Source organism: Schistocerca piceifrons, chromosome 2, assembly GCF_021461385.2.
Source record: "Schistocerca piceifrons isolate TAMUIC-IGC-003096 chromosome 2, iqSchPice1.1, whole genome shotgun sequence".
NCBI lineage: Eukaryota > Metazoa > Arthropoda > Insecta > Orthoptera > Acrididae > Schistocerca > Schistocerca piceifrons.
The window spans coordinates 528,782,338-528,846,626 of NC_060139.1; the positions used below are offsets into that span (position 1 = coordinate 528,782,338).

General features: G+C 40.0%; 2 protein-coding genes across 2 annotated transcripts in view; both read left to right on the forward strand.

The window, feature by feature from the left end:
* LOC124777332 overlaps window positions 1-3,209 on the forward strand; it is a 7,917-nt gene extending 4,708 nt beyond the window's left edge. Inside the window, exons 2-3 of the mRNA XM_047252693.1 lie at window positions 96-320; window positions 2,784-3,209. Coding sequence (XP_047108649.1) covers window positions 96-320; window positions 2,784-2,845 — 287 coding nt within the window. The 3' untranslated portion in view covers window positions 2,846-3,209. The remainder of the gene's footprint in view (window positions 1-95; window positions 321-2,783) is intronic.
* A 22,196-nt stretch (window positions 3,210-25,405) lies between these two features.
* Window positions 25,406-37,791, forward strand: LOC124777002. The gene is made up of 3 exons (XM_047252250.1): window positions 25,406-25,442; window positions 34,162-34,389; window positions 37,409-37,791. The coding sequence occupies exons 1-3, from the start codon at window positions 25,415-25,417 to the stop codon at window positions 37,468-37,470; spliced, it is 318 nt and encodes a 105-aa protein (XP_047108206.1). The 5' UTR covers window positions 25,406-25,414; the 3' UTR covers window positions 37,471-37,791.
* Window positions 37,792-64,289: the final 26,498 nt, after the last annotated feature.

A 64,289-nucleotide genomic window follows, 5' to 3' on the forward strand; every position in this document is an offset into this window, starting at 1 on the left:
AGCATACAGTAGTGTTGCATTGCTAAGTGGGAGAGTTCCACTAGCAGCCATTAGACGAAATGGCGATCTGTAATTACGTTCACTGACTTTTACAGCACTGGTAGCAGTGGCGGAGGTCCACGGACAACCAGAAGAGTCGACCACCGCCAACATCGGGAATGAGAATCTAAGCTCCGGAAATATCACGGCTGAGAATAGATTTCTGGGAAGGTCGTCCTACACGGAAGATGATGATACCATTTGTGTCGCAGCAGACAACAGGTTCTACTTGTATGCTAATTCGTTGAAGCTGTATTCTTGCTACAACCAACTACCGAAAGGTAAGTTACTTTGAACAAAACTGTTTTCTGTTCAAAATTGACAAGATAAAACCAGTTTGTTCAGCATAAAAATTCGCGTAGGGTTCCACAGCGAAAGTGAAAATATGAGTGAAATCAAATCATCAATGAACAGTGGCTACCCTTGCCTCGCCGAAATGACGAAATTCCAACTTTTCATGTTTCTTCACCAAAACCATTCAGAGCAATTTGCTGCGCATATTTAGTCCACCTTTTAAAATAATTTTCTTTCCCCTTAAAACATCTTGTTGGCATTAAATTGGGGCACAGACTCATTCACTGAATTAGTGACACATCAACAATGTAATGTCGGAGCGAAATATAATCTACTTATAGACTATCACACACCGTACTACAATCAACCGTATAACCATCGAAAAAAATGTCCCAAATTTCAGGAATTTATAAATAGCAGCATGCCTCACATTTTAATCAGGAGTCACTGAAGGTTGAATAAAGAACCTGATAAAAGCACGTTACTTAGGCGTAGTACCAGTTAAGATATCCATTGAGTTAGAAGTTCTGCCTGCACGCGTGTTGGTTAGCACGAGAGTACATGAAAGTTAAATAATGAATCTTTAGATGGACATGTCTACAAAACAAGAGGTAAAATCTACATGTATAGTAAGTTTGTTACTACACAAACACGACATTCTCTAGCTAGTCTTTTCGTGGCCACTGTTGTAAGCAGGCTGATACATTGCAGTCACAAAGAACAGTAGCTAAGGAAAACGCACCTTCTATCGGAGCTTTCAGAAGAGCTGAGCTTATACTGTGAAATTGCTCATCGTGTTCTAGCAAAATATCACGATTAAAACTCACCATGAGCCGACCGAAATGCTCCAGCCTTAGGCGCCATAATATTGGGGACGATTATTAAACAGAAGGTTGCCTCGCATCTCGCACAAAGCTGAAGTCCATAACTTCACAGAGATCGTGCAGAGTATCATGGGCGCAGTTTCAAGAGAATAATTCTTCAAACTCTAACAAAATGTGAATCTTCTAGAGTTGGGGAAAATGAAAGGTCTCACTACTACAAACTTTTGGTCTGTCTCAAAACAATTAACATTTTGGTGATCTTGCGCTCTCCAAACTTGGCATTCTGAGTGATGGAGAAAGATACCTGAGTCATTCAGTGTTTCTACAGGGTGATTGGGTCGTTTAGCATCCGCAGTTCTGATTTTGACGACGGTTCTGACAGCGCGGCGCAATTGTAAATTCTTTGTGATTGCGTTTATCTGTTGTCTATTCAAGTCTAATAATTGAATTTATGTCAGCGATGGGTCTCTACCTGTGTCCTTTGATGTTCGTGACTATTAAGTATCGTGAAGGCTAAGTCCCATCACAAAATTAGCAATCAACTATCCCGTTATCTGTCTAAACGGTAAAGATGATTTTACTTCACTCCGACTTCTGACTAATACTTCCAACCGTAAAACTTTTAAACTTCACATCGTCTTTAAAACAACCTAGGAGCGCTTAGCATCCGTACTACTATTGCAAGAGTACAAGAGAGAAATGACGTTACATTATAGTCACCGCAAACTTACAGCTCGATAGGGCTACACCCCTCTTCTAGGAAAAATGTTATGTTTGGTCAGTTTATGATCTGGGCTTTAACCTCAGTAAATAATAATTTCTTGAATCCTTTCTGTTCCGTATCATATGGTATTCTCTCAATGAGTCCTTTCTTTATGATAAGCATTAGTGTTTACATAACATTCTTGTTAATTAAACTGTCAAGAGTGTAAATTTTGTTGTCAGTAGCTGTAATCACTGTCAAGATGACTGATTTTTCCATTTCCTTTTGCAACAAAAGGGGGTTCGTTATAGGTTGGGCGAACGTTCAGACGGCGGAATACCGTTCCTGACCTGTACACGAAGGACAGAGTAAACGCATTTCATCCAGTCACGTTGGATCGTTCTACTGTTAAGATGGTCTCACGTACGACAAAGTTTTACGGTTACTGGGGACCAGCGATGCTGGCCATTTCCAAATCACACACTCAGGGATTGCCAGATCAGTTCTCAGCAAATGAAACCGAGGTCCCTCAGGTTATCGTCATTTGCCTCGTCGCAGGATACACGTGTTGCTCACTGAATGCTTCGCACGCCAGGAGCATTACCCTCCTAGAGGAACTTGGTTCTAGTGACACCCTTAAACTTTCGAAATACGCTATAAGTCAGGTTTATTCGCGTCGTCAATCTTCCAACTGTCTGCTATAGTACCAGTAAGGATAGGAACCCTGTAACGTAGCACACTGTGTGACCCCAAATTATCTCTGATACACGACCATAACATAATCTTGTCACAATGCTGACAGTGAAATTCGCGCTATGTAAAAAAGGTGAAGGCTTAGCGTTGTCTTATCACTAGTAAAATTAAACTGCTATGTTATTTTTGTACTTCCTATCTTTAGCAAAGCGCATTTCTCTTCGTTGCAGTTTACGTGGTGAAACCAAAGAGTCAGTGTAAACCATACCTGTCAGATTGTCCCAGGAACTAGGAGTATTGCCAGTTCGTTGCCTCAGCTTGAATCGTCTGCGAGGGAGTGGAGACTAAATGGCTGACCTGCTGACTGAAGACATCTGCTGTTTCCAGACGAGCCAAGAAACTGCAAGAGTGTCAGAAGTTGACACATTTATTTAAACATAAACAATGGAATCTACACATCCTATTCTGTGTCAGTTTCTGATTACTTCACGACATGCAGTAAATATCATTACTGTAAAGATTAGTATTAAAAACATTGCGTTTGTATTCTTTTTATGTTTCTGTTGTTTCCCAAACAGTTGTATGCCGACGCAAGAAAAGTGTAGTTTCATGACGTCAACTGTTACATTAAACGATAGAAGATATTTCTCTACCTACAGGTTCACGTAATTACTGACAAACTACGGCTTGTTATTAATAACATCAAATGCATTTCATCCGTTATCCACGCTGACCTCCTAAATTCCCAGTATCCAAATCCAACCTTAACACACTGACTGCCACGAGGACACCGGCGGCCACAGCAAAGACATACGATTGACGCCTCGGCTGGACCTTACGTGGCATGGGAAAATCGTGAAACATTTCTAATCCAGAGGAAATGGTGTCATATCTCACGGTTCTATATAAATTTATTGCAAGCTATTTGAAATATCACGACAAGATGCGTGTTCGCATTATCGAAGTAGTAAAACTGACCGTCTACCGTCTCAATTACTAGATCTTGTCGACTGAAGAGTAAGTAAAGGTGCGTACCGAAAAGTAATGCCTCCGAATTTTTATATGTGAAAACTTATAAAGCTTTTTAAATAAAATAAACTTTATTAACACTTTACATTCTTATTCTTCCTGTCACTATGTTTATCCAAACAAGAGAACAGTTTCTTGATACCTTCACTGTTGAATGTTTGACTTTGTTCAAGGGGCCACAACATTAATTCTACTTGCACAGCTTCATCACTATCAAAGTGAAACCCTCTAAAAGTTTTCATCGAGTTTTGGAAAAAGATGACGGGTGGATGGGGCATAGTCGGGGTGTATGGAAGATGATCTGTGACCTCGTATACAATGTGTCGGTTTGTTATACCTGTCGCAGCGCTTGTACATGCTCTGTCGTTGCCACGGTAAAGGAAAGGTAGCTCCATCTGTGCAAGAACTCTTCGAATTCGTCTTTTCAGTCTCTTGAAGGAATACAACAAGCAGTATCTCGAGCTCTGTCACAGTTACGCAACACACCGCCATGTCACATGCTACAGTACGTAGCCCTCGATCGGCAGAGGGTTGCAATTGCGTTATGGAATCGTGAAAGTCGACCGAGTAATATGCACGACGCGTAATAGGGTAACATGCATTGTTAACATGATGAAAAACTCGGAGGCATACTTCCCGTCTTATCAATACTTTCTTTCATTTTTCCTTCGGTAACATCAGATATCCAAGGAAAAAAGCATGGTGCAAAGCGAATGCTACAAAATAGTGTTATATCAAGCAACAGAAAGATAAATAGAGACAGGTAAGCAAATCGTTATCAGTTAGATTAAGGAAACCATACATTAATCATAATTTATTCTTTTCAGTACTAAAACTAAATGTAAATCCCAAATGGCCACAAAACACATAATTTGCTTGGTAGGAGTAGCCAACAGCGCACACGTTTAAGAAAAATTGCCGCACGTCACGGTAGGCATTTGATTGCTCATCCCAGTTCAAGATAAAAGCGTATCTACGTAACCTTAGTCCGACTCACTGGTTAACAGAAATGCGATTCAGAAAATGAGGCTCTGGTAATGCTGTTACTGCATGCAGCGGGGCTAAGAACAAGTAGCACTAATTCTGGGCTGAGGTGGAGCTCTCCCATTAGCTCGGTTAGATGAGAAAATGCCGTGGAAATCGAAGACTCAGACTCAATGATGTCCAAGTTGAGTTTGCTCCAAACGTTCTTTTTCAGTTAAAGCATCAAAGAGTATCCAGTTGAAATCTCCAATTGTAGTATGTTATCTTTTTCTATCTCTCTTTATTTAAACATTAAGACATAACATAAACTTCTTACATATAAAACGTCTGTTTTACTCTGTCCATGAGTTAATTAAAAACAGTTGAAAATAATAGTGCACACAATAACAGCGTCGGTATCTAATGAGGTAAAAAAGACGCAACACGTAGGGGACACTAAATTGCACATTACGTTACACATTATAATTCCAATCTAGACACCCATCGCCCAGGCGTATATTCACAGTTCTGGTACGTAGACACACGAACAAACTTCACTTTAGGAAAGGCGTTCAACTACCTTCCATTTGGAATGACAACGCAACTAGCTGTATCATACGTTGCTGGACCCCACACAACCCGCCTGCATAAACTTTTGTTAATTTTGCCTCCCCCCTCCCCTCAACCACACACACACACACATAGATAATTAGACTCTAGTGGATTGCCGTCTTGGGATTCTGGACTCCAGAACATCGAAAATCCATGACTGATTCAATTCCCTGGATGTGCTTCTATTCCAAAGTGTGGCAATGTACCTTCGTTCCGAAACCTAATGTGTAACTGAACACAAAGAGAAACTTTTAAAATGCATTGTGGAATGTATTGCAAAGGAACTAATTACGCAAGGTACATGCAAATTGTCCAGCGATAGGTAAGGGATCAAAAGTACTTCTTTGACCATTCTAGCCTGTTGATTTATGTTGCTGCGTCAGGAACACAAGCCATGTGCAGGCGTGGTTTTGGGGTAACTTTTCTAAATTTCATGCAGCAATTGCTGGAAGGTAGTAGATAAGGAACAGAATGTCATATCGGATGGCTTTCGCGGGTGACGTTGATATTTAGCAAGCTGCTCTAGGACGCATGTATACGACGTTGCACTTGGGAGGGAATGCAAGGCAAGACGAACACTGTATACAAGTGTGACGAAATCAGGGCAGCACAGGGAACTGCCCTGCGGGGGATAACCGATACATTGTAGATCGAAGCGCACCTAATGAACAGTGTGTAGGGACCAAAGAGGGCTGAGGGAACCAGAAGTTGTAAAAATCAAAGAGCAGTCCACTTGTCTCTTCCAGAGGAAATACGTCACGGGTCTAACCTGCAGGCTCAAATGGGTGGTAGTTGTACCGCCACTATGTCCATGTTTAGAATCCGAGTCAATAACGATTGTTTAAATTGCACGCGAACCTCGAGGACATTGTGGTGATGACTCTCGGCGGCCAACGGGCCCGCTGAAACTACTGCCAACCTCTGCTGCATAGACGCGCAGTATCTGTGGCGGGGAGGGGCCGCACCTTGGAGGTGCACCGGCACGAGGAACGAGATCGCCGCTACCCTCCGCTCTGTGGGTGACATCGTCCGGCGGACTGCAAGCTGCCATTCGCTGGGGCGGGTCGGGGGCACCAACTAGCGACCTCCCGGGTGAAGAGCAATCTGCGGTCTCTCACGAATATGCCCTGGCTGCTAAGGCTTACTACAACGATGACGGCCAGTTATTTTGGCGCTGTACGTGGGGTTCAAAATTTGTGCTTGAGGGCGCAGCCAGACACGTCCCAGGCTACCTACGCAGATACACGCAGGTTAATGTATCGCGGCGACCCCTTAGCCGTCACGAGAGTAGGAGCGCTACTTATGCAACGCTGGGTGGCTGGACGCCGATGCAGCAAAACGCCATCACTGCGATCAGTGGGAGGCCTGCTGTTTAAATTCTATGCATTAAAGTCAATGAAACACTTTCCGGTTTTTCTCTGCATTCTTATGCGTAAGTCACCCCTCTCTACCAAGCCGTACCTCTGTGTCGTTCCGACAACCCCTGAGCGCTACAGGACGGTTGTGAAATGTCATGTTCACATGCAGGTTGTGTTCCAATCAATAATGATTGTTGTGAGTTGAAAATAACTTCACAAGTGAAGCTAGATTCGTCAGTCCATCCCGCGTTACTTTTAAAACGGCCTATATCTTTCAAATGGTGCAGAATCCATTCAAATAACTATACTCTTCCATTTCGGTCTTCTGGCCACTGGTGCTGAATTAGCTTGTTATGATACAGAAACAGGTCATTGTGCATGACTTCAAAAACCAGTTTTTCACATATCTGGAACTACTTTTGGTGATGTAGTAGAATGGTTTCAAGAATTGCGTTATCTGTAGGAGTAGTTTTCGTCCTTGGAAGGCCACTGTGCATTACTTGTATATGAAGGTTACCCGTTTCCCAGAAGACTGTGCTTCAGGTGACGAAAACCATTCTCTTCAAGATGAAGTCTTCTGTGGTACTGTGTAGCATATCCACGAGCAACAGCAGCCTATTGATCGGAAACTCTCAGCAACAAAAACATATTACGATATTTATCTTTTGTGGCTTTCATCGGGAAGCTGCCCTACGTAAACTCCACAGGAGCAGTCATGGTTGCCCACTAAGCAGTCAGTAGACACATAAATGCAGGTTAATTTATCCCTCTCTAATGCCATAGGCCACTATCATTTTGTAGGTCATTGTCTTGTGTTCATATAATGCCCAACTTACAAACTACGAGAGCTGGGAAAGGGAATCCAAAAAACGTAAATGAAACCTTAACAAGATTTGAACAACGGCTCTATGGGGGTGTAGGTTTGATGTTTCACCAGACCACTCAGTCACCTGCAAGGCCTGGCACGGTTATGTGGGATGACACACAGTCCTCTTTACATTCCGATGCCCCACACGACGTGACAGTGTTGATAGCTCCTCGTTTTCACCAACTAAGTGCTTTCTAAACGGACACGATCTTGACAGATAAATTTTTGATTGGATTCTGATTAAAGATTCGCCTGCTGGTATTTATTCGTCACCCTGTATGCTGATTAAGAAAGTTAGCCAACAAGAGTATGTAATAACAATTACTGAAACTACAATCGGCTACAAAACAAGAGTGTTGCTCAGTGGGAGTTTTTGTTGTTTACGTCACAGTATGAAGGAGCTCTCCAAGCCTCTTTAGGTCTCAGAGTGAGTCGTTTTAACTGATCCCTTTATCCACTCAAGCTCAGACCACTATTTTCTGTTCTCCGACGTTCTGTTCAGTGCCTTCTTAACAGTTATGTGGTGTAGGAATCTAATCTTCGGCATTATTCTGTTGCACCTCATTTTAAAGATTAGTGTTACTTGCTTGTCTAAACAGTTTATTGTCCATGTTTCACTCCCATACACGGCTACACTCCGAACAAATACTTTCACGTAAGATATCCCACACTTTATTTTAGAATCGATGTTAACATATTTCTCTCCTTCGAAGGCAATTGTTTTGCCATTGCCAGTCTACATTTTATATCCTCTCTAACTCGGCCACCGTCTTTTTATAGACATCTGCATTTTTGTATCTTCTCCATTCGTCAAATGAATGCAGTATTGGACCTTAGTGTACCCCAGCGCATACAATCTTCAAAAAACTTACAGAAATACAGGCGGGAGACATCTTTGACAACCCCTAATAATTCTACAGAAGCACTCCTGCAGCTTTCAAGAGAAAACTGCAAAAAGTAAGCGCTATGGAAACGAATTTAATAGTTTGGTTTTCGCTGAAAGTCCGTAAAGATAACACACACACTGCCAGCACTGCCGCCAACACAAGTATGGCCGTCGTCATGTGACCGAACCCAACGGTTCCACGTGTGACCGATTCGTAGTATTAAATAATTCTCGTACGAATTCACGCGTATTCCTATTGTCTTAATGAAATGTACACCACTGGCCATTAAAATTAGTACACCACGAAGATGACGTGCTACAGGCGCGTAATTTAACCGACATGAAGAGGATGCTGTGATATGCAAATGACTGTCTTTTCAGAGCGTTCACACAAGGTTAGCGCCGGTGGCGACACCTACAACGTGCTGACATGACGAAAGTTTCCAACCGATTTCTCATACACAATCAGCAGTTGACCGGCGTTTCCTGGTGAAACGTTGTTGTTATACCTCGTGTAAGGAGGAGATATGCGTACCATCCCGTTTCCGTCTTTGATAAAGGTCAGATTGTAGCTTATTGCGATTGCGATTTATCATATCGCGACACGGCTATGAATTACTTACTCCCTTCTTTGTACATCTCCTTCAAGTTCCTCATCCTCATCGCTTTCTCTATAGAGAGATGTTTAACCTAACTTTTGTGATGTTTCGATAACTTCTTCTTCAATTAACGCGAACTTACTTTCATTGGCTGTACACAGGTGAATACTGCCTACAGCTTCGATTACCCCTGGAGGAAAGATAAATTCATCATAACTACTGCTTTCAGCTTCATCAGTCTCTGCCAGGAGCCCGTTTTTGCTATCTTTCTCTTTACATGGTGCTAAAAATTCAGCTGTCACCCTATATATCTCTTGGATTTCTTCGTCCTCCTCTAACAATTACCGCCAGAACCGTACATGTTGCTTTCCTCCTCCTGTGTATCACTACTTGTTAGTTGAACACCATCGACTTCAGCGACACTACAGTCAGTTGCTTGCGTGTTTTGGTCGCCAGTTGGACACTCAACCAGATTATCATCACTTTCGGAATCACTAGCATCATAGGGAACATCCTTTTCTACTGACAACTGATCACAATAGGAATGGGTTTCGTACTTCAGTTCGTGGATCAGGGGCAGTTCCATCTCCGAAAGTTGCCTCCTTTGGGACAGAATGCAGTAATTGTTGTTTGCATTCGTAGAATGGGATTATCTCGTCAAAATCTATTTGTGTATGCATCTTTGTGCAATACATTTTCCCTATTGAGCGTAGCTCCCCTTCCCAGTCACTACGTCTCGTATTCTGCTCAACCCTCCCATTTTTCAACTCATCATACACATAACAAAGTTCCCCAAAATACGCAACATCATCTGACTCGTCCTCTATTAGGCCATGATTGCTACGCGAAGCAGCAACATGTCCCTCCTTCAGTAATGGCAAAATACCTTGTCTTTGATCCAAGCTCTTCTCCTACGACTTTTTACATTACCCGTTCCGTTTGGCTATGTTCACCCTTAATTACTTGTTTGTCAGTAGCCTGGTTTGCCACACTATGCTTCTGTACACCGACAGTCACCATTACATTGCCACTGCTGGAAAATGTATTTACAACACGGTAACACTCGACTTGCCTACTTCGGTCTCCTTAATACTTCTGTGGTCGGTGTCGTCTTTTGTTGGGCCAGTTCCGTTCCTCCGAGCCGGGCAGACCAGAGATAAGAGCGGCCTTTGGTTTTCCTCATCGTCACTTCCATTATTGTTGAAGTTACCTCGACCACATCCTCTACCATGACCTCTACCACGTCCTTTGATCACATTTATCTGATGACCACCTCGGCCTCCTTTTTCCGATGAGTTCTAATATCTTGAAGATCGATTGTCGCGTGTTTCGCGCCATCGATCTTCTTCCTCTATTTTTTCCAAGAAATCATCAAATTTCGTGTGGTTGCTTCCTACATAACGTTTGGTTGCGTCAAGTAGTTTCTTCCGTAACTCTCATACGATTTCAAACTCCGATAGTCTGTGCTGAGATACACTAATCGTTTAAACCAATTTTAGCAATATTCCTTCATGGAATACCCGCCATTCTTGCGACGACAAATTCTCGCCACAACTTATGCTTCTTCTGTAAGGACCAAAAGTCATCCACAAACTTTTCTTTAAACTGGGAAAACGTCATGTTTGATGCACCCAAGTTTAAACCCCAGTCTTTGTACTACCTACCATAGCATAAATCGAAAAACTGATCTTTTCTCTGTATGCCATGGCTGTTGGTAACATCCATTCGCTATTCTTTATGAAATCGGCCGAATATCACGCCCCTTGTTCGCTTGAGGTTTAATTTTGTCCTCCTAGCTCAGCAGTTCAGATTTCTGCACAAACAAAGGTGTACTACTCGCTTTGCTTTGCAATCCCACTCGTAACTAGTCTGCTTTACGTTGCAAATCAATACGTAATGCTTCGACTTCGTTACGTATTTGGGTTGTCACGTCACCTACATTACTTTGAACTTTCGTAAAACTGTCTTGTACCCTCGTTACTGTATCCTTAAGCGTCACGAAATGAGCTTTTGATTCTTCAGCGATCTCGGTTTTCATTACAGGTAGTATTTCCTGCAACTTGACCTCTCCCATAGGTTTCGCAGTCTCTGCCACGGGTGTTAATTCAGTATCAAGCCTTTCGTTGATACACACTACCTCGCCTTTAACTGACGTTGTAGTACTGAGTTCATTAATTCTTTGGCTCTGCAAATTTAGTACTTTTAAATTCGCTTCAGTTTTCCACGTAACATTAATGTCTAACGTAGAAATGTTCATATCTAATTCTTTGGTCTGATCGGAAATTTTCGTCTCAAGTTTACTAGTGAGCCTAGTTTCTAAACTCCGGCTCTCAGTCGTTATGTCCAACCGGATCTCTCCCATATTGGAACTCATGTTAGAATTCATAGCCATCATGGTCTTGGACATATTGTTCCACATTGTCATTAAATCGGATATAGATGGTTGTACATCTACACCCTTTGTTCGTTTCGAATCAACATCATGCTGATCTGAAACAGTAGACTCTTTTCCTACTTTTCGCACATTTAGCTGTGTTGTTTCGCTCAATGGTTGCGTCATTTCAATTGCACTGTCACTAGCCGCCAGTAATGACACCGGTCGGCCAGATGCGTCACTGCACCCGAGCGCGCCCGCTACGTCAGCTATCAGCACCCCATTGCCAGAGTTGTCCGTTTCTGTCTTAATTTTCTCCGTTTCGGGATTGCCGTTAGACCCTGACATTTTTATCAAATAATTGTCTTGCCTCACAAGTACTCTTACGCAATGAAACAGAGACTGTCTCATTCTCAGAATCGGATTTTGTTGTGCTACCTTGCAGCTCGTTGTCCTGCACTTTTGTTACCAAGTTCTGGAAATTATGCACGTTTGCATGCAGAACTTTTCCCAGAAAAGGTTTTATAAGTCCTGTCAAGGCCGCCACATGTGACCATACCTGCCGATTCCACCTTTGTCCGATTCGTAGTACTCGTATTAAATAATTCTCGTACGAAATCGTGAGGAATCGTACTGTCTTTACGAAACGTAGTTGAAAAAGAAAACAGTTAACAACTTGCATCTTTCCCTACGCCTTTCTTTCTACTACTTTTGTTTAAATAATTACATTTTCGATGCACATAATAACGTTTGTTGATTGCTGATAAGTGAAAATCCAGCGCAAGCCGTCCCGACGAAAGCGAACACCCTCAGGAAGCGGGCAGCGACCACACATCCTCTGACACCTATAGACACTGGCACAAATAAACCGAACCGTGTCTCTGTGGCCGCGTTCCGCAGCTTTTCTCAAGCCACAATACAGCCATTAGCTCACCCCCGCTAGCTTAAACTTTACACTGTAAAATGTTACTACACTTATTGTTAATAAACTTTCTATGTTCAACAAAACCTATGACCGGTGTAACCTAATGGAAGTTACACAGCAAGGCTGTCATTGAACGTGGGCTCTACCCAAAGCACAATGTGGATGAAGGGGCTCGCTGTGCAAATTCGTTGCGGAACACAGGATTGTACAATGTCTGCCCTACCTGCTAGAAGATCCATCCACACTGCAGTAGTATACCACAGCAGACTCGAAACCTTACCTTAGTTAGGCCCACTGTAAGAAAAACTATTCCTAAAATTTTATTTTCGGTCGCCAACTCTTATGGAGCAATTTTGAAATCTTTTAACGTTTTTCCTTTATTTACTTTTTGTGCTGACACTGCCTTTGAGTGGCTGCAATTTTTTTTATTTGAATTTACTTCGCAACAACATGGAAGCAAACTCGGACTGAGCAAGTGGCTGCTATCTTTACTTTTGAAAAACTTGTTACTCTAATTCTGAATTAGCAGGCAAAGCAAATTTAAATCTGTAGCAAAATTAATGTTATTCAATGGAATGTAGTTTATTTTGTTGAACAAAGCGACCACATTTAAAGATGGCGTTATCCACCAAAGCAATTTCTTCGCTTGAAATTCCCCCTCTTTCTACTATGAAGCAGTTCATAATAATAATGAATTTGCTTATCGTACCGTTTACTCAAATATTATACAACTTCTATTTTTTCGCTTCAAAGTTAGTTCACTGTAACCCCACACACGTTCTGCGATCAAACAAACAGAACTATAGAGTTACTGCTTGCCTTGAGTTGCGTGCTGAAGGGCTCATAGTACTGTTGGTACAACAATTTCGGTCGGCTCTTCACGTCCCCAGTGATAGACTTCCTTATTGATACCCACATCACAAGCAGCAGCCATCTTTACTCGTCGGAGGGTCGGCCGAATTCCATCATAAAATTATTCGAATAATCTTGCTTTCCAATTTGATACATACTCTAGACGACTTTGGGGCATAAAAGCCGCTGCAATCCGAATATTTGGTTTCAGTTTTTCACAATGTTAGCACCAAATAAGCCTCACCTTAACGGACCTTCCGCAGCCCGATACACACGCCACTGCCTTTCTTTCCATGGACTTCTCACTTGGCGCTTCTTTCGCCAAAGTCACCTCCGCAATTGGTCACGTAAAACCCTTTGTACTTCCCCTCATCTTATTCTATACATTTATTTATTATATTAACCATGAAAATATGCCCTAAGCTGGTTACAGTCATTCGAATTAATTCATTAAATGGCAATAACATTTTCCTTATCGTTATTTATCAATTCATTTACATCAAAGAGCTTTGCATACAAACATACCACTTTTACACATTCATTTGTTGACTCCCTTTACATCTCTCTGTAAAATCTAATATCGATATTTCAGCATACCAGTACCCTAAACCAAAGTTAAAAAATATTTAAAAAAATTATGTAATTTTTAACGGCGACATCACACTCAGAAGTTATCGATAGTGGAATAATAATCACCAGGTGTTAAGCAAGAACTCTGTCCAGGCCTCCACAGACCTGATTGTCTCACCAATATGCCACAAATGCAAGGAGAGCAAGCGTCATGCTCCCCACCCAGATGATCCTTTACGGAAACCGAAAGTACACTGACCTTAGATGACTGTCGAAAAACTCGTGTCACTTTATATCTCCGCAAACTACGACCAATACTCTTATAAATGGTCCCAATGTAGGTCAAAAAGGCCATATAATTTGGTGCTACCTCGGTATTATCACCAATCACCGGGAGCGCACATGGCCAAGAGCGCTATGCAGGTCTGATCTGTCTTTCACTGTAACCAACCTCACGAAGAGTGATTTCGAGATTGATTAGCTCAGCTGAAAACTCTCATGTCTGAGATGGCATGGGCCTTTGAAACAAGGTGTGAAGTATCCCTTCTGGTTGAGGCGGATGGTGACAGCTGTCAGCCTACAGATACAAGACAAAGCTAGTACGCTTCCTATCATCAGCATGACCCAACGTACCGTCCACCTTCCTCTGACTAACACATCAAGAAAGGAAAGACAGCCATCCTCCTCCATAAACATCAAAGGACGAATAATCGGGTTGAGTGAATTGAAGTGCTCTAAAAAGTTGCTGAAATTTTCACTTCCATGAATTCAATCCACCCGAATATTCCGCTCTTGATGGAGATGGGAAAGGGTGGCTTTGTACCCTTCCTTGATGTGTTGGTCACAAGGAAAGTGGGTGGTGCGATGGGTCATGCTGAAGGTAGGCAGCCGACTAGCGTTGACTTGTATCTGTAGATGTAGGCGACACTTCTTACCTTGGTTCATAGGGCTCTTGTATCCCAGACGCTGAGAGTATGTCAGCTGAGTTAGCGCATCTCGAGGTCACCTTTTGTCAGAATGGTTGTAGTGTAAGACATATCAGACGTGCATTGCGTTTACGGCCAACTATGCATCAGGTGAGTTATGACACCGAGTTAGTACCCACGTCTACGGCATTTTTGCCTTACGTGGGAAACATTTCTAACAGTATTGGTCGTATTTTGCGGAGATCTGGTGTGAAGTTCGTCATTGGATCGCCAACTTAAACCAGTGTCCTTTTAGGATCTGTATAGGATGATCATGGTTTGTGTAAGGCGGTTGTCTTCCGTATTCCTTGTAGTTGAAGTCATCTTATACTGGTAAGTCGATGAGGACAATTGAGGGCCGGCTTACTGAGCATAAGTGGCACACGCTTACAACAGGAGAGCAAACCCGCCATTGGAGAACTTTGTCTTGGGAACTGTTATCCTATGAAGCATAACAGTACGAAGATTCTGGAATTCAGTTCCAGCTGTTGTATGTTCTTAAGGAAGCTGTTGAAATTGAAGTAGCAAGACACATCATTAATAGGCATGCCGATTTTTGTTTAAATTTTTCATGGGATCCGGCTCTGTCTCTTTTCATAAAACAACGTGACAGAGCTTACGCTTCTCGCCGTTGGTTTTTAATAATCACTATAGATAACTTCTGACGCCGCTAACTTTCCGTTTGTAACAGCCCTAGTGTTTACAGTGTCTCTACGCTTTTGTGTGTATGTGTGTGTGTGTTATCATTACGACGTTTCTGTGAAAATCAAGACATTACGTTAAGTTGCTTAGCGCTTACTTGCTTCACTACAACTTTATATTTCGCACTATTTGTTTCATTCGGCGAAATCTCATCTGGTGCAATATCATATTTTTATTCAGTCTTCTGTCGCTTCATTTGAAATGTGCAGGTCAGATCCGCTGTCTACGGCGTTTCCATTTTAATAGACTGCGCCATTCTCATCAGGAGCGACATATTCTACATTTTTATTCTTTTTATTTACCATTAAATCATCTTTTTTACTCTCACCATTCATAGTTGTCTCAACATGATCATACATTCATTGGTGGCTACTTCCGAACTTCCCTGAAATCTCTGGTAAGGGAATTAAGTATTTCAGATTCCTCTTTAGTTTCTCTTACCCTCAGAAATAATATCTGTATATCCTCCGGGAAATGTTTTGGCCCTTGTAAATGTATATCAATCATTGTCCTTGTATTGATATTATCGTATATGTTAAAGGTTTTTACCGTTCAGATTCTCGATAGTAATTTCAAGCCTCATATTATAGAAAGAAAGGAATATAGGGGAGTAACCACACTCAAGTTTGATCCCCTTAACTTCTTCGGTGATACTAAAGATGATATGCTAACTATCCCATTCACTCAGAGAGCGAATTACGCGTGAGGTACCTAACTGCTTTCTCTAGAGCTCTAATGATTTAACCTACATACAGACTTCTAATACTGTCGCAGGTCGCTGATTAACTGTCCTGAGGCTGTTATCAACCATAATCGAGGAACTGGTGTCACGTAATTAAGTAGTTCGTTCACTTCTTTTACAGGAATGCTACTCGTATTTGCTTTTGCGGGATGGGATAATCTACAAGGCACAAACATTATTCTCTTCGTTTTACCAATTCACAAGTTATTGTCTTATTTTCGAAATTTATCTTGCGACCTAATTAACCGATTACACGTTATGTATTCTGAAACTGTTTTAGACTCTTTATTAGTGCACAGAAATAAGATTTAAATGACCGCACGAGGCAACATGTCCGTGTCCCATGACTAACCCCTAAATTTCCCTAACATTTTTCTGAATTGTGCGTGAAAATGAAATATAATTGTCCGCATCCAACAGCACGTCATTTTATCATGACTGCACATTTGATCTGTTTAGACGGGGCCATTACTTCCCTTGAGTGCCCGAAGAGCGTTGTTTGTCTTTCCGTTTAGCTTTTGTTTTCAGTTACGCCTGTAATTATGAACTCCGAATGAAGTTGGCGTTAGCTTCTATTTAAAGCAACTTATTCCAGAATGTTAGGTGAGTTTAATGCACCTTTCCAAAAGTGTTGGTGGAAGAAAAGTGGTGGTTTAGGGCACAGCCTTCGAATGCATCAGCCAATCACATTGAGAGACCGAATTTTTTCGCCATATTTACCGCAAAAGGTCACTTTCTACTATTGGTACATCACACCACTAATTATGTCTTATGCATAAAGCTGCAGCCTCCATTGCTCCCAGGAAAGACTCTTGGAGGCAAGTATGTTGTCAGTATGATATCACAAGGTGTGGGATGTTTCTAGTCTTGGATTTCCCATTTGACCTCGGGCAGTCGGTCCGAATGCTCTTCTTGCACGGTAACGCAAGCCCCCACACTGCCAATCGGACTAAGCCTGATCTTCAACAATTCGGTTGAGAAACACTACAACATGCTCCGTTCAGCCAGAACCTTTCTCTGCGTGGTTCTCACTTCTTTGATAACCTGAAAAAAGACATGTGTGGACGTCTGTTGCTGCCGGTCAAGGAAGTACAGTTGACAATGCGCTTGTGAATCCGTCAGCGGCGGACCACATTTTACGAAACTGGAACTGTTCATCTGCTGTCACAATGGTATAAACATCGAAATATGTGTGGTGACTCCTTTTGACTGGAACCATTCCAAGGTCACGTTGTTTAAACAACATGTAAACAAGACACAGTTCATTAAGTGACGTAAAAGTACAACTGCACTAAGTATTTGCAACTCATTACAGATTATGCCAGAATATGGCAACTGGTTAATAATGCATATGTACACACACTAGTCTACTTATACATACACTTGTACAAAGTACACATGTTCTTCGTACTAAATGTAAAATGTCGAGCTGCATGGACTTTCATCTACAAAACGTGGAAACTAAAAGTCATACGTACATCATTATGGGGACAGAAACATTCAAAAACATTTTAGAAGTTGCTCATTAAGTAGTTGAGTGTTTATAGCCTTTAATTTTGGTTATCCAGGATATACTAGCAAGGAAGCACCAACATTTTCAGCATTACCTTTTTCAAATGGACCAGTATATAATGTTTAGCAGTTGCTGTCCCTTCTATTCACGAGAGAGGATTTTGTGTGATTATTGATAAGGTCTCTGCCTTCTACATTTCATCTTTGGATCTCGATACTTCTTTGTATTCTCCAGTGACAGCGAGTCTGTCAATTTACTATGTAACTTGTAACGTGTTTGGTGAGTGGAGGGCAGGATATTGCCGTCATGTAGTAAGCTGAGCAGAATGTATCTTTCATTTAAAAATTTTAACAGAAATTAACTTAACCTGTCAATATACGTGATTCCAGGCTTCTGGAGCCAGCGACAGTACAATTATGGAATAGTTCTCGGTGGTGTGCAATCAGACATAAAAAAAGACTGCTCTCAAATAGAACTCTGTATGAATAAAGTGGCCTTCTCCAATTGACACAATCCTTATAGCAACAATGCATATTTGGCAGGTAGAAATACCTCTAACACCATACAACAAGAAAGTTTTCTGTACTGCAACTATTTAAACAATTTATTATAATTTTCCAATGTACTTTAAAAGAAAAACACAATCCTTGAAACTCCCATAACCGTCAGCCGACAATAACGTAATTAAAATATTTGATGAACGACGCACTTCAAGCTGTAAATCTAGTCTGCAGTGACTCAAAAATTCACCAGCTGTCACACATCGCCACACTCGCAACAACACACAATACAAGACAAAATCAATTGATAACTAACACAAATATCCACTGATCGAAAATATGACTAACAAACATTGTTTGATTACACGTAGTAAATCTATCATGTCGCCAGAAACAAAAATTGATGGTGACGTAACATCACAGTGTAGCTTTTATCTACAGAGAACATTTAAATCTTAACCTCAGATTTGTTGGATTAGGATCGCCGTTGTCTAACTATTTGCGTATCAAGCCTGACAAGTGAAAATCTTGTCTTATTAGTCTCGGCAATTCTGCTGTTATTGTGAAACATACATCGCTCTAGTAGGAGGGGGTCCCATTAACGTTTTCAAGGTGCGTTCCGATACTTCAATTAAGTGTTCCGTCTCATACGTGAGCGATAAATGTTTCACAATAACAGCGGAAATGCAAAAATTAATAAGACAATATTTCCACTTGTCTGGTTCATTATGCAGCTAGTTAGAGAACGCCGACTGTAAGTGTGCATGGTTCCTAGGTTTGCTTGATTCATCAATTCTGGAGGTGCTACAGGAGCCCATCGACCCAAATATATTGAAAGACAGGGAAAGATATGAATAGAAGACTCGGAAACCGATACAAGCCATCCTACGAGCATGCGAAAGATTTAGGAATGCATTCCATTTGCCAGAGATTTAGGGTGAGAGAAGAAAATGTAGATCTGGATCTAGCATGCAAGGTTGCTCCAGTCATAAGATCGTAACATAGCGCATCTGTTATGTCTTCCTGTATTTCATTTGAAAAAGTTATTGCTCAAAAACTTTCCACCCAGTATAAGACAGGTTAGATGTGGAAGTAACAGTCCTAAGTTCCGTAATCGTCATATATACGTATCATATATATTATTACACAAGAATATGCAATGAGCATTGTGTTGCAAAATTTAGCTTCTGAAATGACTCTTTTTGGACATTTTTACATAATGTGCATGTCAGTTTTATAAAATGCCTTGAAAGAACAAAAAGGTGATGTACAGAAACTCTGACTTCTGTTAATTGATGTTTTCCATCCCAAATTTCCTTAAAATTCCAGTAAACAGCAGTAAATAGGGATGTTTTGTATTTGAATATTGTTGGGTCATAAGGACCTGATGTATGATATTTGATACATGGGCTACAGCTGCTTTTACTTGATAGGGACCTGCTGCAACACACGCAATACATGACGCATAGATCAGTAGGTCACGTATTTAATGACACTTTTTTTCAAATTATTGGCTCTTAGCGGTGCTAAGAAGTGAAATATTAGGAATTTTCCAATTCTTTTATTTAAAAGTTTGGTTTCAGGTCTCTGGAGGTTAACTGACTGTGGATAACAATGCAGGATATGTTTGGCAATCGTGTGACCAACAAGTTACTTCATGAATGACACAGAATTTGCCTACACATATGACTTGATATTTTTGTATGTAATGCATCAAATAATACGAGTGATTTTCACATAATGTGTGAAATAATGTTATCTACTTACGGTTTTGAGCCCATGGAAATCATGTGACTTGGAAACTGCGATTAATCTCGTCTTTCACGTTCTGAGGCTATTCTTCGAAGCCCGGAGTGGAGGAGTAAGAGAGAGCACAATGCAGTAAAAATTTCGCCAGCTATGAGTGGTTGCCAGGGAAGGGTGCCTGCTTTGGTTCCTGATTACAGTCTCGGTGGAGGATACACTTTTATCCATTTTGTGTCACAGCTAAAATAAGTTAAATTGAAAATCAGTATGGCACTTTTATTTATTTTATTTGTAGCATTCCACATTAGCGTACTACTTCATTGTGACATGGGAAAGCAAGTAAACACAGTTTGTATCTGTGCCCAGACTAAATAATACCATAATAATTGAATCTAATGCAGCCACGCTGTTTTTATAGATACTTTATGTTTTACTAAAATCGACTTTCGTGTTATGACTATCTTGGTGATATGAATTTCATTTCAATTAGTACAGTATATATTTTCATAGCATTTTCCGTTATTTTATTGCACACACCATTGAACATCACAGAGAAGTTAAATCTACAACAATCTGGGAGAACTTAGTAATTTAACGATTCCACACCTGTATACATCTAGAGGATGTGAGTTAAAGATGTTAAACACAAAATATAAAGACAGGGATACTGATTTTTAAGGACAGGAAGAATCTGAACCTGATGTGGCTATTCGAACAGTAGACGACGTTCATCTCCAGAGCAACAGCAACACTGTAGTCAAAGTGAGTACGATCTACTTACAATCAATCCGTAGAAATCCAGTGTCATAGAAGATATTGATGACAGCCTATTAGAAAACACAAAAGAAGGCTGTGGGAATCGTGTCTTTAATTCCTGTAGCACACTAGTGAGACACTATAAGCGCATTACAAGTAAATCAAATTACCGATAAATTGTAAATTGTGCAGCTAGTGAAAGGCAGCTAAAGATCGTTTTAAAGAAAACAGACTGTCCCAATTAGAAGCTCTGAAAGAGCACGTGGTATCACAATGTGATAGAGAGAGGTCGTGTGGATCTACAGTTCACTGTTGGCATCTGCAGATGTGGGCACTAGAAGCGTATAAAATGTATGACTTGGATAATTTCAAAGCTTCGAATGCTTTTATCGACAGTCTTAAAGCTGAGTATCGCATTTCATCTAGGCATTTTACAAAATTTGTCACACAGAAAGACAAAGACATTAATAGTATACGTCAGATGGCACAACAGTTTGTGGATGAAGTGAACGTGTTTATGGGAGAGCAGAGTGTGGAGAGAGAAAATGTTTGGAACAATGACCAGAGCCAATTCCAGTACGTAACGTCTTCACCATCAACACTGTCATGCTCTACCCACAGATACACAATTGATATGGTATTATCAATGAGAGACTGATTAGTAAACAAGTTTTACATCTGGTTTCAAGAGACAAAATACACTATTGTCCCATATATTCAAAGGAACTTGAAACAACCTGCCCACGAAACATTCATGCGGAAGCAAGCAAAAGTAGAACAAGGACCAAGGATCAACATGAAACGATATCTAACTTTAGACCTTGGCGAACTCCCAGCAAGTGGAAAGAACGTGTTGCTGCATAATTGATGGGGAGGGTAGACGCATCGTACTCGTCGAGGTGCAAGTTTTCCAAGCAAAGATCTTATGCTGAAGATATTCCACTGTAATCCACAAAACACCACCATCTCTTGGTGGTTACATCTTTCCCCAATATAAGCTCTACATCAGAAGGATTGCTGATTATGTAAGACTACAATGTTTCAAAACACAAGCGAAGATTCACATACGTTTGTCAATATACCTTCGCTCTATTATGTACAAACAACTTGCACTATAATTGGTGAAAGGCCTGTTTGACTCTGACATACCCACATCATCATTTAAAAATGTAATTAAGTAATTAATTTCACTTTTGTTGTTGGACTGATTGAATACGTATGTGATATTGAATATAGTAACGTGGATTTAGTCAGGTGTTGACTTTGTTCTAGTCTGCATTGTTTTAACCACTCCAGCATCTGCAGAATGAGGATTAGTATAAGCACTATCAGGTGTGTAGGATATGTGTGTTTTGAGATATATGATTACTTTAGGCAGACTATTTTTGCACTGTTGACTCAAAATTCATGTACACTGTCGTCATTGAATTACGTGTTAACATTCTTCCAGTTGCCTATTTACCTTTCACTTAAATCTTGCTACTTTATTTCTCTCTACTAAAATACTACTCTTTGTAGAATGCAGCGTTTTGCATGGAAATTACACAGACCACTGGTTTTTCCGTGATCGGGTGTGGCCGTGCGATTCTAGGCGCTTCAGTCTGGAACCGCGAGACCGCTACGGTCGCGGGTTCGAATCCTGCCTCGGGCGTGGATGTGTGTGATGTCCTTAGGTTAGTTAGGTTTAAGTAGTTCTAGGTTCTAGGGGACTGATGACCAGAGATGTTAAGTCCCATAAGGCTCAGAGGCATTTGAACCATTTGTTATTTTTACATGATTTTGTGCGGTTCCGAAAATTCGTTGTTAAAGCTGTCCCTTGTTAGTAAAAAGTAGAAAAGTAGCACGTCACTTTGTTCACTAATCAGGCGAAGATGAAGCAGTTAAAGCTCATCAACAAAATGGATACTATACTGGTAACAGGGATGCAGTCAAAGAAAGTCTACATTCGTGACTTCCTGTTCATGTTCTGCAGGGGCTGCAGGAGTAGTACTGCGTGTGCTCTGTGGGAAAGGGAGAGACTGACATTTGCTGTACCAACAGTAAATAACAAGACCTCTGCAGAAGTTTTCACAGAGTTCATCTTTGTTGACACATCTGTCCACTTATTTGTTACAGAGTACGAGGTACTTCCAGAAGAGAAGTGCCAGTGTGGTGCGACAGACTGTTCAGAGAACTCGAGATCATACCGGAATTTTCAGCTTGAGGAAGAGCCCGAAGTGGCTGACTCGGCGGCGACGGAACAGATTTCAAGCGGCTGTCTTCACAGATTATCATTTACACACATCAGAATTATAACACAAGCTCGAATAAGGACGTGGTGGGAAATGAAAGGCGTCTTTTTTTTTTTTAAGGGAACCATGCTGATTTGCGCCTAAAGCCATAAACTAAATCTTCACGATGTTTAAAGAGGAGTAATAGAATGAGATTTGGTATCTCTCCATTCGAAGTGAGAAAGGCTTTACCGTTCTTTATGACGATTTGTTTTCAGTACCACTTAACAGAATGTCGTCTCTCATGATTAGTTCCAGTTAACAGTCAAAATATCATCAAACTGTTTTGTTTACTTTATTGTCAATGTTGTTAATTTCATCTTCTTCGTGAAGTCACTCAAAAAAATAGCCTTACTAATGGAGAAAATCTCTCCAAAAGTCTTTCTGAGACCACTGATGAAAAGATAATAAGTATATAAGTATTCGAAAGAAGCAGTAGGAACTTAAATGGTAGCAGGATACGTGAACCCATAAACTGATATCGTAGTTTGCTGTTTGCAGCATCTCTGCACTGTGAAGCTATGTGAATTCTTCTTTATACTTCTTCGCTAGTTATAGGAAGAGCGAAGGGATAATTGTCTTGTTACAACACCTTTGGGGAAATGCAGTGCAACTGAAATTGATCATTATCTTAGCTCTGTATGGCTCACAACATCTCTGTGCACGAGGTTCAAATCTGTGTTACTTATAATCCGTCTTGTTGCAAAAATGTTAATTCACGTGGCCGGCTTCGGTGCCTCTAGAACCATCTTCAGATGTGCAAATTTCGGTTACAGGACGCACCATGTGAAGGTGCTGTGTATAGACGAGTTTCTCCTCTAACCGAAATTTGCAGATCTGAAGATGACCGAAATCAGTCATGTGAATAAATATTTTTGCAATCAAGACTAATTATAAGTAACTTTGTATAACCAGTGATTGCGGTATCCCACCAGACATTATGTCTTTTATTGCAAAATGAGAGGTTAAATGCATTAAAAAAGTTGTTTCACTTCATTGTTCTAAGGACAATGTGACATAATTTTTTCACATGATAGAATGTACTACTTCTATAACTAATATGCCATTTACACTAAAACCCAAAACAATTAAACATTTCTCATGTTAAATACGTCTGTGTACCTATGTGGAGGTGTTAGTGAGAAGTGAAGAATCGTCTTTTTCTCTGTAAGTCGTTCCTTGTATGACTTTCCCTCTACCAGAAGAGCCAAGGACAAGGTTGTAATTCGAAACAATTTACACACTTTCGCTTCTAGCTATCTGAGTATTTGGTCTTTAAAATATTTTCTTATTACTTATCCACATTTTTGTGCTCCAGTCTCTTCCTGCATTACAAAATTTTCTCCGCCACATTCAAGGATTTCCCATTTTCCAAGTCACAACATTGTCCTCTGTTAAATTATTTCTTATTAAGGCGAACGACCGACGCAGCATTCCGTAACCGTCAATACTTTATATAGGATGTCTTTCCTAAGAGTCTTTATGTGCCCATTCTCTAGAGTTATAGCAAATATTTGCCATTTTCGTTTTAATTGTGCAGCTAGACTCAATCCTAACAAATAATGCTCGTCTGGTGTTTCATATGACGGCTAGTGTCTACAGAAGGCGTCGGCTTGTTACCCGTTACATACAACATGATTTTTTAAGGAGGAGAATTTTACATGCCCATGTGATATAGTGCTCCCAAAATTAATCTAGTGCAATATGTAAGTATAACTTGGCATAATAGACTGTAACTAAAGAATTAACCATATATTTCAAATAGATTTAATGTATTATATGGGACTTGAACGTGTAGATCTCGAAAAAATTACAAATACTGCAAAAACACAGCCTTACGTCCAAGAACAATAAAAAAATTAGAAGATTGTGGAAACTACTTCGGTAGTCTCTAGAGTACACTCCCTCGTGTAATTCTAAGATTGGTAACTAGACTGTAGTATCTAGGTACTTAGGTTCCTAAGTATACAAACCTCTAGGCACAAGTGTTTCCTCTTCAAAATGGAAAGCTAATTAGACTGCACGATGAACGGTATAAACGATCACTAACATTTGTTCACCTCCTTTCATCAGGATTCGAGCCGTACTGCATTAAAAGATAAGCTTTATTGAGAGAAAAAAATTTCGTTTCGAATCTGTACCTAAACTGAGTTGTACTAATGTTAAAATGTATTATAAGCAATTTCTAGAAACTCGCTTTAATAGAAATTGGTCTTCTCACAGCGGATTGGACAAGTATTGCCAATAAGACGAGTGTGAAAATATCAACTCAATAGTGTTGCTGAGCCGTGGCAGTGGACACCGGTCGTTTCGTTTCCTCGCCTCTACTACAGTGACACGCAACGCAAAAAGAAGGAAAGGAAAAAAGAAGCAAAGTAAACGACTCAGTATGATAACCAGTTTTATTGAATGCTATAGTTGTAATGTTGATAGTAAGTACGACACAGCGAACGATAACAGATCCTTTCAAGTACAAGGAAAGTCAACCTGCTGCTAGTTGCTGCAACCACAGTTCACGGAACGGAAAATCAGAAGGAAACTTAAGGATAACATTCAATGATGCCATCGTGTGTCTAAATATATATAAACGAAAATATATCGCAGGGAGCAGTTATAGTCCTGTCGAGTACAATGAAAGCTGCTCTGTTGCTTGTTGCTGGTAAGTATTGACAGAATTTATAAACTTTCATTCACGATAAACATCTTTATCTTACCTCCATTTTAGGTGATTTCTCATGTATTAATCCGTGTGAAAAGCTATTTCTAGAGTCGAGGAAGTACATTTTATTGCAGCAATTGGCGACGTAAAGTTCGGAATGGAAAACACCTTAAAGGGTAGGGAGTGCTCTAAGAAGATTTTTTGATATCCTTTGCTCCCGAGCAATGGTACTTCATAGATAGTTGACGAAAGGTGTTTCTGTTGTCTATATGAAAAGTTTGAATGATTTGAGAGTAAGACCCAAGCAATTACAAATGTACAGTTTTGCTGACTAGTTCTTATACACCCATGAGAAGCAAACTAGGAATCGTAGCGAGCATCGAGATAACAGATGCAAAGATAACCATACAAATATTTTACAAAATTACAGATAACAAAATTACAGATAAAAGCTGATAACCAATATCACGTAAATAAGTACAATATGTATATATTGTAGGTACAGCCGTAGTAATCTTGTTACAGTTTGAAATATCAGTTTGACGATGAGGAGGTTGAGCTCGTTCAGCATATTCGTAAAGCCCCCGCACTTACTAAACAAAAGAATCATTCTTCGTCTTCTCTATCTTCTCAGTCTGTCCTATCGATTCAAGTCGGACGAGAAGTACACAGGAACCTACAGACATTGTGCTTTGAGAACCATCTCTTTCGTGGATGAATTTCATTTCATTAAGAAGTTTCCAATAACTCTCACACTCGCAACTGCTTTTACTGCAGCCAGTTTTATTTGGTCGTTCCACTTGAGGTCTCTTCGGGCAATTACTCCTAGGTATTTCCTGGTTTCAGTGAATTTTCGCCAATAGTGTAAATGAAGTGTTGTGGGTTTTTTCACGCGTTTATGCGCAGTGCTTTATTCTTAATTACGTTCAATTTCAACTACCAGCGCCTCAAACAATAATCGATCTTCTGCAGGTTTCCACTTCCCTACAGTGTTTTAACGCAGAACCTTGCTACAGACATCAGTGCCGTCCGTGAGATATGTTGTAGAGGTTTCATCGGTACCAAAGGATCATTTACGTAGAGGGTGCAAAAATATTTTTCAATGTTTTGAAAGATGGTTGTATTACCGAAACAAAAAAAAAAATCCAATAGACTTTATAATGCATTTCTTATTTAGAATGAGCACTTCGTAATCTTCACTATTATGAAGCTTATCTCGTCTACTGTAAGCTGTTTGCTGAATCGAATCATCATCAGAGTGCAGTAAGCAACTGAGTAATCCAGTGCGACCACATTACATTCTTGTTGTATCACAACATATTACTCACGTATACTCTCCTGTGTATAAAACTGTTGCAGAATAAAGATGAACAAAGCGTCTAAATCGAAGATCGATGCTTACCGACGGAATTTTGACAGCGACAACCCTATCGCTACTGCATGAGTGTTTGCTGTGGACAACAACGATAGAAAAGCAAAAAATAAATAAAAAAAGGAAGGCAACGTGCGGCAGCCTTACCGTGGGAGGTTGTCTGAACGAATTTAGAAATCAGAATAAAAGGTTTCCCATCTCCAAAACGATTGAAAGCTACATTTGGTAAATAGCTAATGACACTGAATTCACGCAAATACTGGACATCAAAGGTAATGCGGTAAATTAACAGAAACCCCTGCGCGAGGTTAGATGTAAAAAACACGCGTAAAATAAACACAAAAGATGTTAATCTGTGATCAAATAATTTTAATAAATATTTTAATTGCGACCAGCAACACTGCATAGAAACTGTAATGCGTCACACAAACCACGATGATGCTGTCTCTTTGAAAATATTTAGTTGTGACCGGAAGCAATTAATTCTTTTTCAGATACTATTCGAATAGTGCCGTAGAATCTTTCCTTCATGGCAACAACCTCTTGCCACTACTAATGTTGTTTAGAAATATGTCATTTACAGAACACAACATAAAATCAGAAAAAATTGCTTAGGCTACAAAATAGCCAGTTTACTTTTGTCACTCAAACGTGTATTGCGCTTATATCACTTTTCGTTTCAACTGATTGTCTGCGTTACCATAGCAGTGCTGCACCATATAGAACCGTGGTTAGTACAGCTTTCTATTACAATGACCACTTGATTCAAAATGAGTTGTCAATTTAACGGATCCTTTTTTCTTTTAACCATATTCTTCACTTGTGACTTTCTCGGAAGTTATGATGAGAGGATACGACTACGTTGATGGTTAACGCGTTGGGTCAGTATAGACTGGTGTGACAAGACAACACTAGTTTTCCAAGAAAGCTACTATTCTACTGACATGCGTATACGACAATTACAAAACTACTATATGGATCTTACTTTGCGATGAGTTGCTTTCAGTACGATGTAATGCTTAATATGATAATCAGTATAGACAGTAGCCTCTTTTTGATTAGCGATAAGCTTGAATAAACTTGGCCCATACTGCTTTTTTCGTTAATGCCAAATACATTCTTGGACCATGTACTACTCACATACACGTGGTCCTTCACTTATATCTTACCTTCCCACTTATTACAACACCATTTCTCGCACAATTTGTCATTTCTGCCCAAAGACACACGTCTGTACAACAACGCACATTGTACGCAACGCAGCACTCCGCGCGTTCTTACGCTTGCGATATTATCGTGACATCAAATGTATGACATGTTTCATACAAATATAACATCCCTGATATTGCCAGAGTATTTACTACAACTTTATTTATTTGTTATTTATTCTTCCAGCATATATTACAATCTCATTTACGATGGAATTCTCAAGTACATACAGTTTCAAAAATGGTTTTAAACTTGTGAAATTAAGTAGCTGGAAAATACGTGTGGTACTGTGTCGTAGTTTTACAAGCTATTACATACGACCTGCATTTGTGATCAAAATGGAGTCTGGTGTTTTCCTTGTGAAACAGCAGGCTTCAATTTTCTGGCAATTACAGGGAAAAGACGACAATGTTTTTCGTAAGTTGCTCAAAATACGCACCGGTTCTGTTAGAATTAAGGTATCTGCTGCACTTGCAATGAACTGTGAATACGGTTTACAGTATCACCAAGTACACATAGCTCTAAAAGTATGGATCTTAGAGCTCATGTCTTCTGGATATTTTGCTTGTGTTTTCTTCCAAACTACCACCTCCCAGACTATGGAATACTTCTACACTGTGTATATTGTGAACAGTTATAGACATATCACAGCTTCTTTCGGACTATCACTTTTGATCGATTAAGAGAGTTCTGTTGAATTATTTCTGAAGTGAATTACCGAATAAAATCATAAATCAGGTCTGATATCGGGTATTCAAAATGGTTCAAATGCCTCTGAGCACTATGGTACTTAACATCTGAGGTCATCAGTCCCCTAGAACTAAGAACTACTTAAATCTAACTAACCTAAGGAGATCACACACATCGACGCCCGAGGCAGGATTCGAACCTGCGATTGTAGCAGTCGCGCGGTTCCGGACTGAAGCGCATAGAACCGCTCGGCCACGGCGGCAGGCTATCCGGTATCTTCGTACATTGTCCACTAAATGACATTTCGGAAGTGTATAGTATGTTGTTCGGAATAATTCAAGGATCGAGGCTTCGATGTGGGCGCCATTGCCCATACTGTCATTCCGCGTTAATGAGTACCATAAGACTTGAGTTTGCTGAATCAATTTGGTTTCTTACGGAGGACACTTCATTCCTCCAAAGCGGTCGTCATCCGAAGGTATAAAAGGGGTTCTGCAACGACAACGAGTTAGGCATTCAATCATGTGTGCTTTTTTCGAGTTGCTTGGAATGCTTTGTCGCACTTTCGACCTACGATTAACTTCTGCTGGAAGGGGAGAAAGTTGTATATAGGACTTTGAAGACATTTTCTCACATCCAGATAGCTTTCCACTACTGAGTCGCTTTAGTTTATATTGCTTGATCAATTACGTCAATGTCGACTAGGTAGGTCTTTTGAGTCTACTCAGCGAATCCACCTTCCGCGGTGAAACAGTTTCGGAAAAGCGAAATCAGTACTTCGACCTACTCTCCTTGATTTGTCGAGAGTGACTTAAGAAGTGAAATAGATGTGTATACTGTACCAATACATGTTAAGATTTTTTGTCAGATCAGCTAGTGACTGTTTAATTTAAATCTCATGGCTGCTTTCAGGTATTGCTTTTAACAAGGCTCCGAAGTCTTTTAAACGTATATTGAAGCTCTTATTGTGTTGACAGAAACTTAGTAACGTATCACTCTAACTGTGACGGGTCTTTCCATTTCTCTGGAACCTTTTAAGGCACATACAGGTCTAAGATACCGTTTGCAAATACTCGTAGAATTACCCATTTTGTGCTTCACACCCTCGTCATTAAAGGAGCTGAACATCCGATCTTGACAGCTCATCTACGCTGCAGTTAAATTGCTGAGGTCGAATGCTTTGCTATCTCCATTAACATTCTTTTCACCAGAAGCCGTTGAATTTGTATCAGCCCAAAGATCACTGAACTTCTCATTTATAATAAATGATTCGCGAACTTTGGGTCTGTTACCAGGTCATGTAAGAGATTTCCCTATTAGTCGCTTCTGTAACTAAAATGCTGGAGGTACTTGCGAGAAATGGAATGAAATGAGCTTATGGAATTTGTCAGAAATATTGTCCAGAACGGTCTCATACAAATCCAGCCTGTGGCACCAGTTTTAATCATTTAATAACTATATGAATTTTGAGAGCTTGTGACTGGTGTTGCTAACCTTTTACACTTGAGAAGTAAAAAAGCATGTCGCTAAAATGTGATACATACTAGAATGCACATTCAAAACTTCTTGAAGGAATGGTGAAAAGAGGACTCCAGCCTTATTTATGCAACAAAAAAGGTACCGCACCATATACGTTTTGCTGACTTAGGACAGTAGTCAATTTAGAGTGTTGCAGGAAGCAACATAAGTTTTAGATCATTTCTCTGTGTGTGTGATTTTGAACGATTCTTCTCACGCAGTCGTCTGTTCAAGTCCTCATTGTAATTAAAAAACCAGAAAATGTAAATCTTGAAATGTAGGTTCTGCTATTTAGGATAATATTTTTGGAATATCTACTTAGGCATATCATGCTGCCTTCACAATACAGAGATTGACTCGTGCGTAACACTGCATTCTCAGTGTTTGGTTGTGTACACTGAATTGTAACACAAGACGTCACGTTCTTCGTTGCCTCTATGAAATGTTTTGGTGTGCTGACTGAAAAATTTTCTCATGTGTTTCATTTCAGAAGTTTCTTTAAAAACTATATGAGGGACTTACAAACGTAAGAGGTACTGCCGTAATGAACAGCAATGAAAAATGCGCTACAAGTCACTAACTAAACACACTACTATCAATGGGATTAAAGGAAGGTAAAAGATAAGTACGAGCAGGCGCATAAAAAACAATGTTAAACAATAAGTAGCATGAACAAAAAAACAGAGGGAGAATCATGAAACAATTAGAAAGTCAAATAGGGGCCACATTATTGACGCTATGGATGAAAGCGAGTACAATGAAAAAACTCTTACATTATTTTTAGGAAACAACGTAGTGAAACTGACAACAAGTGTACAAAAAACCTGCTACATAATAAAAACAAACTTCAATTACTGGAAACACATAACTAGATCACAGAGTATAAAGAGAAGTACAAGAGCCCTATAGTTACCATATTGAGATCTCATTCCAAAGAACAGAAGGAAACATGTCCAGTCATATTAAGAGCAAACTACAAATCCAGCAGTGAAAGGATGCATTGTCTTCTTGGCAGATGCTATCGTAAGGAAGAACATTAAACAGTATGGAGGGGTAGACAGGGTCACAAAGCACAGACGCATATTAGTTTGGATCAATTATGGCATCTATTATGAAGAATCACCGACACGAATACATTCCCAGACCATAGCACTCCCTCACTCATTGCAGGTTGTTTGCATTGAGTCGTTTCACACCGTACACGCCACCCGCCTTATACCCGATCGAGCATAAAACATTTTTCGCCTAAAAATAGCCGCTCAAAACAGGTCCAGTTAAGATACTGGACAGCAATATCAAGCCTTCGTCGCCAATGAACAGCAGTCGACGTGAGCGTACGAATCTGGCACCTGCAGTGGACGCCGGAAAATACCGACTTTCGCTTGATGATTGTTGAGCAGACACTGTTGGTAACACTTTGCTTTCGCTTGATAATTGTTGAGCAGACACTGTTGGTAACCCTTTGGTTCATCAGGGTCATCTTTTCCCCAACTGTTGTATGCCGTTTCATTCGTACACATCTCCGCAGCTGCCTGTCACTCCTGCCATCTATGGTACATGCTGCCCCACTGGTCATGCTGTCGGTTTTGGATAGTGCAGTTTTGCCATACGCAGTACACTTTAAGCAGGGGGTCACTTGAACAGTTTACAAACTCAGGCGTGCATCCACCCTTGGCCCGAAAGGCAATTATCATACCCTTTTGGATGTCAGATAAATAGTTTTGTTTCCGCATTATGACAAAGACTGCACTGACCGCCGCGGCGGCCTACCGCGCTTTTTACAGCCTCCACTGTTAATGTTGCACCCTACCGTCAGTCAGTGATTATCTCGTGCTGATGCCGAACAAAGGCGGTGGTCACATTACTGTGAGGGAACCGTGTAAGTACTAGTAAATTGGTCTTAACGTAAATAGTAAAAGAGCTGTGATGCCTCAATCGTACAATATGTGGAACATCACAAGAAGTTAAGTGAGACTTTCCATGCAAGGCTGTAACTTCTTTGCCCCTAAATTTAATTTGAGTGCAACATAAAAACAAACAAATTCTAATGGTACCTATTAATCTTGTCAAGCAAGTGATTTTGAGGAGACGTAACAGGAACAATGTTTTAACGGGTTACGTTCTTTATCTTGATGAGGAGTGAAAGACTGTTAGAGAGTCATCCACTTGGAGATATTTGTGCTTTTCAGTGAAACATCAGCTACATGATCGTAAAGAGAATTGCTTCCAGCACCTTCAATACTGTTCATTCCTTACTACAAACGGTAGAGCGGGCTGTTTGATGTCAGAACCAATGAAATGCCCAACTTTTTCAGCCAAATGTCTGGCTAACTTTTAGTGGGGCAGAACCTTACTAGAAAGGGAAACATTCGCAAACATAATTGAGTAAAGTACTACTATTGTCAATTTAGTTGTGAGATAATAACAATCCAACAAGAACTTGGAAGACCATTGCATTTGTATAATGTAGCACGAAATTAATTGCGAGAACTTGTCCGACATGAGCGTAGTGTCTATGTCACTGTTGATTCTTTCTTTTTTATTTTCTGGGACGAGCGGACTGTTCAAGAAATGACCCATTTTTCTGTCATATACATCATAGCCAATTACCGTTGGATTCCAATACCAACCTTATGGGGAATAATTTCCAATTACAGCATTTAGCTTATAGCCAGGAGAGCACTTAGTATAATTCAATGAAAGTATGTAATTTTAGTAGGGTACACTCAGAACAAGGGATAAATTACTCGGGGCAATCGTACTACTGCACTTATGCCATTGTCGCTACCAGCTGGAGTGGCAAGAGTATTCTACTTTCGTCGAACGGATTTCAACTGCCAGATTCTCCTAGGCCATGTGTCTCCTGTGCCAAACACAATTATCGTTTGATAGTTCAAGTTACTAACGATTAGAGTGACGTACATGCTGCGATGTACTGGTACTACTCTTATGGAGTTCAAATAATGCATGAGATGATATTAGGCGCTTACGACATTTGAGCGCTCTTTGTAATATTGGGTTGATATTGTAGGGTCGAGCCTACATGACTGCTTTCTTTCCCCGTCAAAAAATTATGTTTGCCCAAAAATTACCGAAGCATCACTGAGGAATGCGAATGTAAGCAAATACAAGACGCATTAAAATAAGTATTTAAAAGTGGTAAAAAATGTTAGTCTCCTGAAGAATTGATGTAGCTAACATCAAGATGCTAATACAACAATGAACGGATAATTTTTTAGGACAGTGAGATAACTCACATGGTCATCCTACGAATATTGCTTAAGAATGAAACGAAGTAACAAAAATTATTAAAGGCAATAAAGTTTGCGTGATTGTGTATTTTAGTGTTAGTAATTTCCAACTTGTTTATTAAGGTCGGACAGTCAGTAAAAACGTCCCCTGTCATCGATTAAACACAAAATATTCCCCAGTTCGTAAATAATTACAGTTCACTATAGAGTTCAACATATCAGAATTCTCTTAATCATGAGTAGATATGATAAGTTAATGATATTTAGGAATAATTACAAATTAGTGGTGATATTTCCGTCCTATCTGTTTTACTTGCAAACAAGTGTGCATGCTTTCGAGATGCAGTACATCTTCATATATTCTACATAAATCCGGTATTCTCTTAGTGTAGCTTCCCTGAATGTAGCCATATGGTTTTCATGTACGTCGAAGACACTGTCAGTCTGTGAACCACACTACCAGACAACATCAGTATCATTACCATATGGCGGACATATGTTTAGCACGGGGCAGAGTTCGTGGTAAGAGTCTTTAGAGTTGCACTGTACCTCAGTATTGTCACGCTAGCAGATGGTGCAAATATAGCACACAGTAGTGTTGCAGTGCTAAGTGGGAGAGTTGCACTATTAGCGATTAGGCGAAATAAAGATCTGTGATTACGATCATTGACTTTTACAGCACTGGTAGCTGTGGTGGAGGTCTACGGACAACAAGAAGGGACTACCACCGTCAGCATCGGGAATGAGGAACCAAGCACCGGCAATATCACGGCTGAGAATATATTTCTGGGAAGGTCGTCCTACACGGAAGATGACGATGATACCATTTGTGTCGCAGCAGACAACAAGTTCTACTTGTATGCTAATTCCCTGAAGCTGTATTCTTGCTACAACCAGCTACCGAAAGGTAAGTTAATTCGAATACTACTATTTTCTGTGCATGATTGACAAGATAACATTAGACCGTTTTGCATCTTATTTTGCCAACGGTTCTTCCGTGAATGTGAAAACATGAATGAAACTAAATCATCAAGGATCAGTGACTGCCCTTACCGAAATTACGAAATTACAACTCTTCATCATTCTCCAACAAAACCATTCAGAGGAATTTTGCTGCTCATATTTAATCCACCTTTTACACTAACTTTCTTTCCCCGCAAAACTACTGCATGTTTTTAACTTCTACACACCTTTGAATTTTTTTACGAGGATTATGTCGTGTAACGCGACGTCAAGTTCGAAATGGGCTATAGTTTCAGCATTTTACGAAAAGATATTTTAACAGGCGACGGAAGTTGCCATCTGTACCGCGGTCCATAGCGTGTGCTTAATTTTCACAGTCAATGTGTTGGCAGCGTTGTACACAAACCTACACTAAGTTAAACACTGTAAATCGATAGGTAACGTACACTTTTCGTCGTACCCTGTAGAAGGCCGAAAAGTGGATTAGTGTGTATAAACAATACCCATCATACGTTTAGGAACATGCAGAAATAGGCTTCGAAGTTTAAAATTTAGCGACGCCTTGACGGAGAGACGAAGGATTAGGTGAACATGGGCAGTGATAAGTGAACGTTCTGGACTACATCTAATCGGAAAAATCATGCTAGCATTAAATTAAGGCACACACTCATTCACTTAGTTAACATGTACAATGTAATATCAGAACGAAATATATGCTACTTATAGACGATGACACAGTGCGCTAGTACAACCATTGCTGAAAATGTCCGAAATTTGAGGCATTTATAAATAGCAGCATGCCTCATATTGTAATTAGGATTCAATGAACACTGAAAAAAGAACCTGGTTAAACCACTTTACTTAGGCCAGACCAAAGTATCTAGAAAAAAGGATAGCGAAGTGGCGTTGTGATAGTACTACTTAAGATTTCAACTGAATTAGAAATTGTGCCTGCATGTGATTTGGTTACCACGAGAGTAGCTGTTACATGAAAGGTAAATAATGAATCTGTAGATGGACATGTCTACAAAACTAGAGGTAAAATCTACATTTGTAGTAAGTTTGTTACTACGCAAACACGACATTATTTAGCTGGTCTTTTCGTGGCCACCGTTGTAAGCAGGCTGATACATTGCAGTCATCAAGAACAGTGGTTAAGGAAAACGCACCTTCTATCGGAGCTTTCAGGACAGCTGTACGTATACTGTGAAATTGTTCATCGTGTCCTAGCAAAATATCACAATTAAAACTCATGATGAGCCGACGGAAATGCCCCAGTCCGAGGTGCAATAATACTGCGGACGATTATTAAACAGAAAGTTGCCTCTCATCTCGCACAAAGCAGAAGCCCATAACTTCACAGGGATCGTGCAGAGTATCATAGGCGCAATTTCAAGAGAATAATTCTTCAAACTCTAACAAAATGTGAATCTTCTAGAGTTGGGGAAAATGAAAGGTCTCACTACTACAAACTTTTGGTCTGTCTCAAAACAATTAACATTTTGGTGATATTGCGCTCTCCACACTTGGCATTCTCTGTGATGGATAAGGGTACAGAATTCATACAGAGTTTCTGCAGGGTAAAATTGTCGTTTAGCATTCGAAGTTCTGACTTTGATGATAGCTTCTGACAACACGGTGTAACTGTAAGTTCTTCGTGATTGCGTTTATCTGTTGCCTGTTCAACTCTAATAATTGAGTTTATGTCAGAGAAGAGCGTCTTTGTGTGTCTTCTGATGTTCGTGACTGTTAAGTATCACTAAGGCTAAGTCCCATCACAAATCAGCAACATCTACCCCGTTATCTGTCTAAACGGGAGAGATGATTTTACTTCTGACCGACTTCTGACTAATACTTCCAACCGTAAAACTTTTAATCTTCAGATCTGTTTTAGAACAATCTAGTAACGCTTAAGATGCGTACTACTATTGCAAGAGTACAAGAGAGAACTGAATCTAACATCTCCATTGCCGAGTTACATTGTAGTCACAGCGAACTTAGAGCTTGATGCGGCTCCATCCCTTTTCTAGGATAAATGTTATTTTTGGTGAATTTATGGTCTGGGATTTAACCTTCGTAAATAATAGTTTCTTCAATTGTTTCCTTACGGTTTCTGTTTAGTATCATATGATATTCTTTCATTCACTTCTTTCTTTATGAGAAGCATTAATATTTACATAAAATTGTTGTTTATCAAAATGCGAAGAGAGTAAATAATGTTGTCAGTAGCTGTCATCACTGTCAAGATAACTGACTTTTCTATTCCTTTTTGCAACAAAACGGTGTTCGTTATGGGTTCTACAATCGGGTTGTTACAAGTGGTTGGGCGAACGTTCGGACGGCGGAATACCGTTGTTGACGTGTACACGAAGGACAAAGTAAACCCATTTCTTCCAGTCACGTTGGATTGTTCCAGGCTTAAGATGGTCTCGTGCGGCGCAGCTTTCCAATGAAATCGCTAACGTGCGACAAAGTTTTACGGTTACTGGGGAACGGCAGTTCTGACCATTTCCAAATCACAAACTCAGGGGTCGCCAGATCAGTTCTCAGCAAAGTAAACCGAGGTCCCTAAGGTTCTCGTCATTTGCCTCGTCACAGGATACATGTATTGCTTACTGAATGCTTCGCACGCCAGGAGCATTACCCTCCTAGAGGAATGTGATTCTAGTGACATCCTTAAACTTTCGAAATACGCTAATAAGCCAGGTTTATTAGCGTCGTCAATCTTCCAACTGTCTGCTATAGTACCAGTAGGGATAAGAACCCTGTAAATAGCACACTGTGTGACCCCACATTATCTCTCATACACGATCATAACATAATCTTGTCACAATGCTGACAGTGAAATTCGCACTATGTAAAAAAGGTGAAGGCTTACCGTTGTCTTATCACTAGTAAAATTAAACTGCTATGTTATTTTTGTACTTCCTATCTTTAGTAAAGCGCATTTCTCTTCGTTGCAGTTTACGTGGTGAAACCAAAGAGTCAGTGTAAACCATACCTGTCAGATTGTCCCAGGAACTAGGAGTATTGCCAGTTCGTTGCCTCAGCTTGAATCGTCTGCGAGGGAGTGGAGACTAAATGGCTGACCTGCTGACTGAAGACATCTGCTGTTTCCAGAGAAGCCAAGAAACTGCAAGAGTGTCAGAACTTGACAAATTTATTTAAACATAAACAATGGAATCTACACATCCTATTCTGTGTCAGCTTCTGATTACTTCACGACATGCAGTAAATTTCATTTCTGTAAAGATCAGTATTAAAAACATTGCATTTGTATTCGTCTTATCTTTCTGTTGTTTCTGTAATAGTTGTATGCTGACGCAATAAAAGTGTAGTTTCGTGACGTCTACTCTTATACTTAACCAGCAAGAGATATTTCTCTACCTACAGGTTCACGTAAATACTGACAAACCAAAAATGGTTCAAATGGCTCTGAGCACTATGGGACATAACTTCTAAGGTCATCAGTCCCCTAGAACATAAAACTACTTAAACCTAACTAACCTAAGGACATCACACACATCCATTCCCCAGGCAGGATTCGAACCTGCGACCGTAGCGGTCACGCTGTTCCAGACTGTAGCGCCTTTAAGCGCATGGCCACAGCCGCCGGCTACTGACAAACAAATGCTTATTATTAATATCACCAAGTGCATTTCATCCATTATTCACGCTGACCTCCTATAATCCCAATATCCAGTTCCAATCGTAACACACTGACTGCCACGTGGACACCGGCGGCCACAGCAAGGACTCACGACTGACGCCACGGCTGGTCCTTACCTGGCCTGAGAAATACGTGAACCATTTGTAATTCAGAGGAAATGATGGCAAATCTCACGGTTCTATATGGATTTATTGCAAGTTATTATGCAAAGTAAACTTTGAAATATTACTCTAAGATGCGGGTTCACATTATCGAAGTAGTAAAACTGACCTTTACCGTCTCAATTAGTAGATCTTCTCAACTGAAGCGTAAGTAGAAGTGCTTACTGAAAAGTAATGTCTCTTAATTTTTATATGTCATAATTTATAACGCTTTTTGAATAAAATAAACTTTATTAACATTCTACACCCTTATTCTTCGTGTCACGATGTTTATCCAAACGAAGAACAGTTTCTGATACGCTCACTGTAGAATGTTTGACTTAGTTGAAGGGGCCAACACAATACTTCTACTTTCACCGCTTCATCACTATCAAAGTGAAACCCACTAAAAGTTCTCTTCGTGTTTTGGAACGAGATGACGGGCGGATGGGGCGTAGTCGGGGTGGATGGAAGATGCTCTGTGGCCTCGTGTACAAGGTGTCGGGTTGTTGCACATGTCGCAGCGCTTGTGCATGCTGCGTTGTTGTCTTGATGAAGGAAAGGTAGCTCCATCTGTGCAAGAACTCTTCGATTCGTGTTTTCAGTTTCTTGAAGGAATACAACAAGCAGTATCTCGAGCTCTGTCACGGTTACGTCACACATAGCCTTGTCACACGCTACAGTACGTAGCCCTCGATAGGCAGAGGGTTGCAAATGCGTTATGGAATGGAGTAATATGCACGACGCGTAATAGGGCAACCTGCATTGTTAACACAATGAAAAATTAGGAGACATACATGCCGCCTTATCAAGTGCAAAGCCATTTTGCACAATAACTATTAATTCAATTGGATGACATGATTTCCCTATTAATATACTCTGACTTTTGAATTTTAATTAGTAACGTCTTTTATTGAAAGAAAAAATACTTTCAATTTTAACCTCCCTAGTACCAGAGAAGTCAACTGTAAAAAAGAGTCCTTTGTTTTCATGACCGTTAGTTTTAAACCATATGACTTTCTCCGTCAAAGAAAGTTTTATCTAGACATGATCAGTTCAGTTTTATATTTACAGAACATCGAAATTTATGTGTAGCTTTTCACTAACGGGCGCTGGGGTCAATACGAGCGCTGTATGAATTTACTTTCTTCATTTGAATGCAGCATTTCTGCAATTATAATGATGCCTTATGCTAGAACAGTTTTTAATTTATGTTTCCATGTTTGTTCATTAAAACACTGTAAATTACTTGCGGCTTCGATGACCTCAAGGGTACTCAGTGAAACAATGAATTTTGGTAATAGATATGTCAATTTAATAAGCCAAAGAAAGAAACGAAAACAATATAATGGGAATTAAAACTTATTATATTTTAGTTTTATAGTCTTATAACCAGCGAGTAGAGGCGAAGAACGACAGAGAGATGAAATTATGCATTCACAGCACTAACGGAATCGTATGCGATCGCTAACAATGGTAAACAATATCCTGAATCGCGTTAACACGATATACGTATTAACAGAAATTTTTTACCAGGTAAGTAAGGCTATCGCCAATGTGGTTGTACTTTCTGAATAAAAGGTAATGTTTTTCTTCTTGTGTTTTTCTTTCACATTGCCAAATTATATTTTATATTTTATTTCAGAGGGAATTGTGATTATCTTTCACTGATATAGGAATGAGAGGATAAGATTATCGTTAAATTCTTTATGCGTACATCAACACTGAGTACTACCGTAATTTAAAGTATTATGACATGAAATAGTAAACATTGTTCCTTTCACAGAGTCGTATTTGGAGGACGAATATATTACACAATTTGCAACATCGTCGATGTTGATCTTGCTACTCATCTGTTTGCATTTGAGATTGTGCCATGGATTAATATCTTCTTTTGCTGCTCCCTTCGGTGTAGTTCCACGGGAAACCAGACAAGATTCGTCCTATCTCACAAGACGATTAAGCGGTTACATTACTGTTATTCACACATATGAAAGTTCAATGATCTATTAGTAACCACGGTCTTACATTCCAATATTGATTACCGAAAACTGCTTATTTTTTTTTTTTTTAGTCGATTATAGTCTGATACAACCCGTTCAATTATTCTTTGAGTAGAGAAACATGAATTTACTAGTATGAGAATTTATGGTAATACCAGAAGTCTTGTAGCACTAATTCTGGGCTGAGGTGGAGCTCTCCCGTTACTTCAGTGAGACGAGAAAATGCCGTGGGAATCGGAGACTCAGACTCAATGATGTTCAAGTTGAGTTTACGCCAAACATTCTTTTTCAGTTAAAGCATCAAACAGTATCCAGTTGACACCTCCTATTGTGGTATGTTGTGTTTTTCTTTTTAACATAAAGACGTAACACATACTTCTTACATACAAAACGTATGCTTTGCTTTGTCTATGATACAATTAAAAACGGTTGAAAATAGTAGTGCACACAATAAAATCGAGGGTATCCAATGAGGTAAAGAAACGCAGTACGTAGAGGACACTAAATAGCATATTATGTTACATATTATATTTCCATTCTAGACATCCATCGTCCAGGCTTATCTTTACAGTGCTGGCACGTAGACACAAGAACAAATTTCACTTTAGGAAAGTTATTCAGCTACCTTGCATTTGCAAAGACTATACAACTAGCTGTATCATATATTGCTGGACCATACACAACACGTCTGCATCAACTTTTGTTAACTTTCGCTTCCCGCTCCCCTCACACACACATACACACGAAATTAGACTCTAGTGGATTAATGTCCGGGTATTGTGGAGTCCAGTCGTTCGAAAATCCATGACCGATTCACTTCCCTGTAAATGCTTCTATTCTAAAGTGTGGCAGTGTGCCATAGTTCCGAAACCTAAGGTGTAACTGAACACCAAGAGAAACTTTTTGAATGCATCGTGGAATGTATTGCAAAGGAACTAACGATGCAAGGGCCAATGCAAATTCTCCAGTAATAGGTAAGGGATCAAAAGCACTTCTGTCACGATTCTAGCCTGTAGATTTGTGTTGCTGCGCCACAAAAACAAGCCACGTGCTGGTGCGTTTTTTTGAGAATTCTTAAAATTTCGTGCAGCTGTGGCTGTAAGATGGTAGTTAAGATACCGACTGTCACATCAGATCGCTTTCGCAGGTAACGTTGATATTTAGCAAATAATTCTGGTGCGCAGGTTTATGACACCGCACATAGGAGTGAAGGCAAGGCGCGGTGGGCGCTGTACACAAGTGTGATGAACTCAGGGCAGCACAGGGAACTGACGTGCTGTAAAGAACCGATACATTGCAGATAGAAGTGCACCTATTGAACTGTGTGTAGGGACCGACGAGGGCTGAGTGAACCTGACGTTGTAACTATAGATAAAATACGTCAGGGGTGTAGCCTGGAGGCTCAAATGCAGAGTAGTCTTGTCGCCACTATGTCCATGTTTAGAATCCGAGTGAGTAACGATTGTTTACGTTGTACACCAACCTCGACGAGATTCTGGTGATGAATTTGGTGGCCAACCGGCTTGCTGAAACTACTACCAACCTCCCCTGCAAGGACGCGCTATAGCTGTGGCGGGGCGGGCCGCACCTTGGAGCTACGCCGGCGCGAGGAGCGAGAGGGCCGCTAGCCTCCGCTCTCTGGGTGACATCGTCATGCGGACTGCAAGCTGCCATTCGCTGGGGCGGGTCAGAGGAACTAACTAGCGACCTCCCGGGTGAAGAGCAGTCTGCGGTCACTCACGACTATGCCCTGGCTGCTAAGTCTTACTGTAACTATGGTGGCCAGATATTTTCCCTTTGGCGCTGTACGTGGGATCCACAAGTTGCGTTTGAGGGAGCAGCCAGACACGTCCCAAGCTACCTATGCAGCCAAAATACTTGGCGACCCCTTAGCCGTGAGGTGAGTAGGAGCGCTATGTCTGCAACAGCAGGTTGGCGGACGCCGATGCAGCAGGTTTCACCGTCGGTATTGATGCTGATCCACGCATGAACGCCATGTGGCGTCATCAGTGGGATCAGTGGAAGGGCCGCTATCTAACTTGGATGCAGTAAAGTCAACGAAACAATTTCTAGTTCTTTCTGCATGCTTACACGTAAGTCACCTCCTTTCTACCCGACCACACTCATCAGTGGTCATTTCTTGTATGCGAAGGTTACCCATTTCCCAGAAGGCTGTGCTTGAAGTGACGAAAACGGTTCTCATCATGATACCTTCTGTGGTAATGTGTACCATATCCACGAGCCACAGCAGGCCATTCATCGGAAACACTCAGCATTAAAAACGTGTTAAGACACTTATTTTTTGTGCATTTCCTCAGGAAGCTTGAGAGACTGCAGGGCATACTCACTTCTGATTCGGTGTTATGCCACTTCGTGTTCATAGGGAATATGATATTTACTGTGATTTGACTCCATACGTTATGAAATGGTGGGCAGTAGTTAATAGTCGTGTTTGCGTGCTCTGGGGAAGGTAATATGGTAAGCTTTACATGCGTTCAAATGAACAGGGTGCCGACTTAAACGACTGCAGTGGAAGCAAGACGTTGGTGGGCCGACAAAGCGCGTTTTTCTGGGGAATGGTGAGGAGACACTTCCAGACGGCTGCGTGCCATGGTCACATTGTGCAAAACACATTAAGCTGGTGCCGGGGAGCGCCGAGAAGTCGTTGACAGCTCATTGTAGCCTAGGAATAAAGCAGAGAATGGGCTTCTGTTAGTGACCAAGCCACCAAAAGAAATGTAAACGTTCTGTGAATCTCCGTGGGACAGGGAAACTGGCGTCCAGATGTCCGGACTCTGTTTCCAAACTTGTTTGTGAAAGCATGAAGCTTTTGGCGAGTTTATGGCTATTCTTTGGAAACATTTAAATGGACGCAACAGGGATGTTGACAAACAATTTATGGATGGCTGTGCTTCCACTCTGTATTTTGTTGGCAAGTGACATGGCAAACATGTGGGAAAGAGGCTGCGGAGCTGAATCTTTTTTCTGTTTTATGCCAATTAACTTCTCTGATTGGTTAAATGGGTTTGCAGTGCTGAGACCATTCTCCGAGCTTAGAATGCCAGGCTCTAGCTCGTGATTGGCTTGTACGAAAGTGGGGGAAGTCAACTATGAGAAATGTGCTTTTCGAACCGAGATGAGCAGGAAGCGCAGAGAAAGGAAGACGAATCACTCTTGTACAAGTCTCTTGTACTGGGGCTTCGGTAGTAAAGACGTGCAGGTCTCTACCTAAATAGTGAGACTTGCGTCCATTGCTAGTGTGCAACTTAGAGCCTGTGCCCGTCACCTTCTGAACCGTCATAGGTACTGCGTATATCATCATGGTCACAGCGAGTGATCCGTGCGTGTGCTTATTTGTCTTCAGTCGGCTGTCTAAACATTTGACATATTGCAGCACACACAGTTGTGGCACGGAGTCAAATTGGTTTGGCAGACCAGCAAATGGGTCCACCTGCACATTGGAATCCATCAGGATTTCCGTGGCTCATAGGGAAGTACCTGTGTTCTGAATTAACTGAACTCGAGGCCGTGTACTTGCATTTTTCGGGAAGGTGCATTTAATAACAGATTGCCGCCATCCATGACTTCAGTCGCCGAACGCATCGTGGTGTGGCGCTTTCAACAGCAGGAGGATAGAGTATTCACTGCTGCGACGTAGGGCTATAAAATATATTTTTCAGCACACTTTTCTTTCAAAACATATCTTCCTTTCTTTTTGTATGTTAGAATATAGATACTTGGTTTTGGCATAGTTTGGTGCCTTAACCTGGATTCACGTGTATGAAGTCAGACAGAGCGATTAGTGTTCTAGTTAGTGTCAAGCGTTGATCCCAGCAGATCACCTGTCCACCATAGATCCAATGTTAGTAAGGCGTTTGTTAAATAAAAGTGTTCGTGAAATAATTCTTTAATAATTTTGTTGTCTTGCCATGTTTAAGATAAATAAATAGAACGTCAATTAGAGTACAACTTCTCCCTGAGTTCTAATTAACAGTTCCTTCCCATTCTGTTATTGCAGTCTAGATGTGGAACATAAGGAGTACCTTTTCACATGGTGCCCGCTGCATGGATCTTTTACTTCATTAACGATAATCTTCTTTCGAGCTGCCCTAAATGAACTTGACAGGAGCAGTCATGGTTGTCCACTATGCAGTCAGTAGACACATACACGCAGTTTAAAGGATCCCACTGTAATGCCATAGGCCACTATCATTTTATAGTCCATAGTCCTGTGTTGAAATGATGCCCAACTTACGAACGATGAGAACTAGGGAACGGGAATCCAAGAAATGAAAAAGAAACCTGACAAGGATTTGAACAACTGCTCTGTGGGGGTGCAGGTTGGTTGTTTCATCGGACCACTCAATGACCTGCAAGGTCTGGCACGGTTATGTGGGATGACACACAGTCCTGTTTATATTCCGATGCCCTACACGATGTGACAGTGTTGATAGCTTCTCGTTTTCACCAACTATGAGTTTTGTAATAGCACCCAATCCTATTATGACAGATAAGTATTAGATTGGAATCTGGTTAAAGATTCGCATGCTGGCATTTATTCGTCACCCTGTATATTGTTTAAGAAAGTTAGCCAACAAGATTATGTAATAACATTTACTGAAATTACAAACGGCTACAAAACAAAAGTGTTGCTCAGTGGATGTTGTTGTTGTCGTTGTTTATGTTCTGGTTTGAAGGAGCTCTCCGAGCCTCTTTATGTCTGAGGATCTGTCGTTTCAACTGATCCCTTTATCGCTAAAAGTCCACAAAGATAACACACACACCGTCAGCACTTGTGCCAACACAAAGATGGCCGTCGTCATGTGACCGAACCTGCCGATTCCGCGTATGACCGATTCCTAGTATTAAATAATTCTCGTACGAAATCGAGCAAAATCGTATTGTCTTTACAAAACGTCGCTGAAAAAAAAACTGTTAGCTACATACGTCTCTCCTTACATCTTTCTTTCTACTATTTCTGTTTAAATAAATACATTTTCAGTGTACATAATAACCTTAGCTGTTTGCTGAGAAGGAGATTTTCAGTCTGCAGTGAAGTCTGCGCTGATATGGAACTTACTGGCAGATTAAAACTGTGTGCCGGACCGAGACTCGAACTCGGGACCTATGCTTATCACGGGCAGGTGGTGCAAGTTGTTTGCTGCTGAGTGAAAGTCCCACGCCAGCTGTCCAGACTAGAGTGAACGCCCTTCGATAGCGGGTAGCGGCTGCCCCTCCTCTGACGCCTAGCGGACACTGGAGCAAAAAATTTTAACAGTGTCTCTGTGGTAGCTATCCGCTGCTTTTCTGCATCTTTACACGCAGAATTCCATCATAAAATTCCGAACTGATGCTTACTGGAGACGTTTTTGGGGCTTAAAAGCCGCTGCCGTCCGAATGTTTGATAGCACTTTTTTCACAACTTTAGCAACAAATACCACCCCCCCCCAGCCCCCCCCCCCCCTCCCACATGAACCATGGACCTGGCCGTTGGTGGGGAGGTTTGCGTGCCTCAACGATACACGATACAGATAGCTGTACCGTAGGTGCAACCACAACGGAGGGGTATGTGTTGAGAGGCCAGACAAACGTGTGGTTCCTGAAGAGGGGCAGCAGCCTTTCCAGTAGTTGCAGGGGCAACAGTCTGGATGATTGACTCATCTGGCCTTGTAACTCTAACCAAATGGCCTTGCTGTTCTGGTACTGCGAACGGCTGAAAGCAAGGGGAAACTACAGCTGTAACTTTTCCCGAGGGCATGCAGCTTTACTGTATGATTAAATGATGATGGCGTCCTCTTGGGTAAAATATTCCGGAGGTAAAATAGTCCCCCATTCTGATCTCCAGGTGGGGACTACTCAGGAGGACATAGTTATCAGGAGAAAGAGAACTGGCGTTCTACGGATCGGAGCGCGTAATGTCAGATCCCTTAATCAGGCAGGTAGGTTAGAAAATTTAAAAAGGGAAATGGATAGGTTAAAGTTAGATATAGTGGGAATTAGTGAAGTTCCTGAAGAATAAAAATTTGTTAACATCGAGTATAGATTTAATTGTCAGGAAGTCGTTTCTGAAAGTATTTGTATGGAGTGTAGCCGTGTGTGGAAGTGAAACATGGACGATAAATACTTTGGCCAGGAAGAGAATAGAAGCTTTCGAAATGAGGTGGTACAGAAGAGTGCTGAAGATTGGATGGGTAGATTACATAACTAACGAGGAGGTACTGAATAGGAATCGGGAGGAGAGGAGTTTGTGGCACAACTTGACTAGAAGAAGGGATCGGTTGGTAGGACATGTTCTGAGGTATCAAGGGATCACCAATTTAGTATCGAAGGGCAGCGTGGAGGGTAAAAATCGTAGAGGGAGACCAAGAGATGAATAAACTAAGATGATTCAGAAGGATGTAGGCTGCAGTAGGTACTGGGAGATGAAGAAGCTTGCACAGGATAGGGTAACTTGGAGGGCTGCATCGGGCCGGTCTCAGAACAGAAGACCACAACAACAACAGCACCAAATAAGCCTCATCTTAGAGGACCCATCACAGCTCGTTACACACGCTGTGAAGGCTGCCACGCAACTGCCTTTCTTTCCACCATCTTTTCCCTTGGCGCTACTCTTGCCAATGTCACCTCCACAACTGGTCACATAAAACCCTTTGTACTTCCCCTCATGTTATTCTGTACATTTGTTTAACATTGTAACCATGAATATTAGCCCTGAGGTAGTAACAATCATTACAATATTTTCATTGAATGGCAATAACGATTTCCTTATCGTTAATTTACAATTGGGTATGAAATTATTACTTTACGTCAAAGAGTTTTGCATACAAACACAACCCTTTCACACATTCATTTGCTGACTCCCATTACATCTCTCTATAGCACCTAATATCGATCTTTCAACGTACCAGTACCCTAAAGCAAAGTTAAAAAATATTGAAAAATTTATTTAATGTTTAACAGTGGCTTCACATATGCCGCACATTTCGTTAAATCATCCTGAAGGGATGACCTTAACGAAATGTTTCTTCAGTGAAACTCTATTCCTCCATGCCAAAATTTTTGTTATACCTTCCAGCAAGATAACACATTACCAAGAGAAAAACACCAATCTAGGTTACATCAAATTTACATAATCAACTATTCCTTCACCATCTCCTCCACTTATTTTTGCATATTTGGTCCACTCTTTGGTAAAATACACACTACTCATTACTTCCTTTTGTTCAAATTATAGATTTTTCTATGTTACTCTTATAACTTCAAGTAAAATTAGGCCAAAACATTAACACGTACAGTAACTTTTCGTTTAGCTTTTGTTTTTAGTTACGCTTGTAATTCCGACCTTCGAAAGAAGTAGGCGGTAACTTCTATTTAAAGAAACTTATTTCAGAATGTTAGATGAGTTTAATGCACCTTTCCAAAAGTGTTGATGAAAGAAAGGTGGTGTTTTAGGGCACAGCCCTCGAATGCATCAGACAATCACATCGAGAGACTACAATTTTTTGCCATATTTACCGCAAAAAGGCACTATCAGCTAATGGTACGTCACACCACTAATTATGTCATACACATAATGCTGCAGCCCCCACTGCTCCGAGGAAAGGATCTTGGAGGCAGGTATGATATAGGTGTGATATCACAAGATGTGGGTGTGATATGACAAGATGTGGGATGTTTCTAGTCTAGGATTTTCCATTTGACTTCGGACACTCGGACGGAATGCTCTTGTTGGACGGTAACGCAAGCCCCCACACTGCCAATCGGACTAAGCCTAATCTTCAACAATTCGGTTGAGAAACACTGCAACATGCTCCGTTCAGCCAGAACCTTACTCTGCGTGATTCTCACACCTTTGGTTACCTGAAGAAAAACATGCGTAGACGTCCGTTTCTGCCCGTCAAGGAAGCACAGTTGACAATGCACTTGTGAATTCGTCAGCGGCCGACCACATTTTACGAAACAGGAACTGTTCATCTGCTGACACAATGGTATAAACGTCTTAATATGTGTGGTGACTCGTTTTGACTGGAACCATTCCAAGATACCCTTGTTAAAACAACATGTACGCAGGACACATTTCATTAAGTGACGTAAAAGTACAACTTCACTAAATATTTACAGCTCATTATTGATTATTCTAAGTGTCTTCCACAACATGGCAACTGGTTAATAATGCATGTGTACACACACTGTTCTACGTATACATACATTTGTACCAAGAACACATGAGCTTCGTACTAAATGTAAATGGTCAAGTTACATGGACTTTTATTTACAAAACGTGGAATCTAAATTCATTCATAAATCATTATGTGGACATCAGAATTGAAAACCATTTTAGATGCTGCTCATTAAATAGTGGTGTGTGTATAGTCTTTAATATTGTTTATCCAGGATATACTTGCAAGTAAGCACCAACATTTAGCAGAATGCCTATTTCAAATGGACCAGTATATAATGTTTGCCTGTTGTTGTCTTTTCTATTCACGAGAGAGAATTTTGTGTGATTACTGATGAGGTCTCTACCTCCTACAGTTAATATTTCCATCTCGATACTTTTTTGTATTCTCCAGTGACAGCGGGTTTGTCAACTTACTATGTGACTTGTAATGTGTTTGGTGAGTGGAGGGCAGGATATTGCCGTCATGTAGTAAGCTGAGCAGAATGTCTCTTTCATTTCAAATTTTTAACAGAAATTAAGTCAAACTGTCAATATACGTGATTCCTGGCTTCTGGAGCCAGCGACAGTGCAACTATGGAATAGTTCTCGGTGGTGCGCAATCAGACATCGAAAAAGACTGCTCTCAAATAGAACTCTGAATGAGTAAAGTGGCCTTCTCTAATTGACACAATCCTTATAGCAACATTGCATATTTGGCAGGTAGAAATATTTCTAACACCATAGAACAATAAAGATCTATGTACTGCAACGATTGAAACAATTTATTCTAATTTTATAATGTACTTTGAAAGAAAAACACATTCCATGAAACACCGGTAACCGGTAACGTAATTAAAATATTTTATTGACAATGCACTTCAAGCTGTAAAACTAATTTTCAGTGACTTAAAAATTCGCACAACTGGCACATACTGCCACACTCGCAACCACACACAATAAAAAAGAAAACCAATTGATAATTAACACAATTATCCACTTATCGAAAACATGACTAACGAAGATTGATTACACACAGCGAATCTATCATGTCGCCAGAAATAAAAATTGGTGCTGACAATAGGTAAATATGTGTGCCATTCAGAATTGAGTAGTAACATGTAACATCTCAGTTCAGCGGTTGATGGCATCTTAGCATTCGTGGGGAGAGCGAATGGAGCGGAAACCGACAATAACTCAGACACCACGGCGAATACAGACTACTGGCATCTCCAGTTAGTGAAGGCAGATGACCACATCGTCTGCCATGATTACCTTAGGTCTAGCTTAAATACCTTCCATTTGAGAAGCCCCAGTCTCATTGTCTGGTCATACTGAATGAATCTGATTCTGACAGCATGCCAGTCTTGCCAGTTACAGCGTAAACTATTTCTGCAACTCGTTAAGTGCTCCCGGTGCCTGAGTGAAGACTGTTTCCAAGACATCTGCCAGCTGGCTGTGATGGAACGCAGCCACTGTAAACTACTGATGCTGTTGGTTACACCCGAGATTGACAGAAGACGTCGTGAAGCCGGCCATATCGAGAGACCTCAAGCTAGTGACTTTAATCCGTTAGGAGAGGTACCTGAGTACCACCCACCTGGCTCTACATGCTACAGCCACCATAGCTGTAAGTTGTATGCTATGTTGGGGGTCCGGGTTTTCAGGCTTCATGACAATCGCCATCCACGTTACACTTTTGTTACATGTCACTCCATCTTCAAAATCATGTCTGCGCCTGCGTCAAATCGCTGTTGAGTCGGGACACAACATCCACAGCCGCCAGAGTGCTCCATTCACAGTGTTTGTTGTGTATCGGCGTACGAATAGGCGCTCCTGCTACAGACTAAATGCTGCGCTCTGGTGCAACTAATGCATAATCCAAGTTTGCAACAGAAGGTTCTTAACTTAGCGCAAAATACTGCTAAGTAGACAGCAATAGCTGTTAATGGTAAGTTTGGCTTTAGCTGACAGGCACTGAGATATTTATCCTCTGGGGTGATACCCCTAGTATTAGATGTGTGGAAGTTAACTGTGCGATTAGATCCACTCTTCCTACAAAAGGATTATTGTGAGTCATTAATTCTTAAATAAAACCCTTAATTTAGATGTAAACAGTGCTCAGCGTATGAACGATATTTGCCACCACCAAACAGATTGCGATTTGGTGCCTATTCCATAAGATTCAGTTAAAATTGAACACGGCACATATACTGCCTAAACAAATGTATGTCATGAATAATAACCAACTCTGACAGGTAGCCCGAATATTCCACCATGACTGCGACAAACAAAGCATTTGCAGCCAGGCATATGGCAACAACAAATTTTCCTTACGCAGGTGTGCAATCAGTTTTTTTAAGAATAATCACTACAAATGATATTAAATAGAATCGGTTCATTTATCCAACGTACACAAAACAGAGTCCAAGCAACCTCACGTCCTTCTGACATTCTGGAAGAGTACCTCAATGTTGAACGAATCAGTTTAGGGGGAATATGAAGATGAATGTGGCATCAGTGGAAATCTGGATTGAGGCAGGGGGATGCTAGGGTAGTCCCTGCAGTTGAGCAAAGCCGTTCTGCCAGGGTGTTGCAGCCAGCAGGAGACGCAGGTCAGAATGCCGTCTTTGGTACAAAAATGCGCAGAAAAGTATAAGGAACAATGTTATGGCAGAGCAAGGGGGATATCAAGTGGGACGAGACGTGAATCGGAATGTGGACTGCTGTGTGACGCATGCTATGGTAATGCATGGAGCTGTACAAAGCCTCTGTGCACAGAGGTTAGTCGTAGTAAGGGCATCTACCTATTGAGCAGGAATCCTGCTTTCTGCTCTTCGCCTTGCAAGAGATTCTCATTTTTCACTTCGGTGTACCAATATATGTTTGAAACTTATAAACTTGCTTGGAACCACATAGTTTCATATGATCTATATGTAGACGTCTTCATTTGAGGTCTGGGCATCGTGGGGAGAAGATCAGTATTGCCATAAACAAAACGTTATAATCTATTATTCTGAATTAACAGGGTTTGGAAGTAGTAACTACAATATAACAAACTGACTAATAATTAATCATAAAAAATTACTTCTTCTGATATATTATATACAATCCTTTGTTGTTTATTACACTTTTGTACAATACTTCTTGCAGTACGCATATGATTTTTTTATTTGCAAGAACTTATTGTTTAATAACAATTTGTAATTATTTGCTACTTCCATAGCGTTTTTTTACTTAGATTTTCTGAGATCAGATTTGTTCGCTGTATTTTCACCCACCCACCCACACACACACACACACACACACACACGCACACACACACACGCACACACATTCGATCATTTTCTCATGAGATATGATTGTAGTGGATGAAATTTAAATACCTCACAGTATTCAATTAACAACAGTCTTACACCCTGCTTTTGTGTTAGAGGATTGGTGTGCTACGAGAGAAAGTAATCTTTTGTCAAAATTTTAATGTGTTTGATCCAGTAGGTGTAATCACTTAATGAAAATAGGATGTCGGCTCGTTTCGTAAAGAACTTTATTGTTAGAAATTCGCTTAGACACACTTCTCCAGCTCCTAAGAGAAATACGAGTTTTGGAGTAACGAGCATATCTCCCAATGTAACCACATTACTCTGAATCTTCATACTTCGTTGAGAATGTTTTAATTGGCATTTATGAAGACGAAACATGTGTAAAAGAGGCTTGCACGAGTCAAACATCTGTCTACTCATAATGAAGAGTGATCAGTTCCTCGTCAAACATCGGATATTGCCAGGTGCACACAATGGATATTTCCCGTAAATACGTATTTGCTGTGAAACCATTTTTTCTTTAATTGTTACATAAAATTTTTTGTAGGTGTGCCAGTGTAGGAAACGGTTAATGAAACAGCTACGTAATCCAGTCTGGTTACCTTTAGTTTTTCATTAATTACACTATTTAATCCTCGTAAACTGCTGTTACAGCTCTCTGGTCAGATCAAGTTTCCTTCCCTTTTTCCCTGCAAGCAGTAACTCTCAATTCTCTTCAGCTCCTATCGGTGGGTGACCTGTCACATGTATGTCCTTGGTAATGCTTGATTTTTTTGTAACTGCCTAGTCCAAAGACGTCCCTGGGCTCTTAACATCTATGCGTTAGAGACTAGTGTTTGCTCTATGTTAGAGTCTGTTGCAGCTGGAGTATTTTTTATTTTATTTTACTTCATATTTGTGGTATACAGTTAGGAAACTAGTAAATTTACAGTTGATTTACTTATTCTTTCCATAGCATTCATCTCTTGGGAATATTTACATAAACCTACATACTTTCGACAGAGATTTTAGATGTTTCTGAATGTACAGGTCATGCCTCCATTCATTCATTAGACCATAAACCTTTTTTTTGTAAAGCACAATACGATGGATGAACTTCTTACGAGTCGCAAGTTTACAGCAGTTGAAACGTCCCCTTAGAAAAATTATACATGACTGTGCTGAAACTGACACATAAAATTTTTTAGCGCAACGCAATCTGACTTTAAAAAATCCCTACAAGAGAATGGCCCTGACTAAATTAACCAATACGTTTCACAAATCACTTACCTCATAAAAATCTTCGTTACTCAAACTACTGCAATACAGCGAGCGCCAGTACTACCAGCTAAATAAAAGATTCAAGCTACTGAAGGCACTAACTACTGACAGACATAGTTAGCAAATGAATGATTTTGATAGAGAACAAACAATGTATTTACCTTAAAAGTATTCAAAAGTCATAATATAAACTGCAGTTCATGACATTCATTCTTACAAATGTACTGTTTCTGATAGACACACGTACAGACCATCCGCTCTCAAAATTCCGCCATTTCTCTCCCCTCATCCACCACTGCTGGCGGCTCACCTCCAACTGCACAATGCTACGTGCTGTTCACATCCAGCTGCCCAACACTACAATGGCAGACAACAATGCAAACTAGCCACAGACTGCACACAGCACAGCCAGTGATTTTCATACAGAGCGTTACATGGCGTTACCAATAAGAAAACCTAAACAGCCTACTTACATAGCCCCCATGCGCCCCACAAAAAATTTTACAACTTGTTTTGAGTAGTGGCCAATAATGAGTTGATGTATTTTTTTTATATTTACTATAACAAAGATATCAAATGCACAAAGTTATTGATGCAATGTTGGTCAAAACCTAAAATTTTCTCACAGTCCATTAAGACAGTCCTGATCATTCATCACAGTAAAATTGCAGTGTTTTTTTTTCTCAAAGTCTGAGAAGTAAAAGAGAATGCACACGGAAGTAGTCGATTTCCGTGCAGTCTTGAAGATATAGTGCTGTCCTTCCAACGGAAAGACAGTGCTGACTCTTTACATGCAGACACGTAATGGGTCACAACAGAGCAAACCCACCGCAGAGTCAGTCGACGTTTTGAAGAATATTGTTAGGTAGGTCATCACAGAGTAGAACCACTGTAGTCCTGGTAGAGATTACGACATTGGTGGGCCACCAGAGGTGCAGACCAGTGCAGTCCTTGTAGAAATAATGGTATTGGTGGGCTATCAAAGATGCAGACCCACTGTAGCCCTTGTAGAGATAATGGTATTGATGGGCCATCAAAGATGCAGACCCACTATAGTCCTTGCAGAGACGGCCAGCAGCCATCTATTGCGACTGTGCAGGTGCACAATCACCATCGAGGAGTCTTTCGGAGAATATAGCACGTCCATAAACCACCACTAGTGCACGCACAAAGTTTTTGGAATTGTCCTTAAAAGTCTTGCAGGCAATATAGCAAGTCCATAAATCACCACTTGTGAACTCACAAAGTTTTTGGAATTGTCCTTAGAACCAGCAGTGCTGTTAACCAGTCCCTTGCTGAATTATCAACACACGTGCAAACACTAACAGTCCCTACTTCTCACATATTGTCCATATACTATGACCAAGAGAAACGTGTGCACTGAAACGAATGCTTACAAGTTACTTCATTTGCTGAACTGGTGTCCATTACAATTTTATAACATGAGAATACAATTACAAAGATACAGAAAACATCATGAAAACATAATACTACAGATAAGATTTGTAGTAAAACAGGCTTTACAAAAGAATAGAAATAAACATGCACATGAGTGTTACAAGAATTATGAAATAAGTACATACATAAAGATCAGAATAACTTTTGAAACATCAGCTTCACATATGAGTAACAAAACAGAACAGAATAAATAATGTCTAAACATCTTTACAAAGTAAATAACGTATTATCAGAAAAATTCTACAACATAACTCTCATCAGATAAACACACCAAGACAGGAAGAACACAAATACCCAGCGGTACACAAACACATAGTGGGATAACACAAGGAAAGGGCAGGGTTTGTTTTACTGCAGTATTTTCATTATTTCCAAAAGGTCCTATCTATACCTGCTTTCTGTACTTTTTTCATATAACTTCTCAATGCATTTCTTCCAATTCATCGCAACTGATTCTCTTATATAGTCTACCCCCTCTTAAGCTAACTTAAATCTACTGAGCTCAGATGCATAAACTAAGGGACGAGGCAATGCAGCAGCACAAAACAATTAATACAAACAGCAATGACCAAAAAATGGCAATTAGGCAAAGCAAGCAGCATTATAGAAATTAGCAAAGCAAATACAACTAATATGAGGCAATGAGCAGCAACAAGAAAAATAAATCAGTAGTAAAACTGGCTTAACAGAGTAATACAAAGTGAAATTTAGTAGCACTATGCCTGGGAAACAGCAGCAGCAAATGCAATAACTAATATCTGAACATGACAAAGCTCAAGCAGAATAAGTAGTACACTAAAGACAATAATGCAGATAAGGAAAATGTCTATTCACATTTTAATATCTATGTCATTAAAGTGGTACACCACAACGTACTCTACCATAAAAATTACCAAGTACATGTAAAGAAAATTATGTATGCAGTTACTGTTACTAGTCCCTTCTTATTGTTCTTTTCTTTCCAAGTGCTCCTTTTCTTTTTTGAAGAATGTGGATCATAAAATTATAATCTAACAGATCTGTTGACAGAAAGAGTTCACATTAGCAAATGCATTTAATTCTATTATATAAAACCAACGATGCAACACATCTGGAAAATAGATATCAAATAAAATAAGCAACTATGTACAAAGTAAAGCAGATATCAAATAAAATAAGCAACTACGTACAAAGTAAAGCATAAAAATATCATTCAGTAGTTATGAGGGATTTCATAAGTTAGTAGAAGTTCTCTCAATTCTCGTAGAAAGACACTTGTCATAATCAGGTGTGGAGATGTACGAATATTTCCCATCAATTCATAAGCATTTCAGTAAGTAGCACAAAATATGAGTAATCATATGTTTCCAAGTAATGGTGTGTCATATTTGCGATGCTTTCTACAAAGGAATGTCAATAGCGAGGTTTATGGCCTCTTTTTTCTCCACCTGTGCCTCTGAAAGGCACACACTAATGGCTTTTTTCCAGACGACTGTCACACAGCTGGGTGCTTACAGTGCATTACGTCAAGGTGACCTACCTTCCTTCTCTAAACTTATTTCAGCATCGTCAAAGTTTAAGATTGCTTTGTATTCATTCAAAAAGTCTACTTCCAATATAATGTCCGTCAATGACAAAAGAATTCTAAATTGGTTTTTTGGCGTACATCTACACTTTTTTCAAAGATTGCATCTTGTATCTTAACCTTACATAACGGAAGTGTGGAGCAATCGTTCGATTTGTTGCATTTGCTAAAGGCTGTTTCACTAATTACTGAAATGGGACTGCCAGAGTCAAGTACTGCCGTAAATTTTACGTCATTTACTGTAATGTGAATCACAGGATATGCAACGTTGTTACGTTTTACTTCGTGTTCCTGGAGTAAGATGTCCCTACTGTCTTCCGTTTTTCCATAATTACTAGCTACGGCAACTGCGTCGTCAGTCTCATAAGTACGTTTTGTGGCTGCCAGCGGTAAGAGTCATTGCCTATTGTCTCTTTGATGGTGCACATCGTTATTGGGATTTGCAGACCTAACTTCTACTAATTCACCTTGTTGAGAGGGCCCTGCCCTGTTTGAAACCGGCCAGTTCTGATGCAATTCAGGTCTGTCGTTACGATTATATCGTCTGTCGTCATGTTGGTAGATTCCATAGTATCTTTTCTGTTAGTCACGTGGTGGAGAGTTTCTCCCTGAATCGTAACTGCACGCTGGACCGTTGCGTCTAAAGTTATTCTGTCTCCCTTGATAATAATTATTTTGGTTCCCATATTGTCTGTTTCTCTGATTGTCTCTGTGATAGTCACTACTGCAGAGAGGTGATAATTTCCTGCAATTATTACTACTCTGCCAACGATAGTCATACGGGTGGTGTCTGTTTTGGTCACGATTTGTGTTGTGAGAATAGCCTCGTTGTGTCCAGTTATTATTTCTTTCATCGCGGAATTGCGACTGATGTGACCTGTAAATGTTGTGTTCCTGTTTTCGCGTTCCGCGATTGTCAGGGTCAATTTCTAATTCTTGTAAGAGTCCCTGAAAAGCTTCAATGTCGTCTTTGCAACGTCCTGCCAAAATAATATGTCGTAAATGTTCAGGTAATTTGATTAAGCAAATGCGGATTAATTCTGAGGGGCAGTGTGGGTTTGATAGGTACTGATTCTTGTGCAACATGTCTTCAAAATATTTCACAAGACTGGAAAATTCAGATTGTTCGAAATGTTTCATCATTATGATGTTATGTTTTACTTGGTCTTGTGTAGCTTGAGACCAATATGTTGAGAGGAAGGCATGATAAAATTCTCCTTCACTGTGGCAACCGTGAATGAACGATCCCATTCATTCAGCTGGTTCCTTCTCTAAATAGCCACACATAAATTCTAATCGGTGCTCTAATGACCAGTATGGAGGAAAACAATGATAGAATTGATGAAGCCACGCTTGTGGATGAATGTCGTTGCCGGAATTCTTAAATGTTTTTAATTTACGTGTAGTAATAAACAGCTTATAGTCAAAATCATCATATTGGCGAGTCGCATATCGTTCACTGTTACTTCGTTTCGGTGGTTCCATCTCAAAATTCGGAGTACCTCGCCAATTTCTTTCATAATTTCCGAAGTACCCCATGTTATTATTTTGTGGCTGTTCTGTATTTCTATGTCCCTCTTCCCGTAGTGGAGTGCGAGTGTCCTCTGAAATATGTAATTCTTGTATTACCTGTGTCAGCTGATCTTGTACTTCCCGGATTTCTCTTTGGTGTTGCGTATTAATTTGATTCTGATTTTGTTTGAATTTCCTAATTTGTTCCCACTCTTCTGTTTGACTAAAGACTACCGGTTTTGTGTCATTCACATTATCATCTACCTTCGTAGATAAATTATTTAGCTGATCCGAAAGTTCAACTACTTTCTCTGATAATGAACAAATTTCCTCCATGTGCCTTTCTGAACCAATTTTCAGAGTATCTACTGGGTTCTTTAAGTTTTCCTGAGCTTTTGCAAGTTGCGTAACTGAATCGGTAGATGCAACTGAGTCAATTTTAGCTTGCAAGGTCTCATGATTTTCATGATCAATAGTTTGCAGTTCTTTTATGGCTGCTTCATTATTCTGCAATGCATTATCATGCAGCGAAAAAATAGGTTGAAAATGCTCACAAATTTGTGTTTTTGCGTCATTACAGACTTTTTGACATTTCGATTCAGTGTTATGTAACTCAGTAGTTAAATCTTCACGTGTTTGTTCAAGTGTGGTGTCTAACTTCCTAAGATTTTCTTCTATTGTGACTTACTTTTTAAGATTTTGCTGTGTTTGTCTCTGATTTTGTTCCATTGTGTCTAACTTTTGAAGCTTTTGCTGTGTTTGTCTCTGATTTTGATCCATTTGTTGCATTAATTGCAATAATAATGTATTAGTGTCTGATCTGTTTCTCTACGCTTTTTGGCAGTGCATTTTCACCGGCAACATTCACATTTTGACAAGCAGAAAATGTGTCTTGACTCATTTCAGAAAACGGTGAGGACCCAAACCTGAGTCTACAGTATTTGCAATATTGTGCTCAGTCATTTCGGATTCCTGAGGCGAGCTGTTGCCGACCGATCTATCGATAATGCTTCCCTGTTCACTATTTGTTTCATTGAATATACCATTATTTGCCGCCTGCTCCATTTCCATACCCACAATTACGAAATTACTATTTCGAATGTCTGTTAATTCATTACACAGTGGTGCTGATAAGCTACGCTTGTCGTCACTATTATTTCTCAGTTTACTTTGGAGCCTAGTGTTACGTTTTTCACACGCCGTTATTGTCACAATATTTCACACGAGAACACAGAAAAGCACAATTTGAGGAGCAAAAATAAGAGAATACATTAACATAGCTCTGAAAATAATATCTAGTTAATTGCAAGTGCAGCTGCGAAATACTTGGTGCAAATCTACATCCATGCCACAACTGTTTTACTGTACAACAATGAAAGACTGCAACTACAAAGGAGATTCTCTATACAATTACACGCTAGCAATAAACAAAAGATACACTAATTACACAAACTACAAGAAAAAATCAGAAGATTCCAGTGAGGTATCCTCAGCAAAGGGTCGCCATATGAAACGTCCCCTTAGAAAAATAATACATGACTGTGCTTAAACTGAACCACAATATTTTTTAGCGCAACGCAATCTGACTTTCAAAAATCCCTACAAGAGAATGGCCCTGACTAAATTAACCTATACGTTTCACAAATCACTTACCTCAGAAAAATCTTCGTTACTCAAACTACTGCAATACAGCGAGCGCCAGTACTGCTAGCTTAATAAAAGATTCAAACTACTGAAGGCACTAACTACTGATAAGCATAGTTAGCAAATGAAAGATTTTGATAGAGAACAAACAACGTTTTTACCTTAAAAGTATTCAAAGGTCATAATATATATAGCAGTTCATGACATCCATTCTAACAAATGTACTGTTTCTGATAGACATACGTCCAGACCATCCGCTCTCAAAATTCCGCCATTTCTCTCCCCACATCCATCACTGCTGGCGGCTCACCTCCAACTGCGCAACGCTACGCGCTGTTCACATCCAGCTGCCCAACACTAGAATGGCAGACAACAATGCTAACTAGCCATAGACTGCACACACCACACCCAGTGATTTTCATACAGAGCGCTACGTGGCGTTACCAATAAGAAAACCTAAACAGCCTAATTACACGATGTATTAACATTGGTTATTCATGGTGCTGTCGCATGTGTCATGTTGATGTGTGTGCCATTTTGTTTTTTTTTCTGGTTTTGACCATAATGAATAATGCGAAAAGAAAGAAATTAAATTCGGAAGTGTGTAAAACGTGTGTGTAATCCCTATAGTAAAGTCACTGTTCCCCTTGGTATGAATAAATGAAACCAAATTTACATACACAAAATTTAAACTTATTGGCTTATCACCATGTTATGTGAAATGAACTTGAATACAACCATTTTGTATATTGAAAAGAAGCTATCGTTTAAGCTGATAACGTCGTAATTCCGATGCACTCGCGAATTCTCAGAAAACTAAATAAAATGAAATGAATCTGAATTCTGAATGAATTTAAAGTTTAATCTAGAGATTGATTATGCACACTGTAAACTGAATGCAAATGCGCATATGCTGTGTCTTACCGTAATCTGGAAACTGGATCCAAAAATTCAGTTTCGGCCAAGTCATATCCGAAAATTCTTGATTGTCTTCCAAACAATGGTGGTAATTGTTTCTCTGGTTGTTGTTGATTGTCATGGAAAAGAGGACAGTTTGAACAATACATGTAATAAAGTCCTAACACGCAGTCGCCAATACAAATAATAATAATATTCCCACATTTGAGGATGAGAATTCAGATCATATAGTTCATAATATTTGAAAATAATAAGATTAAACAATATTATTTCCCCACACATTGCCTGGCGTGCGAACAACGACATTGGCAGCTGATGTTGTGCGTTTTCTAAGTATTTTTGCATGACTATGAAGACTGACCTATGGTTCCTTTGTGCTAGGGCTTTATAAATTTCCATCAGATTGCACACAGACCTCTGCCATGTCACAGCCGCTTACTTCCTTGTTAACATCAGTAAAATGAAAAATGGACATAGAGATTACTGAAACATATATTCAAGAAATCACCTACGAACATTAATTATGAACTGGCATTTCGATATAAATAATAATTGTTGCCTGACGTACAGTATATTAATGTAAATGAGTACACCGATACGCCTCTTCAAGTCCTGCCTGTGTTCAGTACGTAATTAAATGTGTCAGAGTTATGGAGCAATGACAAAATGCCTCCGTACAGAAACTTGTTATTACACCACTCCAAATAGCGCGACAGGTGTCAGAACTGAAGTACAACTTCAAAACATTCCGGGTTTTTTCTCACCACAAGTAGATATTATGCCTTTGACAGCGCAAAAAAAAAAATATATTATGGCTTTCGTGTGCAGATGAGCACTTATAAATAGTTTTTGGTCGTGTGCAATCAGAAAATGGCTAACAGTTAGCTCTGAAACATAGAACTGTGAATAAAGTGGCCTACTCTAACTGACACACTCCTTATGACAATATTGCATATTTGCCCAGGTAGAAATATTTCTAATATTCCGTATACACCATAGAACAAAGAAGTTCTATGTACTGCAATGATTTAAACAATTTATCATAATTTTCTAATCTGCTGTAAGTGAAAAACACATTCCATGAAACACCCAAAACAGTCAGCCTTCAATAACATAATTAAACTCTCTGATGAACAATGCACTTCAAACTGTATAACCAATCTGCTGTAAGCTTTGTCAGGGATCTGGGACTTCAGCCTTCATGACACTCGGAATCCACGGTGCACTTCTGTTACATGTCACTCCATCTTCAAGAGTGCTGTGTGAGCTGCATTCACTGATGGTGAGCCACGGCATGTCTGTGCCGGAAGACTTCCGTTTTTGCTACCTGCGTCACAACGCTGGTGAGTCCCGACGTGGCAACGCCCACAGCCTCCATAGTGCTCCATTCACATAGTTCACTATGCACGGGCGTGCGACTCGACGCTCCTGAAACACAACTACTTGCTGCGATGTGATAGAACTAATGCATATCCCATGTGTGCAACAGATGGTTCTTAACTTAGCGCAAAGTAGGGCTATGTAAACAGCAATAGCCCTTAATAGTAAGTTTTGCTGTGAGGCATTAAGACATTTATTCTTTGGTGGTGTTACCCTTGATATTAAATGTACAGAAATTGTCTTATGGATTAGATCCGTTCTTCTCACACTGGTATTACAGTGAGTTATTTAATTCTTAAATTAAAACCTTATTTTAGGTGTAGACAGTGCTCAGATATTTGCAACTATCAAAGAGATATTGGCATGGTGCCTAATCCATAAGATCCACTCAAAACTGTACATGGCACATATACTGCCCAAACCAATGAATGCCATGCTTAATACCAAACTATCACAAATTGACAGAAGTTTCCATCACGAATGGCTTGACTGGAACAAACAAACCATTTGCCTGGCAAACTATTTCTTCAGAATTATCACTACAGATGAAATTAATTAAAACAAAATCGAGTTACTCATGCAAAGTAGGTAAAAAAGAATCCAAATAACCTCAAGTCCTCTAATGTACAGGAAGAGTGTGTCAACATCGAACGAATCAGTTCAAGGGGAAAATCAAGAGGCATGTGGCATCAATGGAAATCCGGACTAAGGAAGGGGCCAAGCTAGGGTAGTCTTAGCAACTGTGCAAAGCCGTTCTGCCAGGGTGCTGAAACGAGCAGGAGATGAAGGTTCGAATCCCAGGCTTGGTACAAGTACACGCAAAACTAGAAGGAACAAATTTGAAAGTTTTAACTAATGTTATAGAAAAGCAATGGGATATGTAGTGGGATCAGGAGTGAAAGGTTAATTGGAGCGAGGAGTGAGTGAAGCTGTGGCAATCCAAGCAGCTGAGCAGAGAGACTCTGCTCAGGGTGTCGTCGTAATTACCGCATCTGGCTAAAGAGCAGGGGACATCGGATAGAATCTTTGCCTTGGTAAGATTCTCATTTTTCACTTCAGTCTCTCAATAAATGTTCGACACTTACAAAGCTGCATGGAACCATATAGTTTCATTTGATCTACCATGTAGGCCTCTTCATTTGAGGTCTGGGTATCGTTGTGGAGATGTTCAGTATTGTTGTAAACAAAATATTGTAAACTATGATTCTAAAGTAACAGGGTTTGCAAATGATATTACAAATTAACTAAATGATATTAAAAATTAACTAAAATTTACTATACAAAATTCCATCTTCTGATGTATTATATGCAATCCTTTGTTGCTGATTACATTTTTATACAATGCTTCTTGCAGTACAAAAATATTTTTTATTGACAATTACTTATCGTTTATTAATAATTTGTAATTATTTGCTATTTCCATGGTGGTTTTTACATAGATTTTCTGCGATAAGATATTTTTGCTGTATTTACACACAATCACACGCACATGTACACACACACACACACACACACACACACACACACACACACACACATGGTCGTATACTCCACATATGTCATACTAGTGACTGAAATTCGAATACCTCAGAGTCTTCAGTAAACAACAGTCTTAAATCCTGTTTCGGAATGAGAGGATTGGTACTGTACAAGTGAAAGTTATCTTTTTCTCAAAACTTAAATGCTGTCGAAACAGTAGGTGGAATCACTTAATTAAAATATGTAGACGGCTCGTCTGATTAAGATCTTGTTTGTAAGAAATTCACATCGAATGCTGAGACACACTTCTTCAGCTTCGAACAGAAGAATGAATTTGGAGTAACGAACGTATCTCCCAAATCTAACGTCATTGATCTGAACGTTCATTTTTTAAGAGTGTATAAAATGACATTTCAAAAGACGAAACAGCTAAAATCGATGTTTCGTGAATCAGACATCTGTATCTAAACAACCAGTATCAAATGTAATTAGGCAGACAGTTAAGTAACCCATTATGTCTATCTTCTGTTTTTTTTCATTAATAACGCTATTTAAGCTCTCCTGGTGATCTACTACTAGAGATCATTCAGACAGATCAAGCTTCCTAACCTTTTTCTCTGGAGCAGTATCTATCGTCCTCTTCAGTTCCTATCGGTGGGTGACCTGCCTCTTGTATGTCCTTGGTAATGCTAGATTTTTGTAACTGCCTAGTGCAAAAACGTAATATTAATGTAATATTAAAGTAATTATCCTCACACTGCAAAACTGAGGTCACTACTTCAGGTTTCACTGCTGCAGGTGCAGACCCCTAATTCCTCACTAAGATCCTCAGTGGCCAATTCCCATTACTGGAGTGTGAGTTAAGTTGATTATAAATGACCAGATAAATATCCAGAAATGGCCACTGGTTCTTTACGAAATGTTGAAGATCATTTTACATGAAATACGCGTTATGGTGGCCTCAACGACTGAAGGAAGTAGTTTCAGAGTTTAACGTCCTGTCGATTGCGATGCCAGTGATATAGATTTTCATATCTGATTTGACATGTGAAAATGAGAGATGATTTATAATCGTTACATTTCTGGAAGCACGAAGTGAAGAATGGCTGTGGACAATACTTGGAGTTGCCTTATGATGTACAAACTATCCTGACGTACTAGTATATTAACTGACATCGCCTTCGGCAAATAATACTTTGATGTTCTAATTCGGTAATTCTGTATTCTCTTCACGGATCAGAAATTAAATTAGTCACGGAATTACCAGTGAATAAAAGTTTATTTAATGTACCTAATTTAATGTACATATATGAGATCCAAATATTTTAAATCCCG

What these genes read in the sequence shown, in the direction of transcription:
- LOC124777002 (XM_047252250.1), top strand. Translation starts at nt 25,415, where the DNA reads ATGAAAGCTGCTCTGTTGCTTGTTGCTG. An exon ending in TGCTCTGTTGCTTGTTGCTG is followed by an intron (nt 25,443 to 34,161) that starts GTAAGTATTGAC and finishes TGACTTTTACAG; the next exon opens with CACTGGTAGCTGTGGTGGAG. An exon ending in CTACAACCAGCTACCGAAAG is followed by an intron (nt 34,390 to 37,408) that starts GTAAGTTAATTC and finishes TCTTCGTTGCAG; the next exon opens with TTTACGTGGTGAAACCAAAG.